General features: G+C 36.5%; 4 protein-coding genes, 1 long non-coding RNA gene and 2 other non-coding genes across 9 annotated transcripts; 6 read left to right on the top strand and 1 right to left on the bottom strand.

The window, feature by feature from the left end:
• The first annotated feature begins 14,052 nt into the window (after positions 1 to 14,052).
• Positions 14,053 to 23,435, top strand: LOC130729198 (uncharacterized). 2 transcript variants are annotated; one of them, XR_009015903.1, is made up of 3 exons: positions 14,096 to 14,706; positions 14,814 to 21,684; positions 21,858 to 23,435. It is a non-coding gene; the product is annotated as an uncharacterized LOC130729198 (long non-coding RNA). The 2 variants fall into 2 exon arrangements; XR_009015902.1 differs by having other exon boundaries at positions 14,053 to 14,706; positions 14,814 to 23,435.
• Positions 23,436 to 32,730: 9,295 nt separating this feature from the next.
• On the top strand, positions 32,731 to 39,017 carry LOC130729196 (probable LRR receptor-like serine/threonine-protein kinase At2g16250). Of its 2 annotated transcripts, XM_057580856.1 has the most exons (6): positions 32,731 to 33,062; positions 33,170 to 33,349; positions 33,514 to 35,507; positions 36,332 to 36,460; positions 36,850 to 36,872; positions 37,852 to 39,017. In XM_057580856.1, the coding sequence occupies exons 3-6, from the start codon at positions 33,562 to 33,564 to the stop codon at positions 38,439 to 38,441; spliced, it is 2,688 nt and encodes an 895-aa protein (XP_057436839.1). In that variant the 5' UTR covers positions 32,731 to 33,062; positions 33,170 to 33,349; positions 33,514 to 33,561; the 3' UTR covers positions 38,442 to 39,017. The 2 variants fall into 2 exon arrangements, with proteins under 2 accessions (XP_057436839.1, XP_057436838.1); XM_057580855.1 differs by having other exon boundaries at positions 32,731 to 33,349.
• Positions 39,018 to 39,402: 385 nt separating this feature from the next.
• Positions 39,403 to 39,474, bottom strand: TRNAQ-CUG (transfer RNA glutamine (anticodon CUG)). Its single transcript has one exon. It is a non-coding gene; the product is annotated as a tRNA-Gln (tRNA).
• Positions 39,475 to 42,121: 2,647 nt separating this feature from the next.
• LOC130729197 (probable receptor-like serine/threonine-protein kinase At4g34500) lies at positions 42,122 to 45,991 on the top strand. Its single transcript, XM_057580857.1, has 7 exons — positions 42,122 to 42,719; positions 44,127 to 44,231; positions 44,338 to 44,460; positions 44,627 to 44,797; positions 44,898 to 45,027; positions 45,114 to 45,323; positions 45,706 to 45,991. Exons 1-7 carry the CDS (start codon positions 42,235 to 42,237, stop codon positions 45,808 to 45,810), a joined length of 1,329 nt encoding a protein of 442 aa, XP_057436840.1. The 5' UTR covers positions 42,122 to 42,234; the 3' UTR covers positions 45,811 to 45,991.
• A 1,334-nt stretch (positions 45,992 to 47,325) lies between these two features.
• Positions 47,326 to 53,314, top strand: LOC130729195 (cyclase-associated protein 1). Its single transcript, XM_057580854.1, has 10 exons — positions 47,326 to 47,909; positions 48,610 to 48,778; positions 48,865 to 48,929; positions 49,382 to 49,682; positions 49,754 to 49,901; positions 50,010 to 50,119; positions 50,238 to 50,293; positions 51,816 to 51,872; positions 52,102 to 52,245; positions 52,899 to 53,314. Exons 1-10 carry the CDS (start codon positions 47,637 to 47,639, stop codon positions 52,983 to 52,985), a joined length of 1,410 nt encoding a protein of 469 aa, XP_057436837.1. The 5' UTR covers positions 47,326 to 47,636; the 3' UTR covers positions 52,986 to 53,314.
• Positions 53,315 to 55,230: 1,916 nt separating this feature from the next.
• LOC130729194 (glucan endo-1,3-beta-D-glucosidase-like) lies at positions 55,231 to 58,754 on the top strand. The gene is made up of 5 exons (XM_057580853.1): positions 55,231 to 55,408; positions 55,611 to 56,275; positions 57,690 to 58,016; positions 58,115 to 58,394; positions 58,517 to 58,754. The coding sequence occupies exons 1-5, from the start codon at positions 55,246 to 55,248 to the stop codon at positions 58,555 to 58,557; spliced, it is 1,476 nt and encodes a 491-aa protein (XP_057436836.1). The 5' UTR covers positions 55,231 to 55,245; the 3' UTR covers positions 58,558 to 58,754.
• A 1,548-nt stretch (positions 58,755 to 60,302) lies between these two features.
• Positions 60,303 to 60,374, top strand: TRNAE-UUC (transfer RNA glutamic acid (anticodon UUC)). The gene has a single exon. It is a non-coding gene; the product is annotated as a tRNA-Glu (tRNA).
• The last annotated feature ends 402 nt before the right edge of the window (positions 60,375 to 60,776 follow it).

Genomic DNA, 60,776 nt, shown 5'->3' with positions numbered 1-60,776 from the left:
GGAAACTTATTGAAAAACTCAACAAAATCTTCCATCCTGATCGTGGATGACGCCACTGCAGGCTGCCCGATGGTTCGCAGGGTTACAAGAGCCATTAGAGTTTTCCTTGATCCATCCTTTAGGGGGATGATCCCAATTAATAGACACAGTTCTAGCAATTTTACCATGGTAATTCGGAGATACATGAGTACTTGTGAATTGCTTGATACTATTCATGAGTTGCTTGATACCATTCATATTTATCCAAAGTGCCACTCTAACCTATTCACCAAAAAAAATTCACTCTAACCAAGATTTTTTATTTAAATTTTTGTTGGATTCCACATCATCTCATCTATTAATATTTTTTATTTTCAACTAATCTTAATTTAATTTAAACTAGTGTTTTTTACCCGCACGTTGCACGGTGAATACATCTATTATATTTGATAGGTTAATTAATACCTTGATCATTAAAAATATAATAAACAACGGATGAAATAGAAGAGTGTGAAATGATGAGCAAAGTGGATAAAAAGTCTTAAATTAAAACCCTTGTTGCATAGATTGAACTTGATACAATTGAATAACTAATAAAAAAATTGGTTAACCAAATCTCAAATTATGCAAAACATATTAGGGATGTGATTTAATGATGGCTAATAAACAATAGCTGATTTAATCTACAATGACAAAAAGAGAAAAGATTCTTAATGTACGTGATTATGCGAGTTCATTTTTTACACAATAAAATAAACTAAGTTTGACCCATATCAACATGAAGTCGTTTCACATTCTTCATGAGCCTAAAGACAATAACACAAATTATAGATATGAAGAATCACCAATAAAGCATTCAGAACACATTTTAATCTTAGAAAAAAAAGAATGTACCGCGAAATTTGTTATTGTATTTGATAAATTAATTCATACTTAATGAAGGTACTTTCTTGTTAAAATATATTTCTTCCCGTAGGAGAATTTAACTACTATAATAATTTGTACAAAAAAATTAAAGTGGACTATATTATTATGTAGTAAAAAATTAACATCAAACTATATTATATTATGTTTTTCTTGTAACAAAAAAAAATTCCGATGAAATCTTATTAACATTTATTTTTATGTAGAAGTATTTTCATGTAAAATATTGTTCCTATATATAAAAGCTTTTAAGCTCTTTCTAATACATTTAGATCCAGCTTCTCCTTACTCTCAGGATGCCTGAAAGTCTTTTCTCAAGTCTATCTGGTGGGTAATATCGATGAAGATGATGACACCCACCATACCTTGCTTGCTTCAAGGTCGATCTCTTGTATCCTCCTCCTGCCGAAGACTTTAAGAGTAAACATTGTCATTCCAACTTTCATCGATCGAGTTTCAGTTGCTTTTTCTGTTGATCCAGGTGAGAAAGCTTACTAAGGCAACCTCTGCTTTTGTCTATCTCCCAATATAAGAAGCATGTTGCTTTGCTCTTATAGTAGTACTAATGGGCGTACTTTAGAACAAATTTCTAGCGAAGGTCTTGATAGTTTGGAACTGAAAGGTTTGGTTCATTAATAATATCTAGTAGTTTCATCATGCTATTCTGCTTTTGAGCTTGTTGTACTTACCGGAGCATTTCTGCGATAAAAAAATTCAGAATAGTAAAGCAGTCGTAGTATGCTCCCTTTACTTGCTCTAGTGCTCAAGTGATAGCTGAGTGCATACTGTTTACATCTGAATTATATATAAAAGACTCTTAAAAACAACTACTTAATTCTCCATTACAATGAATATACATTACATCAGAACCTAATTATTATTTGTCAGTGACATAAGTGTCGAAAATAATAGTATTAATAATGGAAATTTCGAATGGTGTGGATAAGGATTAAAAGTCCAATCTCATAAGAAAGAAAAATCTTCATTTACATCAAAATCTCTCTCAAATTTCTCTACCTCACTATCACCACCGCTTTTCTTATAAATTATCCACAAACACACTCACAAATTCCACACAGTACCTAACATCATATGCAAATTTTGTTTTCACTGCAATCAGAGTCTGTTCTTTGGCATAAAAAAGCACTTCATAAAGTAAGAAGGTATCACATTTTGAATTTAAATCATTAAAATATTTATTTCTAATTAAAAAATCAAATGAAACTTGCTTCCAAATCAGTAGCAATCCTAGGTGCTATTCCTGATTGTTTTCCAACTTTAACATGAATTAATATGAACTCATGCTAATTCAAATGAAACTTGCTTCCAAATCAGCAGCTTCCAGCCGTATCTGCATTCTAAGTAACAGAAAATCAAGAACTCATGAAGTGAGATTGATAGACATGTTAGAGTAGGATAGACTAAAGACCACCAAACATAATAGCAATATGTGCAACATCAATCTAGCTATGATAGTGCAAAGATAGAAATCAAATTTGCAGACAGATATGAAAGCCAAAGAATGAATTGAAGCCACTTTTTGGCTATTGCCTTCCAGTGGTTTCCATAACCAATCAGATCTATTTGTAAGGGGAAACTAATCACATGCTACTAAAGAAGATGAATGGAAGAAAACCCCCCTAGAAATTTTAGACCCATTATATTTGTTGAACGACTAAAACAACTATTTGCTTTATGTAGCATTGTTGTTGAAAGTACAATAACCAAATCAAAAACATATGTTGATACTAAATCGTAATGTGATAATTACACACTCATGCAAGCAAGACTTCCAATCACACTAAAGTTTGATTAATTGAACCATAGTAGAACAATGATTAATTATAAAATCTAATATTGCCTTCGAAAAGTGACTTTTAATATATGTAATGATGATAGATGGATGTAGAATTGATGAATTAAGTCAGTAAAACTATATATGCATCACAGTAGTGCAACACCAAACACACATCTCTATCTCTTATCTGGTGAATATATACATATAATGGACTGAGAAAAACCTCCATGAGTACTGGTCTCACATGTTTCGTGGCTTACTTGAAATGAGAGCAAGATAAGATCTTGAGACATCAATCATGTTTCATCGTCAGCTAGCTGAGAATCAGAGAGTGTAGTCAGAAAGAGGTATGCACCTCATTGCCGTTATGTACCTACGGATAAATTCATGTCAAATGTTTCCAGGGAAGCCAAGGAAATCAATTTATTGTTAGAACATTGGTTTATGCGTTTAACATATTAGAAAGGATAGCACCAGTTTTAAAAGCCTAACCTCAATAGTATAGCTTGAGTGAACAAAGATGAGCAGTAAAATCTCATCCATGATATGTAGTTCTGTAGTTGTAACGGCAAGCACCAACAATAATAATTAATTTCCTCAGTGCAAGAAGCAGGTAAAAAGAAAAAATTACCAAATAAAAAAGTTGTAAGGAAAAAAATCTACAACTTCTCCTTTCTCTCCTCTCAATTCTTTCACTCCCTCAATCCACTTCATTGACAATGATTAGGTTAATCAAAACATACACAGATCAATGTTTCACCTCCTATAACATAGGGCACAAATTTTAGATGCAAATTAAGAAAAACGAATAAAATAGAATCACATACAAAGGAGAATCAGAAAACATAAAAAAATCAAATTAAAATATTGCAAAATTTCATATAGAATATAAAATGGACTCACCATCCATGGCTTCCAAAGAATCTCTTTTGGTGGAATATCTATAAAAAAAAACCTGAAGAAAAGAATTTGAAATTAGCATGGCAAGTGATGAACGAAATTGACCTTGAAGTCAAACATGAGTGAATGAAAGTTAAAGGTAAAGTAAAATAAAATTTAAAAAAACCATAACATATTATGCAAGCAAAGGAAGAAAATAATTTGAAACCTCCATCTGCAACCTTCTCAATCAGTCCAAGGCAGCAAATCGGAGGGATCCGATTGCAAGTCGATGGCAAAGTGGTTCCGTGGAGAGATGAGACGATTTTGTAGGGGTGGTTCCGTTAAGTGGAGAGATGAGATGAGAATTGCATGGAGGAGATGAATTCCATGGAGGAGATGGTGGAGGTAGGCATGGTTTTAAGAGGGTTTTTGGTGATGGGATGTATTATTGATTTAAATCACTTATCACAAATTTTATATTAAGATAAAATCATGAAATAAACAACATAAATCCTAATCAAATCTAAAATTTAAAAATGTACTAAATAAATATAGATAAAAACTATCAAAATCTAGCAAATCACAATAAAAACTCATAAAATCCGGAATTAATTAAAAATCCAAAAATTCAATAAAAATACCATAAAAATTAATTAATACTCTAAAAATAAATAATAATATAAATTAAGATAAAATCCAGAAATAAACAACATAAATCCTAATCAAATTTAAAATTTAAAAATGTACTAAATAAATATAGATAAAAACTATCAAAATCTAGCAAATCACAATAAAAACTCATAAAATTCGGAATTAATTATAAATCCGAAAATTCAAAAAATTAATTAATACTCTAAAAATAAATCAAAAATAAATTAAGATAAAATCAAGAAATAAAAAACCTAAATCCTAATCAAATCTAAAATTTAAAAATGTATTTTTTTTTATTAAGGAGAAATAAAATAAGGAAAAATCAGGGCACATGTGGCAAGTGGGGCCAAGGAGAAAGAGCTTACATGTAAAATATTAGGTGAGAATTAATCTGGGAGCGACACGTCACTAACTTGGTATGTGAGAGCGACACGTCATGCTAGAAATTGTTCTTTTCTAATATATATTGATTGATATTGATATTGATTGATATTGATATTGATATTTTTGGTACATGGAAAGATAAATTATATCCGCCAGTAATCGATCTCTGGATCTTCCCCTATCCAACTCATATGTCCTCAGCTCCTACTACTTGAGCTATCCTACCGGGACAATTTATATGTTGATTTAACAAGAGTAAAATTTAAAAAAGTGAAGACAACAACATGCTAGAGCTCAGAGATAGCCGAGGAATATCGTTTATAGGTGAGGGGCACATGTGTACTTGTACCCACAAGATATTTTATGTGTTTATATGTCACCATATCTGATTTTTTTTATAAGCAAAACAATATATTGATATACACAAGGGGTGCTGACCCCATATTCAAATAGAGAAGAAGACAAGAAAAATACAAGGAAATCTATAATCTACTCAAGCCACAATTGTGTAAACAATAAGATAGCCCCACAACATACAGTGAGGTAAACCAACAACATAACCCCCTTAATTGGAGACAAACACGTGTCTATGACCCTGCATACAACAACACAACCATGCCACACCAACAAAACAAGAACCGGCCAATAACCCCCTTAATTGGAGACAACTACAACACTTATGAACCTGCACACAGCAGCAAAACCAAGCCACACCAGCAAAAACAAGGACCGGCCAATAACCCAAAAGATGCTAGAGTGAATGCAGGCATTAAAGCTCAATATTGTGGTTCATTACAAATTGAAAGTCCTTGAAAATAATTCTCGTTTCAAGCTCTTGAGACGAAGGTTTTGCTTCTCAACATCAGGAGAGTCCTTAAAATAATCAATTACCAGTGGCTTAACAACATCAAAAAGTTGTTGATTGGTGAAGTCATTACCAACATGATGATTTAACACTGCACATGTAAAGTAAGCAAAGATGATAAATGAGAGTTCAGGATCCTCTATAGACGACCTGGTACCTGAAAATTAGTACCATGTACAGGATAGAAAAACAACCATCCCGGTTTCCGGTCCCTCTCCCGCTTCCTCTTCATCTTCATCTCCCCCCTGCGTTTAAAAGGAAATTTCCCAAAAAATCTTTTCTGGAAATTTCAGCACCAATGCAAGCGTCCACCATTGCTGTTAGCAGGCCTTTCTCGCTGATTTGTTTGAGCACAGTACGTAAAAAAAAGTACCATGTATGAAATGATCGTCTCCTAAATATATCAAAGCATCATCGTCCACCACTGTTGTGTGACCGCTGGAAAAAAAAGAATATATGGTCCATTGGTTTAGCAGCATCAAGTAGGCTGTTTAAAGCCAGAGTAACACTGGCGGTGGTTGGGGGGTTTTCTGTTAGGTCCTGGGAAGCACGGATACCGCGCGTAACCGGCGTATCGGCGTGTCGACACGCCCCGGATACAGGAACACGTGCGATACGCCGCGGAAACGTGTCAGATACGGCGGGGAAGCTCCAGATACGGCGGCAAGAACGGATACGGCGCGCGCGGAGTATCGGACACGGAGGGGAGCGGCGGATACGCGTCTCGTCAGTGGCGGAGCAAGGGAAGGAGAAAGAAGAAAGTGGGAGAGGGAGAAAAAGGAACACACCTAACCTGGTAGTTGACGGCTGTGGAGGATGATGAACAGTAACAGAGGCAGAAGGTAAAAGAAAGGATACTAGGGTTTGGTATTTGGGCTTTCCTAAAAAAAGAGTTGGGCTCGTCAACTTTAAAGTGGGCTGGTGTTTCTTTTAAAACATTTTCAAATTGGGTAAACAAAAAAACAATGACTGGGTAAATATTTAAACTTGTTTAGTTTATTGACCAAAAAAAAAAAAAAAAAAAAAAAAAAAAAAAAAAACTTGTTTAGTTTTTGAAAAAAATAACTATAATATTTAGTTAATATATATATTTAAAAAAGTGTGGCCATATGTAATCATATTCTATGTTCCAATATTTTTTTTAAAAAAGGCACTAATTCTATTAGAAAAAAATGTATCCATGTATCGTACTTTTGATAATATGTTATATGACATGCTCTCTTTATTTTATGAGTTTTTTTATATATATATATGTCGTATCCCCGTATCCTACTTTTTTATTTTAGCCGTATCGCCGTATCCGTGTCTGTATCGTATCCGTATCTGTATCCGTGTCCGTGCTTCATAGGTTAGGTCCTAAGTTTCTGGATCTTTATCATACACAAGGGTGATATTCTCCTGTGGATAATTGTGCAACAGAAGTAACTGACGTGTATAATAGTGACATCGTTGGTTGGGGCATTTTGTAGGTTGGGGCATGATGCTATCTAAAGAAACAGGGTCTAGAGGAGGAGAAGAGAAGTCTCTAAATCTCTGAAAGTAGGAAATCCCAATTGTCCAGTCGAGCATCCGTAAGAACTTCTCAAATGTTACAACCAAAGGATAAGCATCTTTCGGAAGACCATTGAAATGATCTGGTAGATCAGAATTTCTACGACATATGGATCTGCACACACATAACATGATCTAATAAAATTAGGTACCTACTCTTTCATTTTCTCTACTTCAGGATAAAAACTGTTCCATGATCAACATGTAAAAAAGTGTCTATACTGTTATTCATCTTAAGACAACATACTTTTGCAACTGAATTTGGTTCTTAACTTTTCGACACAGCCTAGGACTAGTTGTGACAAATAATTGACGTAAGAATGGATCGCCGGGCTCGGTGTTAAGTGCCAAATTTACTTAAATTATCATATTATAATTGACACTTATTTGTTCTAAACATGTGAATTATCATTCAAATATCCCCATTTTTATATGTTTGTAAATATTTAGATTTTACTAGTATTATGCTTTAAATATAGTCTAAATCATGATGAATCTTTGGGTTTTGTTGTAGGGATGAATATCCAAAGAAATATGCAAGATTTGGTGAAGTAATGAAGGTATTCAAGGTTTCTGGTCCAAAGGTGCTAAGCATCAGCCTATGGGTGCTAAACACCATATAGATAGGGAATGAAGAATTAAAATATGTCAAAACCATGCTTAGCATCCATAATGGGTGCTAAGCGCCCTAAGACGGTGGGGAAAACCCAACTTTGGAGAAACAGGGTGCTAAGCGCCCAGGATAGGGTGCTAAGCACCCTGACCAGATCTGATCCTTATAAAGTGCGAATTTCAGTCAGATTAGAGAACCCTTCACTTGGAAAACAAACCCAAAAGAGAGAAAACTCAAAGGAGATCATCAAGGAAGGTCTAGGAGGCTAGAGAGAAGGCTTTGGAGCCGATTTCATCGCCGGGGAACCGTCACGGATTCGGTTTTTCATCGTTCTTCTTCTCTTTTATGATTGTAAAGCTATCCATGGAAATGGATAGCTAATTTCTCAATTGTTGGGATTAGAACTAGTTGTTTTGATGCTCATGTAATCTATTTGATTTCCTTTCATGCAAATTTCATGTTTCTATGTTAAAGAATCAATGGTTTTCTCTTATGCTTCAAGCTATATCTTAGGTTGATCCCCTTGGGTATTTTGATTGATTCAAACTTGTGTAGGGAACTCACATGATCTTGAGTCTGAACTAGAGTTAATCATATGTTTCTTTTCCATGATCCAATGATTTTTACCTTGTGCTTCATGCTTGTTTTGGATTGATCACCTAGAACATGAATTTAGATTTAATAGGATGGTGGGAACTAACTATTTAAATCTGAAATAGGTAAAATCATCTAATGATTCTAAGGTCTAGGGATAGGGTTAGATCATTAGTTTATTCAAACATCCATGCTTAATGCTACTCACTATTGTTAATCGATCAAGGGATTGAAGGTTAATATAGTTGAGTTGATAATCTTCTACTCCTGGGGACTGGGTAGTAAGATAAGAAATGGTGGGAGGAATCAATTGAATAGAACGATATTTGTATGTGAATCAATAGAATACATAGAGGTCAAACAACGAAACTCTAATCCCAGCAAAACTATCTACCTTGGTGAATCCAATTACTTTATCTGCTTTCTTTATATTTTCATGTTCTTAAACAAACCTCTAATATCTCTGTTAACCATCATTTGAGTTTGTTAGCTATTGAACGGCATAAGTATTACATCTTCTTGTGGATACGAAAAAACCCTTTACTATACTACAATTGAGTCTTGAAAGGGATTCAAGAGTAATGTGGTAAAAACTCTTTCAACACTCGGAACTTTGAAGAATCTTCTCCATTTGAACTAACTTGGTGGTCAATGCTGTTGTTTCTCCAGTGCCAGCCCGACCAAGTACAAATGTACTTTTGCGAGAGGAAATCATCTCCTGTTCTTCTTGTGAGAGTTTGGAGGGAAGATCAAACTTGTTGCTGTTTTTATCCAGTAACTTCCTGACCACAACTGTAGAGAAATAGTAACGCTCATCAACCTTGTCCTTTGTAGTCATTTCAGCATCAGTCCTCTTCAGTTTCTCCAAATATGTTCTTGATTTATCCCAACTAATAGGGACCTCAATTAACCTAGAAAAGAAGCAAAAGACATTTTGTTAGTTAGCAATAACAGCTCTGCTGCAACTAAATTCAAATGAAAAAACTTATTGATCATCAAGTAAACGTCGCTCAGTGCAACCTCTTTTGAAATTGTCTGTGTACGATTCAAATGTATCATTCAGACTCTTCTCTAGTTCAAGGATCCGATCTGGTGGCCGTATGTCCCAAACTTTCAGAGCTTGGGTGTAGCTTCTCTGTTTGGTTACAATTTCATTTGAACAAATGAGTATCGTATTTTCAACTTTAAACTTTTTTAATCATATTCAGTGCACCGACTTGTTTCATCTTTGGTTTCCATCCCTCTGAAAGCCGATGTAGAAGGTGAAACACAGACTTTTGTACACGATTTTGCTCCAGCTTTTTAAACGATTACAGGAATTGGGGAGTGAACATAACTTGCAGAAACATCAAATGTGGAAATGTAAGCTAACAGTCAAGCACATGAACAATTACTGAAATTAAAATTACAATATTGATAATCCAGATAGATACCTTCCACCTAGAATGTCTGAAATAGACACTATTTGCAAAAAGGAAATCTTCCAGACGTCATATTGAACCTGACGAAGAGAAAGAAGTGTCGACAGCGTCGTGGAAGCAACAACGTGGGTTAGAGATGGAGATGGTGAAAGCGAAAATGGAGCCGCGGCGGTGCATCGGAGAGGGAGGAAGTGGCGACATTGTGGGTTCATGGAAGATAAGGAGAGCAAATGGAAAGAACACTCCTCTTTCCCATATCTGATATTTATCTACCCATAAAAATATCAATATTGCATTTTTCTGTTGGCTCCATAAATTATCCCACAAATTTTGTACTATTTTTCAATTTTTATATGTAGCCTACTCGACCACATTTTAGATAGAGTAATAATAACAATTTTCAATGTTATTTCCAGCAACTAATTTGGACTTTAACAAAGCCCAAAGCCTGCAAAGCAATTTAAGCACATAATGAGTACTTTGACAGAAAAAAGGCACATAATGTGTACATAATTTTTTTATTCATTGGAAAACAATAATGAGTATACAATGAGCACATAATGGAGAAGCAAAGAGGAAACCCTAGCAGAGATGAGAAGAGGGAGAAGTTGTGAGAGAAAAAAGAGAAGTAGTGAAAGAAGCAGTTATGATATTTACTTCTGTAACTTTGATTTGACATTCCCATTCATATTACTTGTGGAGCAAATGTAGGTGCAAAACAGGCAAGTTTCGCACTTTAGGAGTGTTTCCCCCTCCATAGCGATGTGGTTAGCCTCAAAGGCCGCAAAGTAAGCCTTCTCAGCTGCCTTGGCAACCTCCTCTACAAACTTCTCAGTTGCACCAAAATTCACGCACTTCGCTGCTTAATTGGTGGAAAGGGTAGAAGCAGTAGCAACTACCTGAAACTCTCATTCCAAAAGTTAATTGTGTAAAAAAAATATAAGTTAGTTAATTAAAACAAAATAAATGAGTATCTAAAATGGTTCACAACAACTCACGATATATGTTTTTATCATCAGTGGTGAGAATTGAGGGTAGAGTGTGATCTTGACGCCCTTCTTTTTCGTCGTGGCCATGACCGACCAGGTAAATAAACATTTGTGAGCCCCTTTCAACATTTCCCAACATGTAAGTGATACTGTCCTAGATTCTTTTCATGTGGGACGAAGAAACTTCCTCTTGTCACACAGTATGAGGAACTTCTCTAATGGAATTTTAAACTTGGACTTTGCAAGGTTGAAAATCTTGTGCACCTCATTGAGGATCATAGTAAATCTTCCTTGACCCACCCTATCACGTGGGTATGTCATACCAATGATAATTCGTTGTTTTTCTGTTTTCTAACAGCTAGCTCAACACCCAACTACACTTTCAATATTATTCATTATTTTTCTGTTTTATGTCTTGTGCTTCAGTTAGCAGGCACGTTGATCTCTTAGTCTATTTGATGGGATTCTGTAGAAATAGCTGATTTGTTTGAACTCTTGTAGTTCCTTCTTGGGCTAGGCTCTTTCTTAATGGAATAGCTCACTTTGACAAAAAAAATAGTTACTATGTTTTCCTTCCTTTTATTATGATCACGTGAAATCATTTAGAATTTAATTATATCATTTCTCTTTTTATATCCTTGCTCTATTTTCAGTGGCAGATCCTCGGGGAAAAGCAAGTGGGTTCTGAATCTTTTCGTAAAGTTAGTTATGGACTCTTAACTATTTGCATATATTGGACATGTCTTTTATTTTAACCTTGCTTTTATTCTCATTACTTAATTTTTTTCTCTCTTAGTGTGATTGAAAGCAGAATCTCTCATTAGGTGCAATACATGCAAATTTGTCACCTGCATTTTCAGTTTTTCTATTTTCTGGCAGCTAGCTTAACACCAAACTACCCTGTCAGTACTATTTGTTGTTTTTATATTTTCTGTCTTCATTCGCTACAGGCAAATTATGTTGTTTTCAAAGTTGATAATAATGTCTCTCAAAAAAAGTTGATAATAGTGGAACAACAACTTTAAGCTGTTCAGCTTCTTGTAAGGATTTATATATTAAACACAGTTAATTACTTTATATGAAAAGATAAAATCATGCAAGTCTGTAGGTTTTTTTCCTATGTTTTCCTTTCTTTTATTATGATCACATGTAATCATATAGAATTAAGTCAATAGTCTCTAGCCTTATTTGGGATTTAGTTATATCATTTCTCTTTTTATAACCTTGCTTTATTTTGGATGGCAGATACTCGAGGAAAAGCAAGTGGGTCCTAAATCTTTTCGTAGAGTTAGTTCTTAACTCTTAACTATTTGCATATATTGACTTTCAAAAAAAAAACTATTTGCCTATATTGGACGTGTCTTTGATTTTTATCAACTCTAACAAAAACAATAAAAATGGTTATTCGAATTTTTGTCAAAAGTTCGATTCTTAGGAGACGTAAATTAAGAGAAATCTTTGGCCTTCAACATATTCGGATTTTACAAGAGTGATAGAGAAAAAAATACATGTGGATACACGCAATGATTTTTTTCCAGATAATTAAAATTAGTGTGTTTTTTGGAGAAAACCTATGAGGCCCATCCGCTGCCACCTTTAGCGTCAGCCAGCATGCATCTGCCACCTCTGATGTAAGGAAGTCGCAACATTTGCATCTACGACGGTGGAAGAGTTCACCTCCTTAACCTTCGTCGGTTCACTCTGCTGTGAAGCTTTTGTCAGTGTTCAAGACTTTATTTGCAGGATACACGAGTTAAGGAGATCTTCCAATTGCGTCGCACATGCACTTATCTGTACCGCTTACCGTAATTTGGCTGAGAAGATTAACATTGACGCCTAATAGGCAACTACTTATTTTACGATGTGGATGTTGATGCCAACAACTTGGCTCTCCAAGCGGAAGCTCTTGTGAAGTGCAGTGTATGCAGATTTGTCACCTGCATTTGTTTTTGCTTGGTTCATTCTGTGTATCTTCATTCAACCCATTTGTTTCTTGTCTTTCCTTATTTTATTGTGTGTTTATCATTTTTCTGAAAGTTTGTTCACGTATTGAAAATAAAATAGCTAAGGATTTTTCATAAGAATAATGTTCACTTAATGCAATACGAATTTAATTTCAATTGAAATCACAAAATTTTATATGATTGTACCCACAGTAGGTGAGTTATAATTATACAAAATATAAATATTCATACTTACAATAAATTTTGTGAAATGATGAGATTATATCATACGTCAATCATACTTGAACGACTATAAATCTTTTATGCATAGAAGTTGTTACAGTTTCAAAAAAATAAAATAAAAAAGATAAGGAAGTTGTTCAATAGCGCGTTAGATGAAATAAATTAGCCTCTCGCACTATAGTGCCATAAAAAAATTAAAATACCATGATGTCTACGCAAGGAACGTGTGTGAAGTGAATGCAAAATTCATATTGAATTTGAAAGTAGGGAAGGAACGTGGGGTCGTATTTTTTTATAGGCTAAAATGAATTAATGAGATGCATAAGGGATGTGTCAAGTTGATGCCCACGCGCAGAAAGAAAAATGAAAATTATGAAAATATTTAATTAAAAAACAGACAAAATTGAAATATGTGGTAGAATGAAGGGTTAATGAGAAATAACTTTCATTCCCATGAAAATGTAAGATTCTCCTTCTTTGATATGAGAATAACATTTATAAAATCAAGTGTAGTTTACATGTCTAGGAATCCTTCATGCCCGGAAATAAAAAATTTAAAACTTATACCAACCCTGGGAATGTTGCATTCGCAACCTCACATTTTCGAGAATATTTTAAGATATCTCTCTAACAAATGTCCCATAATTTCTCACAAACTATTCAACAAAATCACACCAAATTTCATTATGTAGGCCGCACAACCACAAGATCAAAAATCCTTCAAACAATTTCAGGTCCTCATTAATGGAGAGAAAATTATGTTTAAATTTGAAAGAGGTTGCAGATGGGAAAAAAATCTAAGCAATACTCTTCACTTGATCTTGAACTTTTGTTGCATTCCTTTTCTCTAACATTTTTGTAAAAAGACACATACAGTACGTACTTGTGTTATACAATCCTTCATTTATTAAGAAAAATAAATGCTCCGTTAGGATATTAATTTTAAAAGTGGAAGTGTATAACAAATGGGAAAAATCATCTTATAGTAAAGGTATCGATACATATTCAACAGATGTTGGTCACAATGATAAAAATGGTTGTTTAAACTCTAGTAAAGAATTTAGTTTTTAGGAACCGCACTTTTGAATAAAATTTTAGCCTTCGTCGTACTTAAATTGAAATTGTAACAAGAATTTAATATGAAAAGATAATACATGATACATGGCACATGCAATGACTTCGTCTACCAACATGATTTATTGTAATCTATAAGATACAACCCCTTTTTTTTGTCGAAGTTGTTAGTCTTACAATAGACTGGGCAAAAAACCCACAAAGATACAAGGCCGAGGCCCAAATCGAACGTCTACACGCAGGGCAGATAAGCATGAACTTTAAGTGCTGCCCGCAAGACGTTAAAAGCTAAAAATACTATAATCAACAGAGGCAAGGAGAAAACATTTAAGCCTCCTATAATTTACAAAAAAAATGGTCCCCAACATGAGCTAAAAACAAGGACACAAATTACAAACACATGGGGTAGTTCCAAAGACATTAACTTGTCATAAAGATTCCCACTCAACCACTGACTTGTCCCCATTAAGCAGCACCACCGGCAGAGAAAACAAAGAAGCTAATGCTTCACAACAGTGAAACCTGGCGAGGAAGAAAGAGCTTCTCTGTTTCTAAGAGGCAGCAAACAATGAAGAGGCTTGAAGTGTGGCGAGGTGACCTGAGACAAGGGAGCCAAATTAACCAACTCCTTGAGCTAGGGCTTCATACCTTGGAAGCAAGCTGGACATTTTGTCTTGTTGTATAACCTGCTTCAGATCCCTTGGCTGATTCCACATCCAATCTGGTGGGAGGGCTCTCTTTGCTGCTAATTGAGCCACTAGATGTGCAGCTGCATTGCCAGAACGGGCCACCCAGGTAAATTCCCAATAATCTTTCCCATATCTTAACTCATTGATGTCTTGTATAATTGGTTGAATTTCCCAGAATTGATTCTCCCCTCTGCATGCTTGGATAACTTGCAGATTATTTGTCTCAAAAACCACCTTATCCCACCCAAGGTTCACCGCCAAGCACACTGCCAATCTTAAAGTCATAGCCTCCGCAGCTAAGGGAGATGAAGCAACAGTGAGATTATAACAACCATGGATGAAGTCTCCTCTCTCATCTCTAGTGACTATACATGTGCTTGTTTTCTTTTAGTACTTTTCAAAACCAGCATCAGGATTGCATTTCAGGTACCCCTGATGAGGTCTTTTCCATATCTGGCTTTGAGCTCTGTTTGTCCCTTGTGATACTTGCTTATCCACCTGGATTGTTTCTTCAAAGTATTCCTTCTGGCTAGCCTTAATCATCTCCACCACTCTCAAAGGGTTAGGTTCTATGCCCTTGAAAGTGCAATCATTCCGTGCTTTCCAGATTCCCCATAGAGTAAACCCCAGGGTTGCAGTGGCCTGTTCATAGCCCTCTCCTCTTTGTTTCAGCTGGTCGAAAATTGTAGCCATCCACCCTGCAAAATCGATTACATGAGCAGCTCCTGGGTTGAGTTGGAGTTGTCCCCCAAACCACACAAGTCGAGTCCAGCCACACTCCAAAAAGGTGTGAATTAAAGTTTCTTTTGCTTATCTACACACAAGGCATAAGTCTTCTCTGGCACAATTCCTTTTTAACAGGTTCGATTTAACAGCCACTGCATTCTTGCAAACTTTCCACAGGAAAACTTTGATCTTATGGGGGAGGAGGGCCCCCCATATTCCTTGCCATAACGAGCTAGTCGGCGAGTTAGAGGAGGAAGCCCTATTCTCATTACTATCCAGATTTTTCCTTGCTTGTGTATAACCAGACTTTACAGTATAGGTCCCTGATTTGATGTGTGGCCAAAAAAGTCTGTCTTCTCCTCCCCCCCCAGCAGAAGGGGGTTTGAAGAATCCTTCCGAGGTCAGTAACAGGGCACACCTCTCTTATCTTTTGGACATCCCATTTCTTGTTGGTTTCATCGAGCAAGATATTCACTTTGAGTCCTTCAGGGGAATCATCAGTTCCAAGTCTACCTCCACCGCTAACCCATTCTTATTTCCACAAATCCACTTCTGTTCCATCTCTTATGCTCCATCTACCATTATTTAGTAGGAAATTCCTACCCTCAATCATGCTAGTCCAGGCCCATGAAGGTCTTCTAGGTAGTTTGGCCCTCAGAAAGGTGGTGTCATAGTAATAAATACCTTTTAGAATTTTGGCCCAAAGAGCACATCCTCATTCTGGTACAACCTCCAAGCTTGCTTAGCAAGAAGGGAAAGGTTCAAGAGTTCTAGGTCCTTGAAACCCAAACCGCCATCCATCTTCCTCATTGTGAGGATATCTCATTTCCTCCAGTGTATCCCCTTCTCTTTATCACCTCTCCACCAGAAGTTTGCAATTCTTCTGCTCAACTCCTTACAGAAAGTCCTTGGAAATTTCACGATAGACATGAAGTAGGTAGGTATTGCCTGCAACACTGCCTTGACTAAGGTCTCTTTTCCAGCTTGATTTAATAAATTCCCTTTCCAGCCCTGGATCTTGTTTAGAAGCCTCTCCTTTATCCAGGCAAGGGCACTTGTTTTTTATCTTCCCCATTCTGCCGGTACTCCCAAATACATGCCCGGTGAGTCCCAAACTTGTATAGACAAAATATCAGCTAGCCCTCTCATTCTTCCTCGATCCATATTGTTACCCCCCATCAACCCTGATTTCAAATAATTTATGCGCTGACCCGAGGCATTAGAGAAGCTATTTAAAATACCTTGAAGCTGGAACAGTTCCCCATCATTAGCTTTAGCAAACAGGATGGCATCGTCGGCAAAAAAGGAGATGAGTGATGGACGGTGTTGCCTGACCTAGCTTGACTCCTTCTAATAAACCCCTCTCTTGAGCATTATGCAGCATACGCGAAAGGACATCAATAGCTAAGATGAAGAGATATGGTGAAATGGGGTCTCCTTGTCGGAGCCCCCTCTCAGGTTGCAGCCTTCTGCCCAAGGTACCATTAATTTTATATCTGTAAGAAACGCTTCCAACCAGTGCCATGATCATATCCACCCACCTTCCATCAAAGCCATAAGCCCTTAGAACTTTGTCAAGAAAAACCCAGTCCAAGCGATCATACACTTTATTCATGTCCAGCTTGATGATCACGTTCTCCTTTCCATTCCTCGATGTCTTCTTAAGGAAGTGAAAAGCTTATTGCACAATTAACAGGGTATCCTGAATCTGTCTGCCTTCAATGAAAGCGCTCTGGAACGGGGTAATAATTCTGCCCATGAAATGCTTGAGCCTTGTGACTACCACTCGAGATATGACTTTTGCAATGAAATTACAACAACTGATTGGCCGGTAGTGGTTGACACTTTTAGGCAGTTGAATCTTGTGGATGAGAACCACTTGAGCTTCATTGACCTCTGCTGGTAGGGTTCCAGTTTCAAAGAAGCTTTTAATAGCTTTGGTCACCGCCTCCTGGACCGTAAGCCATTGTTTTTGATAAAAAGCCCATTCATGCTATCTGGGCCTAGAGCCTTTAAATCCCCTAGGTTAAAAACCGCCTCCTTGATTTCATCATCGTTGATTGGTGCAAGTAATTCCTGATTAAGCTCATCAGTCACTAGTTTTGGGATTTGCGAGATACACTCCTCCAGGCCACTGATTTGTGAGCTTTTGTAAACTTCTTGAAAGTGTTCATAAATTAAGTTGTGTATTTCAGCCTCTTCTTCGCACCAATCCCCTGTATCTTTCCTGATTCTTGCAATCCTATTTCGGTCCCTTCTTTGTATTGTAGAGGCATGGAAGAACCTCGTATTTTTATCTCCCTACTTCAGCCATTTAACCCTTGATCGTTGGTTACAGTAAATCTCTTCTCTTTTCCATAGTTCCTTTATTCTATCCTGGAGTGCCTTAATTTGCTGGATGATCTCTGTGGGTTGAACACCATTCTGTAGCTCTTGAACTCTTCTCTTTATCCCCAGAATTTTTCTATCTGCTTTCTTGAACTTTCCGGTGCTCCATCTGATTAGTTCTTGTTTGCACTTGTCGCTTCTTGCAAGCAGATCTTTCCATTCATTTTCCTCTTCTTCCCTGTCAAGCCACCCTTCCTTGACAATTCGTGGACATTCCTCATCTTCCTCCCACATAGCCTCATATTTAAAAGCTCTATCCCCTCTAATCTTTGGACACACATCAAAATAATTGGTGCATGATCAGAGCTAATGATTGGGAGTGCTCTCGCAGCAACATTAGGATAGATTGACTGCCAGCTCCAATTTACTACCACCCGGTCAAGTTTCTCCCTCGTAATAACTCCTTGTCTAGGATTACTTACCCAGGTGAACTTGTTCCCTTTTAGATCAACATCCATCAAGTTGGACTCATCCAGGAAATCCCTAAACAGTTCCATGCGGCTTCTGATCGGAGGATGGAGGCCTTCCTTCTCACATGGGCTAATTACCTCGTTAAAGTCTCCTAAGCAACACCAAGGTCGTTGGTGTGGAGGCTTAAGGTGGCTCAGGATATTCCAGAAACTTTGTCTAGCATTGTAAGTAGGATGTGCATAGATAAAAGTAGCAAACCAATCCACTCGCTTCTGATTATCTAGGATTCTACAGTGAATGTAGTTTGAAGATGCTTGCAGCATTATGACCTGCAAATCATCTTTCCACAAAAGACATAACCCTCCTGATTGGCCAGCTGCTTCCATACAAAACCAGTTTGGATATTTAAGGGTTAAAGATAGTCTCCTAACTCTCTCCTTTGGAGCCCTAGTCTCCATTAGAAAGATGATCGACGACTGGACTTTTCTGCTCAACTCCTTGAGCTCGCTTGCTGTCGCAGGAGCCGCCATCCCACGACAGTTCCAACTAAGATAACTCATGGCGCCCTTGGGGGCATGGGGTGTCCCGCCTCCTCAGCCTTAAGTAACATGGTAGTGGAGAAATCAACAGAAGTTCTTCCTGCCTGATTTATGCAAACTCTCTTGAAAGATCTAGTTTATTCAATTAAGTTGTCCCCTTCCTCTGTAGTAATTACCCTCCTTTTGAGTGATAGAGCCCTGGAGAAACCTGCTGCCAACTGTATCATGTTGTTTCCATCAAGAGCTTTCTCATTCCCTACGTTGGTATTTGCTCCTTCATCCTCTTCTGCCATCTGAACAAAATACTCGAGGTTATTTGATTGGACCACAGATATATGTTGTTCCTTATCTGGTCTTCTCTCTCTAAGCTCACTGCTACATTTTCTCCTGGCTCTTTCTATCTCTTCATCATAGAGCACTGCCCCAAAGCCACTCGTCTGCCCCTGTTATGGACTGGGATAGTCCAAAATTATAACTCCCTGTTTAAGCCCTACATTCTCTTTGAGAAAGCCCAGATCTTCCACTCTCTCCGGCCCCGGCCCTACACTTGGGACATTAGATCCCAGTGGGACACATCAAACTCCTAGCTCTCTTGCCTGTCCCTTTTGTTTGGGGTCACTACTGGCCTCACCTTTTCCCTCTGTCGTTACCCTCACTCCCGGTTGTAGCAATGGCTCCCCCTCAGAAGGCACCCCTCTGTCCTGAGTCTTCCCCTCTTCTTCTATCATTGTGTCTGTATTTGGGCATTCTCCTGATGATTTCTCTCCCACCTCCAAATCACCTTCCATTATATCTTCCTTGTGGTTTCCAGCCCTCAGTTCAACATTTCTTACTTCTTGGGGAGTCTGGGGTAGTGCGTCTTCACGAGAGTAGTTTCCTTCTTCCATTGCACTCGTTGTCTCTGGAGTCTGCTGCCTTTCTTGTTCTCCTTTAGGGTTGGTCTCCTGTTGAAAGATTTTTTCTACACTGATACTACTTTCAAAATCCTCAAGATTCAATTGTAGTATAGCATAGGGTTTTGTCGTATCCGCAGGGAATTGCTAACACAAATGTCGTTCTTTAGTAAAATTACCCAAGCAATAGATTTTCAAAAGGTTGATAATTGTTTCGGTGACCAAAACACATTCAAATTAAACAAAGCGAGAGTAAAAAGATTGATATCAAGAGAGAAAGTTGTTGGAATTGGAGTTCATCGTTTAACTATTAGTGTCCTATGATTCTATATGAATATTCATTCCTATCCATGATTCATCTACACCATTTCTACCCTACTTCATTGATTCCTCACATGAGTGGATATCTATAACTTACTTTCCTAAACATTGATTCCTCACATGCATAGAAAAGCTAAGTTATCTTTAAGCTCAGATGTTTAAGGGACTAACAAACCTAACTCTATTCCTAGCAATTAGATTTATTAGATGGTTAACTCTAGGTTGGACTCTAGACGTTGTAGCTTCCGCTCTTGCGCCGAATCAAGCGATATGTTCTAGGTGCGCAAACTAAAACATAGCATTAAGAACAAGAGAAAACCATTGAATCATGTAATAGAAATGATATTTTCATATAGAAATCAAGAAGAACAAGTCATAGTTAAAGGCTACATCCAAATCCAACAAAGAAACTTAGCAACCCATATCCATGGATTGCTTACAAAGCTTACAAGAGGAAACTAAGGTGAAAGCGGTGACCCGTGTCGTCCTCGGTGTGTCTCCAGCACGATGGATGGTGGATCAAAGCTCCCAAAGTTCCTTTCCTTCTTCTCTATGCAATTTTCTCTCTAAGAGGTCCAAAATATGTCAAGAGATGCCTCAATTCTGATCTGGTCGAGCCTTTTATAAAACAGGGCAACAGTTTCGCTTAAGCTGATAAAGGTGTCGCTTAAGCGAGCAGGTTTCTTCACCTTCAGGTAAGGTCTTTGGCTTAAGTGAGACCAATTCTCGCTTAAGCCGAATTGTCTTCCAGAACCACTGCTACTGCCATGTAATTTGGCTTAAGCGAGGCAACATTTGGCTTAAGCGAAGTTCAATATATCTGCCACTGCTACTGCCATGTAGTTTGGCTTAAGCGAGCCAACTTTTGGCTTAAGCGAACTTCAATATTTTTAGCCCCTTTTGATCTTCAAATGGTTGGATCTTCTTGACTTTTCTCCTACAATAAAAATCAAAGAGTCTAAATGATAAAACTAACATATCTTACATTTATCTATATAAAAACTATCTACTTACTAAATTAACCTTATTGAGGGATAATTTGAAAGATAACGTACACATTTATAACAGATAAGTGCCGAAATTAATATAGAAAATCAGGTAAATTTGACACTTATCATCTCCTCCTCTTCTCTGCTGTTGGAACCTTCTGGCTTAGTGTAAGGTCTGCATACAAACTTTTTAGTTTTGGGACCTATTTTCATTCTCCAATAGTCCAGCTCAGTACGCTTATGACTCGCATCTCTAGCGTTCTCCGGTTCTTGCCCTGTATTCCCCATCGGTTTTGACATTACAATACTTGCTATGTTTCGTGCCTGACTAACCCCTAGGCTCTGGGAGTATCGTGGGACTTTGTTATTGCAGGCAGACATGGCTCTCTGCTTTTTACATTCTTTTTGCTCGTGACCCATAACACCACACTTATAACACATGCCCTGGAGCTTCTCATAACGTAGATAGACCCAGATCTTTGGGAGATCCTTTCTAGGCACCCAAAAACCTGTAGGGATGAGTTTCGTAATGTCCAAGTTTACTCTTACCCGAAAGAAGGTGCGCATCATTCTTCCTCCAACATTGGGGTTTTCAACTCCCAACACCTCACCTATCTGTGTCGCCACCTTGTAGACATTACTAGTGCTCATAACTTCAAGGGGTAATCCGTGGATTTGCACCCAAAAGGGAATCATGTCAAAGTTAACCTCAAAAATCGAGATCTGGGGTGCCCAATGCTGCAAGCTCAAAACATTACCCAACACATGCCATGGGGCCTCTTTCATGATCTTCACTGCCTGTTCTTCCTCTTTAAAGGTAAAGAGAAAGGTATTTACACCCATATCAGTAACTTGTAGATCCTCTGGGTTTCCCCACACTTTGATGATCATTCCTCTAGTCACGTTCTTGTTCAGCGGTTTGCTGCAAACTATTCTGCATGCAATCGTTCTTTTAGCTAGTTCCTCACCACCTTCTTCATCCACTTGTAGATCCACTGTAGCACCATCCAGACTCCGGATCTCCTCCTGTGTGGACTCAGCTCCTGGCTCTTCAGTAGCACTGGAAGAAGCCATTCAAGCTGAATGACTACGCACAACTAAGCTTCAAAGTACTCTTAGCTCTTGTGAGTGGAAAAAGGACACAAACACAACACCCACTATACAGGGTGGAAGAGAATCTCTAGCTTCTCTAGAGAAAAAGAACTCTCCTTAGAAAACCTCTGACTTTAGTTCCAAAGTTCAGACAACTTTTGAAACCCTAGCAGAGCTCCAAGAGAAGCAAATTAGATTCACCTCTTCAAATATTTGAAGATAGCACTTTAACTAAGATACAACCCTTTGAAACAATATATCTATAATTTCGTTGATGGGGCGTTGAGCTATCAATTAAAGGCCCAAAATCTAATTTATGTGAGACTAAAAAGTTTGGGCTGGGCCAAACTTTATCAACATAACCAAAAACAAAACAAACGAATTCCATCTCTAAAATTCCTTTTGACAAAAAATTATCTCCAAAATTTCAACTATATTTCAAAGCTTTTTTGAGATTGAAATTAAAAAAATATATTTCAAAGCTCAATTTATCAATAAAATTCAAGATACATGCATAACGAAATTTCATAACTTTTTTATTTATTTTTATATAACGTGAGATTGATTTATATGGTGGGTTAAATCACCCCGTCATGAATAATTTAGAAAGCCACCGTTATAAATGGTGTGTAGTTATGACATAATTAGGCACGGCAACGAGCTGGTTGGGTCGCAACAGGTTGAGGTTGAGGGTTAAGGAGAGAAAACTACATCTAATTTTGAAAGTTGTTGCAAACGGGACAAAAAGTAAATATAAAATATGACGACTAATTAGATTAGGCCTAGGGTTTAGACCCTTTATACGATAAAAGGAAAGGATCTTTCATAGCATGGTCGTTCACTTGAATACTAGTAAAATGCAGTGACTAGTCTCTAAAACTCTTTTAAAAAATACCCAATATTATATTCTCACCACGCTATTTTTTTTCTTTTGGTTACATTATATAAGCAAGTCCCCAAATAATAGTTGAAGTGGTAAGAGCTAAAAGACATGTGAATCGGGGGAGGGGGGAATTTAGGGATTAATCCCTGGAGGGTGCAATATATCTTAACGATGTACCAAAAAACATTATATAAGCAACACGCAGAAAAGGTTGTCTAAAATGTATCAACCATCAGTTTGTGACTATTAATGCCATTAAAGACTAATTTTAATCATTTTTTTACAGCACTAAATACTTGTTTTATATATAATAATATGAAAACAATTATTACGCGATAATTGTTGTTTTTCTACTTAAAATGTTACATTTTCTCACCGTGTAGCCATAAAATACGAGAAATTTTACTAAGACGATTATGCAACAATGAAACATGAGACAATTAAAAATTGTTATGTAAAATTTTATGAAACTGTTATTATATATCCATGACTACGCTTTTAAACCGTTATGTTATGTAAAATGAAAATCATGTTGTGCAGTGTCATTTCATGGATACTCTTTGAATAGTTGACGTGAATTTTTTGTTTCTTCACCTTCAACCTTCTTCCATCTCCTTTTCAATTTTTCAGTTCACTATATTCTTTGTTTCTCACAAACAGCTTGAATCGTGTATATCACTAAGAGGCTCTTAAAATAAATCAAAAAAGTTAGGCTATGATTATCGGTTACTTGTCTTGTGTTATGTTATAATATTCCAATTTACATGAAACATTGACTTATCCTCATCTCTATATATGTGTGAGGTGAGCAAAGTAGAAAGTCAGAGGATAAAAGTTCAGATAGGCTTTTGAGTCGAGATCTTTCAATAGGCAGTGTAATTGAGAAACAAATTGATCGTATATATGTTGTTATTTGATTGATACATGTTCAAGATCAACCCCAACGTTCAATAAATTAAATAGTGCGCGTCATTATTAACCTCTGTTGCTGTCAATAGTTTTGTTGTGTGTATATATATGTTTAATTTGTTAGTTCTATTATTTATATCATATAGGTTAGATATGTGTTTTGGATAATAAGTTACTTCAGTATTAGAGTTTTTATTAACCAATAAGTTTAGAGTTGATTATTGTTGCCGTCAATTATTTTAATAAAAAATTAAATTTCAACATATAATAGATGAGTATGTGTTCCCGTTTGGTTGAGCATGTGTTACTTCTCGTCTTCTTAGTTTGCGGCTGAGGTGTTCCCGTTTGGTTGAGCCTGTGTTACTTCTCGTCTTCTTAGTTTGCGGCTGAGGTGTTCCCGATTGGTTGAGCTTGTGTTGCTTCTCGCCTTATTAGATGCGGCCGAAGTGTTCCCGTTTGGTTGAGCATGTGTTGCTTCTGGTCTCGAGTTGCGACTGAGGAGTTCCCATTTTCGCCTTATTAGTTGCTACCTGTTTTGCTTGGTCGAGTTTGCTTTGGTTGGTGGTTGATCGTCTTTGGTTTTCAATTTAGGTGTTGTTTGTTTGTTTGACGGGAAGCATATGGTGATAGGTCTTTTGGTTGGGGTCTTGTTTGGTGTTGTATGAGTTTTTTCGGGGATTTTCAATTCCTTAGGCTTTTTATCTTTATCGTGGTTGGGTTTTTATTCAGTCTGCGTGAGAGATTGCGATTGGTTGGGCTTTGTTCTTTACAATCTTTTTTAACATTGTACTTTTATCAATATATATCATTTTGCTTTTGAAAAAAAAATGAATATGTGCATTGTTCACGCTTTAAGTTTAAGTAGGCAACTCTTACATGACAAGACGTGTTAGAAATATAATTATTCATGTGTGTCATTTACCCAAAAGATTAACCAATCGATTACGAATAATTGAACAGATTTTGCGGGAACCTAAGTGTAAAAGGTGGAACTATTTTTTTTATAGCTTATAATAAAGGCTAAAATAATTAATTTTGACTTTTTGGCCCATATTGTAAAGTAGATCTTGAAACAATGTGGACTAACATTACTCAAGTACTATATAATTATATGCGGTGTTTGAATTTTTAATACAAATGTAAACTAATATTAGCCATACGCTTAATCAATGCATGGATATTGCAATTAGGTTTTCTTATACATGTTTGGTAATGAGCTGAGTGTTCACTTATAGCTTGATGGAAGGTTTCGCCCTTATTTAATCAAGGTTGTCCCATTAGACACTTCATCATACTATATACGTTTATAAAAAAATATGGTCGTTATTTTCATACTAGAATTTATCTAATTCTCTTAACTCTTGTTGGTAATTTACTCTCTTGGAATAATAGAGGGTTTTCTTTTCCATCTCAAATAAGAAGAAGTTACGCACATTATTTATTTACAATTCTCAATTACTTGTTATATACAACAAGCTTATATCATGTCTCTACATCATTGATCTTGTATGAGTTGCTTTTATAAGGTAATACTAATTAACATATCTTGATATGTTAATAGTGAAGCTTAAATTTAGATTAAAAGGAGAAGCATAATATATATTATTTATGTGGTGGTAAATGTGGATGCACGTACATTGTGATAAATCCAAACACACACAATGAGAGATATTTAAAAAATAAAAACTGATAGTTTGTTGTAAATAAAAAACTGAAAGTTTGTTATTTGGAAAATGACTTGGCAGCAGACATTCAAGCAGAGAGAGTGAGTGGTGCAACTCACCATTAAATACTGTACTGTACTGTGGTCGATGTCAGCATTTTAAATTAAAAATTCATTACTACAGTATGAAACTTTATATAGATAGTTGTAAAATGTTGTATTACAAAGTAAAAAATGTAAGAATTAGTTGAAAATTTTAACGCTTGTACGAAATTTTTGAATTATTCAAAAACATAAATTTGATATAATGGTAATTGCAGTCTTTTAATTTGAAATTTTCCCTCTTTTTAATATGAATTGAACTAGGTATGTGTACATAGTTTTAGACTCTTCTTTCAGGTTATGTTTGAGGTCTAGTTGATAAGCTAGTTGAAAACTTATAACAGTTAATTTGTTTATTATGCTAATTTTTATATTCCTAAAATTCTGAAAACCTGTTTTTGTCAAATTTTTAGAATTATTATAAATTGGAGTTATAAATTAAAATAATTACAACGTAACCAATAATTAAAATAATTATAAATTTAAATGACATAAAATTTTTACAAAATTAATAAATTTGGAAGATTTTTTTATAAGATCAATACACTCATATTATTAAACTTCTGAAATAAAAGAAGCATCTACATCAAGAGAATCAATTGCTAACTAAGAATATAAAAAATGGGGTGGGCAATTTGCCTTCCTAGAAACATGAGTGTATCTAACCGATGGAAAAGAATCAGCTAATAACAATTTGCAATCAGGCATAACAGGTTCAATGGAAGATGGGCATGCTTCAAAAATCAAAGCATTATGGATGATAAGTGAGCCAGTTTCAAACAGATAATGCAACAAACCATGAGGCACTGTCGTGAAGGTCCCAGTTGAAAAGTTCAGAGCACAAGATGAAGACCATGCATGAAGTAAAGGGCACCTAAATTTGATCAGACTTGAAGCCAATAGGAGACAAAAACTACATAGCTAGCTATAAACACATTGTCGTGAAAAAAAAAAGTGATTTAGGGATTCATGGATCCATACCAAATTTGGAAGAATTTTGTAGAATATAATATTCAAAACTGCTATTTGGCACGACAAATAGCGGCACGAGGAGGCATGACCGCATTAATTTGGTCGGTGATTTTTATTTTATTTTTTAAAATTAAATAGAAATCACGATTGCCACCCCACATTATGTTCGTGCAAGATCGTGCTATGTAGCATTTTGCTATAAGAGCATCTCCAATGCAAGGTTCTTAGTTCTTATTTTTGAGTTAAGAACTAAGAACTGACGAGATGACGTGGAGTTCTTAGTTCTTAAAAATAAGAACTAGGTTCTTATATAAGATGTTTTATTTTTTGAGTTCTTAGCATGAAAAGTTAATTTTTTTTCTCTCATTCATCAATTCATTTAATTTAGATATTGAATTAGCATTTAAATTTAAATCAAAATTATATAAAAGTAAAAAATATTACTATTATAATGATATTGTGGGACCAAATGAATAGTGCTAAGAACTAAGAACTAAGAACTCATGGTTGGAGCAAAATGTGCATAGAGTTGCTTAAGCACATGTGGCAGTACGGGCCCACATGAATAGTGCTAAAAACTAAGAAATAAGAACTAGCATTGGAGATGCTCTAAGGTTAAAAGAAAAAAAATCTAAAGTCTTATGTTTTCGTTGAAATTGAAGATTTTGGTGAGTGAGTTTTGATGAAAATAAAATATTCAAGTGCATTTGTTTTGAATTAAAAAAATGTCATTTTTTTCAGGGAAAGCTCAACTTCATTCAATTAACAAAAGAGTCTATGAAGAGAGCTTCAACTACTTTTTCAGAAGGATCATCCCACCACGCATGAGAAGGCCACATAGACTTTTAGCTGTATAGAACAAGAGATAATATTTTTTTTAGAGGTTCTAAGAAAATGATAAGTTAATTTAAATTGGTTACACTAATTAAATTTATTTTTTATTTTCTCTCTCATGCATTATAATAGATTTTTATGGTATTCTAATCAAAGTACTTTTTCCAAATAATATGATCTTCAAATTTTTTAAAATAATATTATTTTAAATTCTTTTTTTTTCCGATACATCGGAAAATAATATTATTTTAAATTCTGAAACAAACATCTAAAATATTTCAAAAAATAATATTTTTTCAAAAGTTAATATTTTGAAAAAAACTGAAACAAACCAATCTTAATGATTAATTTTATTTGTAAAAGAATTACTTAAAATATGAAAATTTGAGAATTTCAAGTACAAAGTGATAAAGGGACCTATTTATAAAAATTATCAAGAAGTCAATATTACACCTCATCTGTATGAGAGTGACTAAAGTGCAATCAAACATATAAATTTGAATCGGTAAAGTCATAATTCTAATTTTTTATAAAGTTATGTATTGTTGCTATTAGTTTATTAAAAAGACCAGATCAAGAGAAAGGACCAGAAGTAGTTGTTGATTCGAATCATTGACCCACTAATGATCGAAACTCTAAAGTGCCTTGCCAAATATTAGACTATGCTCCTTCACGTGTTGTTACTATTCACATATTTATAAATAAATCAACCAAATTAATCTAAGTAGCTTTTTCTTCTTCTTAGTTTGTGGTTAAAAATATACTTAAATATGTTTTTCGTACATATAACATATAACATATGTAAGGGTGATTTAGTTTTGATACCTATATTTTTTGTTTGATTTTAGTCATAAATTGAAAAGAAATATGATGATTTTAGTCTCTCTTTTCGATAGTCGTTATAAAAATCGTGAATAAAGGATGACGAGCGATTAGGGTCCTAGCATATGGAATGCCTCATGGAGGTGAATAGAGCAAAAATAAATCTGTAGGGTATTAAGTATTCACTAGTTAAAAAATTTGAAATGGAAGAAATAAAGAATGCAGGGAATGTGAGGGTAGTAAGTGTCCGGGGCCCGATGGTTTTAATTTTAATTTCATCAAAGGGAATTGGGACTTGTTCAAACCTGAAATCTGTAGGGTATTAGAAGAATTTTGGGAACATGCTAAACTACCAAGAGGGTGTAATCCTTCCTTTGTGACTCTTGTTCCTAAGGTGGAGGCACCCGCGGGGTTAAATGATTATCGACCAATCTCATTGATTGGTTGCATGTATAAGATTATAGCTAAAGTTTTAGCGTGTAGGCTTAGAGGGGTTATAGGATCAGTAATAGAAGAAACTCAGTTTGCATTTGTCGGGGGTAGAAACATGCTAGATGGGGTAGTTATTGCAAATGAGATTGTGGACGAAGCCAAAAGAGAGAAAAAACCCTGTTGTATTTTTAAGATAGATTTCGAAAAGGCCTATGATTCAGTGGACAGGGATTTTCTATACTATATGCTCAACAGGTTGGGTTTTGGTGAGAGATGGATCCGGTGGATGAGATGTTGTGTGGAATCAGGTTCAGTCTCAATCCTTGTCAACGGCAGCCCCACTGAAGAATTTATAACGCATAAGGGGCTTAGGCAAGGCGACCCCTTAGCGCCTTTCCTGTTTCTAATCATTGCGGAAGATTTGGGGGGTTTGGTGAAAAAGGCAGTAAATCTGAACATGTTTAAAGGGTATAAGGTGGGGTCAAATAATGTGCAAATCTCCCATTTGCAATTTGCAGATGACACATTAATTATAGGTGAGGTGGATGCTGGAAATGTACTTGTAATGAAAGGTATATTGAGGTGGTTTGAGCTTATCTCGGGGCTCAAAGTGAACTTTTGTAAGAGCAAACTGGCAGTAATAGGGGCACCAGAACCTGTTCTGTGGAGGTATGCAGAAATGTTAAATTGTAAAACAATGTCCACTCCATTCAAATACTTGGGGGTGATGGTAGGCGCAAACCCGATGAGGGTTTCTTCATGGGAAACAATTATCCAGAAATTCAGGAAGAAGTTATCCACTTGGAAAGCTAAGAATCTGTCCTTTGGTGGCCGCATATGCCTGGTAAATTATGTTCTGACTTCTCTTCCTCTTTTTTATCTTTCATTTTTTAGAATTCCTATCTCTGTGGCAAATAAACTAACATGATTACAAAGGAATTTCTTATGGGGAGGGTGTGAGGAAGAGAAAAAGATACCTTGGGTAAAATGGGAGAAATTATGTTATCCAAAGGAGAGAGGGGGGTTGGGAATTAAAGATATTCTTGGTTTTAATGGGGCCTTATTAGGAAAATGGAGGTGGAGGCTATTAGTAGAGAGAGGGTGCCTATGGTGGAATGTGTTGGCGTCAAGGTACGGGGAGGTGAGTGATCTCAGCAACCAGGGGCTATTCAAGAAGGGGTCTATATGGTGGAGGGATTTGGGGAAGGTTAGTGAGGGGGGAGGTAATGGGGGATGGTTTGTGAGTGGGGTAAGAAGGAAGATTGGGATGGGTCATGACATAAAATTCTGGAAAGAGTGTTGGGTGGGGAGTCAATCCTTAGAAAATAAATTTCAGAGGTTGTATAATATTTCAGATCAACAGCAGATGTGCGTTGCTGAAATGGGGTGTTGGGAAGAGGGTAGGTGGGATTGGAGATTCTTATGGAGGCGATCCTTCTTTGAGTGGGAGAAGAGTCTTTTCTCTGATTTGATGCAGGTAATTAGCTCAGTTTCCCTGTCAAGAAATTCAAGTGATGGCTGGCAATGGCTAAGGGATCCTGCTGGTGTTTATTCGGTTAAGTCTGCATACACCTCAATCATGGCTTCAGATGGAAGAGAAATGGATGATATTGAATCTAACTTCTTTAAAGAGGTCTGGTGTAACTCTGTACCCTCAAAGGTAGCTGCTACGGGTTGGAAGATAGGACTCCAAAGGATGCCAACAATGGACAACTTGATCAAGAGAGGTTTGGTGATTCATAGTAACAACTCTGGTCAGTGCGTCTTCTGTAGAGATCAAGTGGAAACATCTTCCCACTTGTTCTTTTCATGCAGGATAGTTTATGGTATTTGGATGACTTGTTATAACTGGATGGGAATTCAAGGTGTGTTACCGAAAGAAGGAATGCTCCATTTTCTTCAACATGCGATTCCTTGGAAAGGGAAAAAAGTGAACGGATGGTGGAAAGCTGTATGGTTTGCAACTATTTGGAGTATATGGCTATGTAGGAATGCTGTCATCTTCAAGTCAGGGATCTTTGATATTGAGGAATTATGCAGCTTAATAAAATGGAGGGCATGGACTTGGCTTAGAGCGAGAGTTCCTTCCTTTAAAGTATCTCATTATGAGTGGGACAAGGATCCAATCTATTGTTTGTCCATGGGAGCTGCTGCGTGACTTGAGGACCATTACATTATGCAACTGGTATTATGTGGAAAAAGATGGTTCTAGGCTAAATTTATCTTACATGGAGAGAAATATGGGATCCAATTGTTTCAGGGTCTGTTAGGAATATTTTTCTGTAACTTTTCTTCTACCTTTTGTACGTCTTCACTCTTCTCTTCTTCTCTAATCCTTGCTTCTTGTATTATGGGTTGGAGTACCCCTTGTACTCCCTTATAATGCATGTCTTTTGCTTCTCAAAAAAAAAAGTACGTTAACTGTTTTGGGAAATCAAAGTGGACACTATAGCTGTTTTGACCAATAAATGTCTTTCTTTGAGATTAAACTTGTATCATCACCCTTACATATATCTAGTTTTTCTTACCACTAGACTAGGTGTGTGTGTTTGGAAAACCCATTCAGGATCCACATTTGGCCCCGATCCACGTTTACAGAAGCAAGAAATAGTTGCTTTTGGATTTCTGGATCCACGTTTGGCCTCTCCCGATTTGAAACCAAACACACACTAACATCCTCCTTTATTTTCTCTAAACCGTTTTATCTTTTTCTTAGTGAAAGTATGAATATTATGAGCATAGAATTTTACGAATGATAAAATCATTAGAAGATTGATTTCTGAACCAGTAAGGGAAGCGGACTTCAAGTTGACTTCCGTCTCTTGTAAGGTGTCGCGACACGAAGGGTTTAATGAGTCGAGTCTAAGACGCGCTTCATCTTCATGCTTCAGACTTGGCGTCTTGCGGACATGTGGACTGGTCTCACCCTTAACTGGCCAGCTCGACCTACCCGTGAAGGGATCGCATCGACAGACGAGTCCACCCCTTAGGATCTGAGAGAGTTATATCCGTGTAAGAACAATTTCCATCTCTAGCATATACTATTTAAGAGACTCAATTTTTGGTACATCAGAAAAATAAATTGTTCCATCTAGGGTTTGATCCCTGGACCTCCCCCACCCAACCCATATGTCCCCTAGCTCTTACCATTTGAGTTATCATCTAGAGACTCTATAAGTAAACCTTCGATCTATAAAACATTTTTTGAAAAATAAAAAATAAACAAAAGGTTATATGAAATACTTAAAAATCATATAAGGAGTTAATGAAATAGTTAACCTCCTTTTAGTTACGCCACTCAGGCCAAAACCTTTCCAATTAAGAAAATTAGAAGCTTGACAACAAATGCTAGGCTCTGTTCTAGATTTAGAGATTTTCAGTGACGCTAAGTTAACCAAATTGACTCATTGACCTTTTATGAAATGGAATAGTTAAATTATCTTAATTACACGGATTATTATCTTCCCATGATGAAGCACATACGTTCCAAACGTTTTATCACCTTTTTATGATTAAGTAAATAGTAGTATAAAAGAAGTTATATTACTTTCAAAAAAAAAAAAAAGAAGTTATATTAGGAATGCATTAAAATCAAATTCATTGCCAAATTAATTTTCCAAGTAGTCAAAAGCGTTTTTAAAAGTTAAAATCAATAGGACTCTTATACTAATAACATACTGATTTTTGAAAGAATTTTTTTAAGACTAAACCCTACACCTAATAAGTTTTTTTTTTTTTAATTTAAATAGTTAATGGTTGGGAATCAACCCTGTAACCTTTTGCATAAGGGATAAAGTATTGAATCATTATATCAACCTACTTTCGACTCTGAGATCACATTGATAGGCTTCTCCTAATAAATTATTTTTCATAAGGCATAGATCAAACGTTCGATTAAATGCTAAAAAAGCACAATTGTATCTACTAGCTGTAATATATAAAGAATACTAAAATACTTAAAATAATAATAGCTGGACCTGTTGGATATATTAAAAAAATTGAAATGAGGCAGGTAAAATCATTTAGTGAGGGATTGAATTCGTAATTAAAATCCCATAATATTTGTTCTTACCAAAAGTGGAGTAACCCATTAAAAATTGGAGCAAAGGAGGTGAGAAGAAAGTGGTGTCCTGAACTTCAATCTGCAGAGACAAATTAACACACATTATTAGCATTTACTTACATTACAATACATGCTAGAGAAGAGAGAGAGAGAAAGAGTTAGTGTTCGTGTTGGTGTCTTAGCTGGACTAGGCGGGATTACCGGTGGTCAAACCCAACCAGTGCCAGATTCACCATTCGCTTTGAATCCCCATTACTGCTTCTTCACCCTCTTCCACAGTGTTCTTCTACTTCTTCTTCTTCTAGAAGAGTGAGTGTTATTCATTCTTATTCATTAGAACAAACAAGAAGAAGTTGATACAGCCAAGCCAAACCAAGCCAGCTATCTATCTATAATCTACCAACTACTGCCATATTCTCTAATGTAGTTGCATTCTCTCTCCAATTTGTTATTAATACTAATTTCTTTCTCTTTTTAATTTCTTTTTTTTTCCAAATTTAAAATTTCCCCTTTTTCCCTCTGTACTCAAGGAATTGAAAGAGTGAGACACAGAGTAGGTAGAAAGAAAGAAAGAAACAAACAAACTCAGATAGTGAATAAAGGAACAACAACAACAACAACAACAAGAAGAACAAGAAGAATACAGATTTGTCTTGTCAATGGAAGAACAAGCCTTGTGAATTGTGATGTGATGTGATTGATTCACTCAGGTATGTTACACTCTTTCTGGGGTTTTTGTCCTCTTTTTCTTCTTTAGCAAATTTTTTAATTTTTGGGGGTTTTTATTGAAATGTTCGAAGTTACAGTCTTTTCTATGAAGAGATTAATGGAAATGTGATTTTGAGTAATGGGCATCTATGAATTTTGATTACAGTGGAATATGGGAATGGTTGGATCTTTGGGTCAGTGGTGATAGTCAGAGATGGTGGATCGGCGTGGCATAGTGTGGTTTGGGTTCTTGTTGTTCTTTCTGCTGTTTGGGGTGACACTGTCGCAGATTGAGCCACTGAGTTCAACTACTGAGCGAGAAGCGCTTCTGGAACTGAGGGGTTCTTTGGGGTTGAGGAGCAAGGAATGGCCAAGAAAACCAGACCCTTGTTTAATCTGGATTGGTATTACTTGTCAGAATGGTCGTGTTATTGGGATCAACATCTCTGGTTTCAGAAGAACAAGGCTTGGTAGGAGAAACCCTCAATTTGCCGTTGAAGCTTTGGCCAATTTCACTCTCTTGCAGTCATTCAATGCCTCCAGTTTCTACCTTCCTGGTCCTATTCCTGATTGGTTTGGCCTCAAACTCCCTTCGCTTCAGGTGCTTGATCTTCGTTCTTGCTCCATTGTCAATGCTATTCCTTCCACTATTGGGAATTTAACCAACCTTACTAGTCTTTACCTTTCTGATAACAAGTTAACTGGTTCAGTTCCTGAGAGTTTGGGTCAACTCTCTGGCCTTTCGGTTCTTGATCTCTCTAGGAATTCTCTTGCTGGTTCCCTGCCAGCATCTTTTGCCTTTCTAGAAAACCTTAATTCCCTTGACATGTCCTCCAATTTTCTGTCGGGACCGATTCCTCCCGGCATAGGGAACCTCACCAGGTTACAGTACTTGAATCTTTCCAGCAATGACCTGACTTCTTTGCCAGCCCAACTGGGGGGTCTTACTAGCTTAGTTGACCTTGATGTTAGTGAGAATTCTTTCTCCGGTGGAGTTTTTCCAGATTTGAAAGGGTTGAGAAACTTGCAGAGAGTGGTACTTGCAAGCAGCATGCTTAATGGGCCTTTGCCGCGGGACTTGTTTACTGTTTCATTGCAGTTGCAGCTCATAGTGCTGAGACAAAATAATTTTACTGGTTCTTTGCCTTTTGAGTTGTTTTCTCTGCCAAGATTGACCTTCCTAGATGTGTCTGCCAATAACTTCAGTGGTCCGCTCCCTAATTCCAGTTCCGCTGCTTATGGTGCCGTTGCTGCTGCGGTGCTCAATATTTCTCATAATACATTTTATGGAGGCCTCACACCTGTGCTCAGAAGGTTCAGTTTTGTTGATGTTTCGAATAACTATTTTGAGGGGAAGGTGCTGGATTTCATGGGTAATGTTTCTGTAGATAGAAACTGCATGCAAAACATGAGGAATCAGAGGACAACGGTGGATTGTGCATCGTTTTATGCTGAGAGGGGCCTCAATTTCGATAACTTTGGACGCCCGAACTCTACAAGTCCTCCCACTGCAGAAGGCTCTAAGAAGAGTAATAAAACTTGGATTGTATTGGCAGCAGCCTTAGGTGGACTGGGTTTAATACTTTTAGTGTTCCTACTGGTACTGTTGCTTCTGTGCACTCGTCGGAGAGGTAATTCGAATCAAAGGGGAAACGGTGTGGGCCCTGCACCTGCTGGAGGCAGTTCTCCACAGCCCGGTGCACCAGTAAACTTTTCTAATATAGGAGACTCATTTACATATCATCAGTTGCTCCAAGCAACAGGAGATTTCAATGATGCAAATCTTATCAAACATGGCCACACCGGGGATCTCTTCAATGGTGTTTTAGAAAATGGCATGCGTGTTGTAATCAAAAGGGTTGACACACGTTCAATTAAGAAGGACGCTTACCTATTGGAACTGGACTTTTTCAACAAGGTTTCTCATCAAAGATTTGTTCCCTTGTTAGGTCATTGCTTAGAAAATGAGAACGAGAAGTTCCTGGTTTATAAGCATATGCCAAATGGGGACATGTCTCATTGCTTATTGTATAAAAACACTACATCTGAAGATGATTCTTGGCAGTCATTGGACTGGATAACAAGGTTAAAAATTGCTACTGGAGTAGCAGAGGCCCTAACGTATCTGCATCATGAATGTATTCCACCCATTGTTCACAGGTATTTTCGGATCTCACTTCTTGCTTGTTTTTTAATAAACTATGAAATCTGAATGTGCTTGATTTAATGTACTATGGATACGACTCAACTCAACTATTGATTCCAACATCACTGGATGCATCTCCGAAGGATTTTAAACCTTCCGATCGGTCCTCTTTATAGTAGTCAAAACCGTGATTAAAATCACTTAATCACACTTAACCATTTTCTGGCTTAATCGTGGCATAATCGTAAGATCAATTATATATCGCACCATGGTTGTACCATAAACGCATGATCGCACCAGAAAATGTTTTTCTTTTGTTATTTATGCTATTTGATATGCTGATATGCATATATATGAATTTATATGCATACATATACATAGGAAATTTGCTAAGTCTTACGAGTAACAACCCCCCTTCCCGATTATAGTCCTAATCCCGATTTTGACTACTATGGTCCTCCTATGTCAATACATATGTTTTAAGTTTTAACATGTGACCAAGGTTACTGTTCAAATGGCACTGGTTGTTTCTTCACCTTAAATGTGATTAAGTATAAATTTTACTGTCTGGTGTTTGTTTCTATATCTTTTAGGTGATTGAATATAAATTTCCCATGTGACTGTATTTTGTCTTTATTATTGAGTTTGACTATCCACTTCTTTATAACGAATCTTAAAAAGAATGGAAGGTTTGGAACAAGTTCAACTTGTGAGTGTCTTCCCTCTGTTTGAATGAGCCATCTGGACTGTGTGGAATGAATAGGTCTCAAATTTAATGACAAAGGTTCAAGCTAAATGGTATACTAGTAATGACAGTATATTTTTGTTATTATTGTAGAGATATTCAAGCGAGCAGTATACTTCTAGATGATAAATATGAAGTTCGGTTAGGGAGTCTAAGTGAAGCCTGTGTTCAAGAAGGAGATACTCATCAAAGTAAAATCACCCGGTTTCTGCGAATGCCTCAGTAAGTAATCCGCTAATAATGTATTCAATGAATTTCATGAATATAATGTGTGACTGGTCATCATTCTGCATGGACAATAATGTGGAGAGTTGCTTATGCTTTGAAATTATCTACTGCTTTTTTCAATTACTTATGTAATTTAAGCATGTCATCTGGTCTTTGTCTGTGCTTGGGTGCGTGTCCTAAAATAATGGATGTCGCTCATTTGGTTTTCATAGTCAGCGCATCAAACTTAATTGAAGTTTTTGGTCTTCGTAACCATGAAACTTGTTTTACCTTGCGCTTTCATGTTTTTTTGTTGGTTCAGTTGTAATATGAGTTCTATTTTTCTTAACTAGTTTCTTGAGTTTCACATTCATCTAATTTTTCATTTCTATTTAAATGTGCAGGTCCTCTGAGCAAGGCAAATCTGGTAAGTAGAAACTCAAGCTTAGATTTTGGCATGGATTTGTAATCAATTTTATGCCTTGAATGCTTGTCTGTATCATTCATTGGTGCATGTTTGGATTTGCTTGATTTTTTTGGAAGAAAATGCCTTTTTTTTTTCAAAAGATGTCAGCTAGATTTTGATTATATTTTGAACCGAAAATGAGCTAATAAGCTAATCCACGCACTCACTTGGTGTTTTGACCATGGGTGGGGTAAGCATGTGAGGGACTGCTATAGCACATATTTTGTGCAGCACAAATTGTGTTATGTTGATATAGTCGTAAATATCAGAAAGGTAGAAAGGTAGCGTTATTGTTTTTACCACTTTGTCTTGGTAGTTTTGGGCTAGCAAAGTACGTTTCCAGAGAGGTGGTAGGAAATATTTCTGATTATCTATCTAGAATTGTGAGATATTACTCTTTCTGGATTAGATAATTAGTTTTGATATGTGAGTGGTTGTGCATGTATTAGATTCATGTTAGCAGAATATGCTTTGCTGTTCTTGACGTCCACATAAAAAGCTCATGTTGTATAGTATGGGTAGCTGTGCTTGTCTCTTACAAGTGAAAATGTGTGACTTTGAGAGTGTTTTTATGAATAATTTGTCTGAGCAACAGTTGTGTATTACGAATGGTTACTCGATGAATTGAAAAAAATCGAAATTTTCTAGTTGCTAAAGAAATTCCAGAAATTAGACACGTGATTGGTTTTATCGGGCAGTTTATTTGACACTTACTATTTCATTCCTTTTGTCTACAAGTCTTTCTTAAAAACCCAAACATTTTCCAATTTGTACCATGTGATTGATTGTTGTTTAATTGATACGCTTGCCGCTTGTGGTGTTATTACTTTCCTATTTTCTGACTTTTGGTGTGTATGGGGGTAGAGAAATAGATGTTAATCTAGGCAGATAATTATTACTTCAGCCAATTAGTTTGACATTTTTTTAACCCTGAAAACAGGTTCATTAACATCAGTTTGCACCTATGACGTTTATTGCTTTGGGAAAGTGTTGCTTGAGCTGGTGACTGGTAAGATGGGAATCAGTGCATCCAATGAGGGTGAAGTAAAGGAATGGCTTGATCAGATTCTACCTTGCATTAGTATGTATGACAAGGAGCTTGTGACAAAAATTGTTGACCCATCTCTGGTTGTTGATGAGGATTTCTTAGAGGAAGTGTGGGCTATAGCCATTGTTGCCAGGTCTTGCCTAAATCCAAAACCTTCAAGAAGGCCTCCAATGAGATATATCCTCAAGGCTTTGGAAAACCCTTTAAAAGTTGTGAGGGAAGAAGCTTCTGGTTCTGCACGGCTCAAAGCAACCTCTTCTAGAGGCTCCTGGAATGCAACCTTGTTCGGTAGCTGGCGTCAGAGTTTGTCGGATGTAACAGCAATTCCAGCAGCCTCTGGTACAAAGCAAGAAGGAACTAGTAGTTTAAAGCTTTCAGGAACTTCCGGCTCACACTCTTCGTCATCTCGGCGACGCCATTCAAATGAGATATTTCCAGAGCCATCCGGCACACGTGATGTAGAGAGGCTGGAGCATCAATAAAAAGTCGCTTGATACCATGTTTGGATTTGCTTCTATTTCCTCATAATTAATTCCGACATTCAGAAGCCACACACAAAAGCTTCTCTCCAGAATTGATTTAGCCTTTAGAATCAATTGTAGAAGGATTTCCAAACATGGTCTAAGTCCGTCTTAATTTTTCATTCAGCAATGTTATTGGAAATGGAAAGTGCTCACTGTACATTTCAGCAGACAAAGTGGCACTGAGTTCCTTCAAGACATGATTAACTTTCAAAGGAGGGTGATTTGCATTTGTTTTCATGGTGGTTTTGGACACAAGCTTGTGGTGAGATAGATATAGAATGCGAGAGCAGGCCAAGTGCTTTGGTAGATATGGATACTTCTTTAACTGCTTGTTTTGGACAGAAACAAGCCCCATTTTTTTCACCTGTAATTGATTTTTCTCCCCTTTTTCTTACCCTTTGTTTCAAGTTCTCTAATGGAATGTAAATTTTAATGTGTCAGATTTCTTCATTCAGGTGGGATTTTTTATTATTTTGGAAAAAAGGGGACAGACCCAAAATTTGAGAGGATGAAAAAGAAAACAGGCTTTACTGATTCTCTTGGCCATGATGAATCTGTTTGTTTGCTTTGAAAACTTTGTTCAATAATATTCGCATGCACACCATCATGTGTGTGGGAATTATAATTCAATGGTGATCATAAAACTACATAACTTGTTTCAAAAAAAAAAAAACTACATAACTAAGCAGTTTGGGTTTGTTTCAAGTGCTCAATTTACATGAATATGTTGATGTTCATGGTGTTCTTAAATTCCGTAGCCCCCCTTTACCGTTTAGTGCAAATACCAACGGCAAAAGAATTAGTTACTGGTACTTAAACACTTGGATAAATTATGCTAATAAATAATAATGATATAAAAATTATCCCACAAGCAAATACGGATGGTATGTTGAGGAAGAAATTAAATAAATAAAAAAACAGGTCCCACCGAGATTTGAACTCGGGTTACTGGATTCAGAGTCCAATGTCCTGACCACTAGACCATGGGGCCGTTCTGTTAGTGTAGGCACAACACATTATATATTTAGATTACATTACCCGAATTTCCTCTATAAATAATTAAAATAAAATTCTATAATTTGAAAACAATTATGTAATAACTAAATAACTTCATTTAAATCTTATTTATGTATGTTCGTTTGGTTATAATTTATCATATTATTTAGAATGACAAAATCGGCTTGGTACGTTGGGCAAACACACTTAACCCAAGTTTTTGGTGGTCTGGGTTGGGGATTCCAACCAATAACTCACTTCAATCCATTTTTTCTAATATGATAAATTGATGGGCAATGTCAGGTTGGGTCTGAATATTAAAAAAGTTATTAATGTTATAAATATTTAAATATTATTCTTGATTATCATAACTTGGAAGTTAAGCGCATTCTAAAATATGGTTTGAACTCAAATTTTCATTTTATTTGATGGTTTAGCCCGCTAACCTGCATAAATATGCGCCAGGCTAGATTTTCAACTTACTTCATAATAACAGTGTGTAAGTCCAACCTCTCTCGCTATACGACAGGTTAATGTGGGTCAGGCTCAATCCATTTGCCGACCTACTTTCTCACCCCTAAATTTACTTCTCACTTTTTCCTGAAAAAAGTTCTTTTACTAAATAACCAATTGATATATATTTTTTTTCGTAAGATGTTTTCACGCTCGACAATTATAAGATTAATCCTTTCAATTAGAGAGATCACATTATGTAAGTCAAACACTTTCGAAAAATCTTTCTTCATGCACACTATCTAGAGATCAAACTCTCATCTAAATGCTTAAGGAGTCGAACTATCTACCAACAATGTTAAGTGCTACACCTTATTGGTAAATAAGTAAATAAACCATTGATATATGGTGTTACATATTGGAAGACATCTTTCCATCCTGTAATTTGAAATTTTTTGAAAGTACGATTGCAGTGGGAGTTCAATTTACCTGAAAACATTCAATTACACGTAGCTGGCAGCAGCGTGCATTTTTCACGTACTTCCAGTTTCCCATTAATATCTTGCAGGCCGCGCCCAACAACCTTCCCAATCTCGCATGATCATACAGGAGTACCATCTATGTACATTCCCTGTTTTTTTGTTTTTGAAGCTGAAATATTTTAGGCCCAGTGAGAGATGTGACAGTAAGATAGGAAAGTTTCCAAGCTCAAACATCATTTAAAGAATTGACCCAAAAATTAAAATAAAATTCACTCACACACAAAACTCATAATCTATATTGGGTTTTCTAACTTACCTAATGCAGTTAAACATCATTTACAGCTTTTAGCTTTCGTACGTGAATATTCTGTTCCCACTTTTAGCATGACTTGTGAACTAAATGCCATATTCCCATCATAATCTCACATTTGTATAGCAAAATCAGGCGCACTTCCAGATAATTGGATGTTACTAGCTATAAGCCTATAACTCCCATTCTGGAGTAAGAGGGTAATTAGTTGGTGAAACTCATTACCAAGCAAGAAAACAGAATAATATAGCATAGCATGTCCCTACAAATCGTTTGGTGGTGAGTTACGTTGATAATCACGTTTATGTGGAAGAATCATGGTGTAGTAAATTCAACACATGTATAAGGAGCCAAGTGCAATGCTTTCACCAAATTACAGTGGATGATTATGTTCCAACTTCCAGGCATAGGCTCCATTCAAAACTCAAAATATTAGAACATGAAGTGTGTTAAATAGCTGTATTTGAAAATCTTTCTACAATAAATCCAAATCTACAATTAGCTTTAAAAAGAAGGTTTCACGGTTTCTAAATTTCATAATTAATTCAGATAAAAAGAGAAATTTATAAAAAAGTGCGAGTTATTTATAGTTTGTTTGGAATAAATCTGTTTTACTATAATTAATTGTGAAATTCGATTCAAAAGCTACTCTCAAAAGCTTTTTGCATTCTCACGCTCAATTGTAGAAGGACTATAATTGATAGTAGGAGTGTGTTGGCGGAGTGATGCAACGCTTCGTCCCTTAAATAAGTAGAGTGAGACATTTCAGGCTATCGATTGTGGGATAAGTTAGTTGTCATCGTAAAAATTGACTAAATTGACTGTAGGAGGGGCATTCATGTAAGTTGATCACATTAGAGCATCTCCAATGCAAGGTTCTTAGTTCTTATTTTTGAGTTAAGAACTAAGAACTGAGTTCTTAACCATTGGAGGAGATGACGTGGAGTTCTTAGTTCTTAAAAATAAGAACTAGGTTCTTATATAAGATGTTTTATTTTTGAGTTCTTAGCATGAAAAGTTAATTTTTTCTCTCTCATTCATCAATTCATTTAATTTAGATATTGAATTAGCATTTAAATTTAAATTAAAATTATATGAAAGTAAAAAATATTACTACTATAATGATATTGTGGGACCAAATGAATAGTGCTAAGAACTAAGAACTAAGAACTCATGGTTGGAGCAAAATGTGCATAGAGTTGCTTAAGTACATGTGGCAGTACGAGCCCACATAAATAGTGCTAAGAACTAAGAAATAAGAACTAGCATTGGAGATGCTCAGAGCAAAAAAATTAACAAGTGAATCCTCATCACTTTGTTACCTTTCGCTTTTATATCCGTTGATGAATCACTTTTCTCAATATTCTCACTTCTCTTCTTTTGTTTGTTTCTTTACTTCTTTTTTTGAATTCTAAAGCAACCATTTACATTACAATTTTCTCAGCAACCAAACGCTACTTAACAACCTTCTCACTCCTTCACTGCATTCTAATTCCGACACCTCACAGCAATGGCAGCCTCCGCCAACTCCCCCGGCGGTGCTCTGCCGGAGCTAACCAACCGCACTCCATTTCTAGGCCTCAAACTCTACCTCCTGATCCTCATTCTCCTCTTGATCGTGGTTACGACCTTGCTCATCGTCTTCCTCTGCGCTCGCCGGAGCCGGAGCTCCGAGAAGGGCCAAATGCGGGTGAAGCACAGCTCCGGCACAATCCCGCTCGTCTCGAAGGAGATCGTGGAGGTGCTCAGAATTGAACACGTGGACGACGATCCGAAGAAGGTGGAGATCGAAGAGAGCGGTGGTGGTGCGCCGGTGGAGTCTCCGTCGGCGAACATAGGATGGGGCCGGTGGTATAGCCTGAAGGAGCTGGAGATGGCAACTGATGGCTTTGCAGAAGGGAATGTGATCGGAGAAGGAGGGTATGGGATTGTATTCAGAGGAATTCTGCAGGACGGTTCTGTGGTTGCTGTGAAGAATCTTATCAACAACAACAAGTATGTTAACAACAACTTCACTTTTCCCAACAAGTAGTTGATCATGCATTTGTTTTTTGGGCAAAATACAAGTAAAAAGAGTTACTAGGAGGTGTTTCTTTCTTTTTATGCTTGAATTTCCCACATTATCAAATTATAGAATAGGACTATAAATGAATCTGATAGTTCTTAAGTAACTCTTAGTAGAAGTGGAAGCTAAATTACTACTAGTTTTGGATCATTGATTCATGATATACTACAAGTGCTTCTGAAGGGTTCAAACCACTTTAAGCTCAACAAGTATGTATTTGGATTTCTGTTAAACTGAATGCGGGTTCACGTTGAACTCGACATTGCTTCGATCCACGTTAATTTCGACGTGGCAAATGCTAGATTCTTCATTTATACCTTGTGAACGTGAAATCACGTTTGCGTTTACACCAACGCCAAACCAAACACACTTAGTAGCTTTCTCATAGAGCTGATTATGAAGCTCCAACAGAAGAAACAAACACAACACACTATTAGTGATTTGAAGTTGGGTGATTATTGTCCTATTATTAATTGATTATTCTAAGAAAAAATTTCAGTATAAAAGTTGAGTTTTAGTTAAGTTAGATGTGTCTCTGTATTGTCCTCCATTGAGAATCAATTGGCATAACAGGGGTGAAGCTTGGACATAACAGCCATGGCTCTTGTGTGAGGGGCATGTTAGAAATATAATGTGCTTTCTTTGTGTTGATCTGGAGTTTAAGATGGAATAATTAAAATTATGAGATGTTAGTAGTTGTTCCTAGGAGTATTAGGAATAGTAAATGGTCACTTGGTTCTTCTTCTTTTCTTTAATTTTTTGACTGATCTGGTCTAGTGATACCTTTACCTTTATCTACTTTTGCTTTCCATTTATTTATTATATTGCTCATGATTGCTGCATCTTAACTTTTCTCTTTACAAGGCATATTAATATTATCTTAATCCTGAGAAAACTTTATTCTAATCAAACTAACTATAACACTGTCACATGTGTTTTGGTTTTCCTAAGTTGATGTCGGTGACTGTGAACAAGGTAGGCCAACCAGAGAACTCCTAATAATATTAAAAAAATGGCAGCATGCAAATGCAGGTAGCCATAAAAGAAGGACTATGATAAATCCAACTATTTTTTACTATTGATGCTTTGTTTGAAAATTAAACATGTGCTTGGCAAAATGTTTGAACTCTCATTAGTAAATTAACAAGTGTTGCAAGAACTTCAGGCTAAGGAAAGAAATACGCAAAGGTTTGTTTCACCCCAACTTTGCATGCAATACTATGTGTAGTTTATTTTTCTGAAATAGTGCAACATCTTTGTTATACTTTTTTCTTTTCCATTCTCCTGCTATATATGGCGTATTAAAAATTCATTTGTGCTATTCTATTGCAACTAAGGGGTCAAGCAGAGAAAGAATTTAAGGTGGAGGTTGAAGCCATTGGAAAAGTGAGGCATAAGAATTTGGTGGGGTTAGTTGGATATTGTGCAGAAGGTGCTCAAAGGTAACTACTATTCTGTCTACATGACTGTATTCCTTCTAATTTAAGGTCCTTAAAATGAAGAAACTCCCTCTATGTTTTGTCTAACACACTTTTGCTGACTATTCAGGATGCTTGTTTATGAATATGTTGACAATGGAAATTTGGAGCAGTGGCTGCATGGTGATGTAGGGCAGGTTAGCCCCTTGTCGTGGGATTTACGAATGAAGATTGCTGTTGGAACTGCAAAAGGGTGCGTTGAGTTTCCTATCTCATTTTATTGAACACATCTTAAAAGTATCATCCCAGTTACCTTTAGATGCATTATAATGCTTATCATACTCTGTTGTTATGAAATTTACATTTCCTTAAATATTCTTTCTTGGGTCATCAGTTAACATTTCTGCATTATGGAACAGACTAGCCCACTTGCACGAAGGCTTAGAACCCAAAGTTGTCCATCGAGATGTAAAATCAAGTAATATTCTTTTGGACAAAATGTGGAATGCCAAAGTATCAGACTTTGGACTGGCCAAGCTCTTAGGACCTGAGAAAAGCTATGTGACAACGCGTGTAATGGGGACATTTGGGTCAGTTATCTCTCAAGCCTATAATTTATTTTAAAAATATTCTCTATATTGAGGTGAATGATATTTAACTGTATTATTTCTTACCACAACTCTTCTGCAGATATGTTTCACCTGAGTATGCAAGCACGGGCATGCTTAATGAGGGCAGTGATGTGTATAGTTTTGGTATTCTACTTATGGAACTAATTACAGGAAGAAGTCCCATTGATTATTCTAGACCAGCTGGAGAGGTGATTCTAGGATTTCTCCAGCTTTTCTTTACTACATTCTTTGAAAATCCAATAAGTCTCATCTCTCTTTGTTTAATGTGGTTCAGATGAGCTTGGTTGATTGGTTTAAGGGAATGGTAGGAAGTCGTCGCGGTGATGAGCTAGTTGATCCTTTAATTCAGATTCAACCCTCTCCAAGATCTCTGAAACGAGCTTTACTGGTTTGTCTGCGCTGTATAGATTTGGATGCTTGTAAGCGACCAAAGATGGGTCAAATTGTTCATATGCTTGAGGCGGATGATTTTCCCTTTCGTTCTGTAAGCACTACCTTTAGGCTCTCCATCTTATTACATGGCATATATATGTTAAAGTTAGGCAGAGTAACTTAATTTTGAAACTAAATGCCACATCCTAATCTAGGTTGCTTAATGCTCCTATAATTGATGCTGACTCCCTAACCCACGGAAAGTAGAAGGATTAAATATATTCACGTATGTGCCTCTGAATGAAGTACTTGTTTGTGTGCCTTGCTCAACAATTACACCACTTACCGTGTCAATTGTTGACATGCTTTATCATTAATGCTATGAAAAATTTAAAGTATTATCTGTACCACATATTAGGTAGGATGCTTATAAATTATAGCATAGCATAACTTCACTTTCTCTTCCTTAAATAACTTGCTTTCCTTATTGATAGGAACGTCGAACAAATAGAGAGAAAGATGATGTTCCCTCTCAAGCAGCTGTTTCTAGTAAGGTCCCATATCCAAAAAGGCATGTGGAGCCCATATCATGGAGATGATTTTCTCTTTTTCTGCTTATGGCATTGCAGATTAGCTGTTCTAATCATTTTCAATTTATGAAAAAGTAAGAAGCCATTGTGCATATGTAGTTACGTTTCTTTAGGTCTCTAGCATATTTTTGTGCAGTGTATCTTGCGAAGAAATGAGCCCTGTAAATATGTATCTCTCACAAACTATCAACCTTTTAGTCTGCATTTGATAAAATTTCTGCAATACTGCTGATCAGGGTTTTACATCGCGGTGGCGGTTGCAGCTGCGTCGCGGGCGTGATGCAGCCGCGATGCTGATGCAGGGATTTCAAAACTCATTACATTGCGGTCGCAACTGCCATTGCGGACATCTCTTGTTTATAACCACGATAACTTTGCTACATTTTTTAATGAACCCAAATCACCACAAATCGCGTGGGGCCCATAAGATCTCTCTTCGCACCATCATGAATTTAATATGTTTTTTCTATTTTGGCAAAATAAAACATCTTTTGAATTAGAATCCTCTCAGGTGAATTGATAATGCCAAGTGAAACATTATTAGAGGAATTGGGGCGGCAATGATCGAACTCTTTGATCGCTTGTTTATAGAGAGGCTTATATTATATTAAGAACCAATTATCCCAATAGCCTAAGTTGTTGGACAAGGGATACATTAATAGTTATATTATTATTTCTAACACTCTTTATAAATATTCTAAAGGTCTCATCTAGTTGGTATGTAGAGAAATAAACATAATATTTCAACTTCAGAAACATTGAGAAATTTACACTTAAATGAGTTCAGATCCACATATTTTTCTATTGAATCATCGTAGTGACACTCAATAAGTTATCATCACATGGAGTCATTAGGCATTTGAGAGTTGAGACAATGAGGTAAAGAGTATGTCAGCTTTTTAAAGCTAGCAAATTTTTTTAAAGAGTAAGATTTTATTCGAAGGGATTGGTTGTCGATGTTGTAACTCATTTTCTAGTAAAGTGTTATTGGAAAGATTATCCCTCTATTCATTAGGAAATGCTCAAACGACCTGAATGAATAAGTTTGTTGGAAGTTTTAAGGATTGGCTGAGACACACTTCATGGTTTCTTAAGGATTCCAATCTAGGAATCACCAACCACTTCACAACTGAATCAGTAGGTAAACGTTTATGAGGAAGGAGAGTACGTGAAGTGTAGGGACTGGGAAGGTGATAGAAGAGATGTATCTTAATCTTAGTTATGGAACCTACTAAAGAATGTATTATTAATGTCAAATTGGTGTCAATGATGTTCTCTATTTGGCCTAAAGATGAAAGGGTTTAGTGAAGCAAAACTCTGAGCATTGGTGAAGAAGTTGGGGAGTGTTGGTTGTAGAATGAATGAGTTAGGATTGAAAATTGTATTTTCTAAGCTGAAAGATAACCTCTAATTTAAGTGTTGGTTTTCCATAATTAGTCTTTTATGAATTGAAATGTGCTCTTCTTTATAAGTAGTAGGAAAGATGAGGAACGGTTGGCAGAAAAAAAAACTAAAAAAGTGTTACGTGGAGAAATCCCATAGAAAATTACCACCGTAGGCGTAGCAAAACATCGAACAAGTGTGTAGTGTTCATTACATTATTTCCATTTGTTTATCGCCATTTTCTGCCTCTAATTTCCAATCTCGATTCCATTCCATTCACCTCCATCTTTTTGAACAACTCAAAAGTAAGAAGAAAAAAAAAGGAAGAAAAGGGGACTCGCTAACCGTCTCTCTCATATTGCACCAGATCTATTCGGTTTCATCGCATTGTTCATTCACATTTTTCACATCTCAGAAGAAAGAGCGCGCGAGAGAGAGAGAGAGGTTCCGGTATGGAAGAGAAGCTGATAGGGAGGTTGGAATCGGCAGTGGCGCGTTTGGAGGCGCTATCCGTCGGATTCCAGGGAGGAGGAGGAGGTGGCGACGTCGCTGATGCGGCCACGGATCCGTCCATTATTGCCTTCGATGATCTCATGGGACAGTACGTGGCTAGGGTTTCCGCCGCTGCAGAGAAGATCGGTGGACCGGTCCTGGAGGTCACTAAGGTCGTGCAAGAAGCTTTTGCTGTTCAGAAACAGCTCTTGATTAAGGTCAAACAATCTCAGGTAATCACTTCTAACGCTCATGCACTCCTTATTGTTTTTTTTTGTTAGTGTAGGCTTTTTCTTTAATGTGAATCGGTTGATTTTGATGTGGAATTAACATATTTGTATTCATCGTGCGGTGTTTGATTTATGGGAAGAAACTGTTTCATTTTGTAACGCATGGTAGGGAATTTGATGCTAAATAGAGCCTGGATCCATTTTACTTGAGATTTGTTCGGATAGTTTAGTAGCAAGAAAACGGAATGTGACAGGGAGAAATTCATTATATGGAATTCGATTCGAATCGAATCTCTGTTTGCTTCCTTGTTATCGGCAATGTGATCAATGGATTGTGTGGATTCCCTGCATTTTCTGAGCTGTTATTCTTGTAGGACAAATGTGTGATAGTACGTGCTTTGTGGGATTTTTGGTGTACCGGAAACTGTGGGAAGTTTAGTTAAGAAATTTTGATAGATTAATAGAGTAGTGTAGCAGTGTTCCTTCTTTCGTGTTTCTGTAATTTAGCTGAGAAATTTTAGTGGATGAACAATGATGTATTGTTGACTAGGATTCTTATACTGCGATTAGAGGAAAGTTTAACTCTAGTTAGTAGACGGGAAAGAACAGATAATTACGTGTGCTGTAAGTTTTGAGGTTCTGTGTAGTATACATCGTGGTGTTTCTGAATGCGGTCTTTATATCCCACATATTCATTCTGCAGAAACCTAACAATGCTGGCCTTGCTGAGTTTCTAAAACCATTGAATGATGTTATCACGAAATCTTCTGCGATGACGGAAGGAAGGAGATCTGATTTTTTTAATCACCTGAAGGCCGCTGCTGACAGTCTCACAGCTCTAGCATGGATTGCATTTACAGGGAAGGATTGTGGTACGTGATTAATGAAGAATAACTGTTTTCTATAATAATGACATCTTACAATTCTGTGTCTTATTTTTTCTTTATGTTGTTTTAAGGTATGAGTATGCCCATTGCACACGTGGAAGAAAGTTGGCAAATGTCTGAGTTTTACTGCAACAAGGTATTCTTGATGCATGACAAAAACTATTGATATATGTAGGGTAACTTTGATGAACTAGTGGTCTTCTCTCACACTGAGGAGAAAAGAATGAAGGACCCTGTGAGTGAAATGGATTTTTCTTCCTTTGATAATTTTAGCAATCAGTTACTAATCCTTACTTACAATAAAGTTTCATATTTACTTCAATATTTTTATATCTACCTGCTCCTTTAGTAATATTAATACATTGGCTGAGAAAGGAAATGAATGATGATCTGCAAGCTTAGTATATACATGCCTAAACCCTCAGTTAACATGATTATAATTCTTTGTTTTACGTTTACTTTTACAAACATGATCAGCACATGGTTTGTGCTGATCTTGCATTAGCCTTCTAGATTTTTCTTTGCAAACTCCTATCTCAATTTGACTTCTGATTCATGAGCTAAGAATTTTTTAACTGCAATGATCAGGTGCTTGTAGAATATAGAAACAAAGACCCAAATCATGTTGAGTGGGCTAAAGCTCTGAAAGAGTTATATCTACCTGGTTTGAGAGATTATGTCAAAGGCTTTCATCCTTTAGGCCCTGTCTGGAGTCCAACAGGAAGCACAATTGCTCCATCAAAAGCTCCTGCACCTACTGCTCCTGCTGTTCCTCCTCCTCCACCTGCTTCTCTCTTTAGTTCTGAATCATCTCAAACTTCATCTTCTAAGCCAAAAGTGGGGATGTCCGCTGTTTTTCGAGAAATCAGCACTGGGAATGTCACCTCAGGTGGCTAATTCTTACTCTTACTCGCTTGATTGAATATTGAGAATTTATGAATAATCAATTTTATCTACCAGGTTTGAGAAAGGTATCAGATGATATGAAGACCAAAAATCGCACAGATAGAACTGGAGTTGTTGGCAGTAGTGAAAAGGAAAGTCGTGCAGGTTCACGTGCATTTTCTAAAACAGGACCTCCTAAATTCGAACTTCAGATGGGCCGCAAGTAGGTTTACAAATTATATGTGCGCTCTAGTGGTTTGATGTGCTTACAAAGTCAATGTCAGTTTGTCAATATGCCAGCTCCTAACCTTAATAACATTTTCTGCTGTAGATGGGTTGTTGAGAATCAAATTGGGAAAAAAGACTTGGTCATTGAAGATTGTGATTCAAAGCAGTCTGTATATGTGTATGGATGCAAAGATTCGGTTTTGCAGATTCAAGGTAGTCAAATTATTTCACAGGCTTCTTTCTTTACATGTTTGGTATTTGGATTTCGGAGCATTAAATAATGATCTGTTTCTATCCAACTTATCACTTGGTGAAATGGCTATACTTGCAGGCAAGGTCAATAACATAACCATTGATAAGTGCACGAAGATGGGAGTTGTATTCAAGGTTAGTGTGGCACATGCGAAATATAGATTTTGATGATATTAGTTAGGCTTAAATAAGTTTTTGGTCCCTAACCTTTAATAAATGCTTGACATTGGTCCCTCGCCGGAGCAAAGGTGGGTTTTAGTCCCCAACCTTTGTCAAAAGTTTGGTTTTGGTCCCTCCGGAGCTTTGGGTCAACGCCGGAGCTCCGGTGGCCCATGTGGCATGGCCACGTGGGATTAATAAGCTGACGTGGAATTTGTTTTTCTTTTAAATTAAAAAAAAACCTTATTAATTTAAAAAAATAAATTGTTTAAATTCTAAAAAAAAACTAAATTTATTTAACTTTAATCCCTAATGAATAAAAATCAATAATACCCATTTTTTGCAATAACAATCTTTCTTCTAAAAAATTGTTGGAAATTGATCTATAGAGAGTTTCTTCCATGGGAAAAACAAATTAACATAAAATCTCCTAATTCATAAACAAATTAACGTAAATTCATCCTCCACCATCTTCTATCATCTTAAATCCTTGAACTTAAAAACTAGTGTTCTTACTCTTCAACTTCTTCAATTTTTAAATCTAAAAAAACCCAAACCCAGAAACAAAACATTAAAACCCATCCAAACCCAAAACCAAAAAACCCATTCCTATCCCTAAATCCCAACTACATTAAACCTAGCCACCCATTGTTCAATTTGACAGTAGCACTTTCAGATTCAATGACAAGGCCTTGAAAGTTAGTCCTAGCTCACTCCTCCTCTTCATCCTTCTGCCATCGTTTTCTTCATCTCTGTTTAGTCTGGATGCCTCGATCTGGTTCCGTAAGTGTTTGGGATGCCTCGATCTGAGGATGAGGGAAGGAGGGTTTGAAGGAGATGAAAACACCCCCTCTTTTGAGACGGGCGCGGCGAGATCTTCGATGGCAGCGCAAGGGCCTCACGGTGCGGGGCTGCACTGCGGTGGAGGGTTTCACGATGGTGGATTCAGTTGGCCTTCCTTATCACAACCTCTTCTCCCAACCGCCTCTCTTTCTCCTCACCCCCTCTGTTCTTTCCATGCTGGTGGTGGGGTTGGGGTTGTTGGATTCCATTGTTCCTGGGGTTTCTCTTTTAATCGTTTTGTGGCTTTGATTTCTGGATATTCTGGTTCATGTATTTCCATACCCATTTTTTTTGCAATAACAATCTTTCTACTAAAAATGGGTATAATGATTTTTATTTTTTTAGAATTTTAAATAAATTAAGTTTTTTTTTAGAATTTTAAACAATTTCTTTTTTTTAATTTAAAAGAAAAAAATTCCACGTCAGCTCATTAAACTGACGTGGCCATGTCACATGGACCACCGGAGCTCCGACGTTGACCGAGAGCTCTGGAGGGACCAAAACCAAACCTTTTGACAAAGGTTAGGACTAAAACCCACCTTTGCTCCGGCGAGGGACGAAAACCAAACATATGATAAAGGTTAGGGACCAAAAGCTTATTTAAGCCTATTAGTTATTGGACAAAATATTGAGGAAAACTTAATTTCTTTTGTAGGATGTTGTTGCAGCTTGTGAAATTGTAAACTGCAATGGGGTTGAGGTGCAGTGTCAGGTACCCACACTTATACATCTTCTTATCCCTCCATAACAGCTTTCAATAATGTTGGTTCAATGGTATGTCATATTGATATTATAGCACCTAATAATATGATAGCAGCAGTGATCCTATGCTCATAGTAATGTATTAATGATCAATGCAGAGTTAGAGGATTGATCTTAAAAAAAGAATTAGTTCATCAAATATGGTTTTATTTTTAACTATGCTTGCCCCACTAATGTAGGGTTCCGCCCCAACAATTTCTGTGGATAACACATCTGGCTGCCAGCTTTACCTGAGCAAAGATTCATTAGAAACATCCATATCTACAGCCAAGTCAAGTGAGATCAATGTGTTGGTACCTGGTGCTGAGCCTGATGGTGATTTGGTATGTTTTCACATTTCATCTTATTATATATAAACAGTGCAAATTTTGGTTTAACTGTGGAGCTTGAGTTTTCTGAATTCTGAGAACCATCTCTCAGTATAAGGTAGAAAAAGAAATACGTGCATTCTTTGGAGTTTGCTCCTTTAACGCTTTTGTTAGTCATGGATGTAAATTGAGGAAATGGATGATAATTTTTTGGAAGCTTAATTTCACAATTGAGTCTCAGCAAACTTCACATGCAAGGTGGTGAAGCTGAAATGAAGTGTTGAATGTCTTGGGTTGCATGGGATTCATCCGCATTGTTAGAGATTATAACCTTCACTTATGCTTTTAGAGCCTGCTTGTTTGTCATTTTATATTGGTGTTCTTTAGCGCTAGTTATAAAACCTCTTGCTCCCCACTTGAACCTGCACAGTGATCAAAGTTCTTTGCTTACCAAGTTACCTGTCGTGATTATTTGTCAGAGTAAGAGTAGTGGATGTAATTCATCTAAAGTTAGAATCTATTTTAGATATTGAATTTGCAAGGGGTTTACTAGTTTAGCCTTCCTAAAATTGTTCAGTGTATTCTTCAATGAAAGGGTTATAAAACATAAGCAAACTATGGAAGTTAACTTAGCATTGCTCCAAATCTAATCATATACTTTATTTCAGGTGGAGCATTCTTTGCCACAACAATACATTCATGCCTTCAAGGATGGTCGTTTTGAAACAACTCCAGCTTCTCACTCTGGAGGTTAAATTGATCGACAGTTTGGGCTTCCTATTTATTCTCACGTCATTTTATTTATTGGATTACTTTGGGAGTGGGTTCAATTTGTTGTTTCCTTAATTCATTTTTCCAATGCAATAGTATATATAGGTGTTTTGATCGGCTGCCTTTGCTTGTGATTTTCGATTGGCTTATTGAATCATTGGAAACATTCATTAGATTGTGTGGCAGAGTTTGCTCCTGCTTGAAACTGTTTCCTGTGAGTTGTATTATGTTTTTTAATTTAAGTTTTCAAAAGATCCTTGCAAGAATGCTTTCCTTTGTATTTTGTTTAGTTGTCATGTTTGCGATTTGTCTACTTTATTGGTTGAAGTGTGATTGGCTTTACTTTTTGTTAGCGTTAACAGGACAACATAAAGAAAAAAAAAATGAGAATGTTAAGATTGGTAAGTGGTTGCACTAGAAAGGATAAGAAGATATTGGGTTGACACCTATTGTGGAGAAGTTGACGGAACATGGGTTAAAGAGGTATGAACATGTTAAGTTTTATGTGGTATGGACATGTACAAATGGGGTTAATGGAGAAATTTCGTGCACTACAAGAATGATGCTCATTATAAGTCTGCTAATGAGGTAAAAGTCAAAGCTAAACTCAATTTATCTTTCGGGAGGCCAAGGAAACAATCCTAAGAATGTTGAGGTTAGGAATGAAGATTCTCACATTTGTTATGTCTTGAGTATAAATTATTCTGACATTTCAAAAAAAAAGAGTATAAATTATTCTGATGTCATGAATGATTTAACCGCCAACTTTACTTTCATTTCATCATCATTGTCAATTAGGTTGATAATATTATATCACATGAAAAATGAGTTATCATCAACATAACTTCTCACTTTTGCCACATTACATCATATTTTTTCTATCCTTTTCAAATCCTCGTTTTCTGTCATTTTCTTTTTGCTTTCTATAAATGAAAAAGGTTGACGTCTTCCCTTATTAATATTCAATATTCCTCTAATTTACACCAAGTGCCTCCCTCTAATTTACACCAAGTGCCCCCTTAGTTATTAGCAGTAGAATTTAGAAGGTCATTGAATAAAGTTCCACTTCAATCGGTTTTTTAACCAATAAGGTTCAGCACAGTTGGTAAATAACTGAGTTTTTTGAGTATTTACTATTTAGTACAAAGTTCGATCCTTGTGCGATGATTGCCGACTGTAGAGATATATCGAGAGGCCCAAACAAATTTTGATAGGTTTTATTTTGTTATGATATTGGTTAGTAATAAATAAATAAATTATATAGATTATTATAAATTTTGGTCTTGAAGTGTCCACCTTTTAATCAATAAATTGGAGCTTGTGTTGTTTTCAATCTTCTCCGTTTTCAATTTTCATCTCTAAAATTTCAATGTGTTTAATTGTTTTACAACTAAATCATGAGAATATTGAGGTTAAAGATGATCATTCACATTTGTTATAAAATTAAAATATCAAATTCTCAAGCATAGATTATTCTCATGTCATGAATAAATTAACCGTCAACTTTACTTTCATTTCATTATTGTCAATTAGGTTGACAATCTTATGTCATATGAAAAATGAGTTATTTTGAACATAACTTCTCACTTTTGCCACATTTTAACACATTTTTCTATTTTAATTTTCTAAATTAAATAAAATTTAAAACATTCATGGGAATACTAAATGTTTACCAAACATATTTATAAACTTTACCCAAAAAAATAGCATTCTTAGTGATCATATTCCTTAGAATATTATTTCCTGACTTGTAATCTCAAACCATGAAGGAAAGTCCTCTTGGTAACCGCTAAGTATCCTTATACTTTTCTTATTCTCAAATATGGCTACTAATTATTCTATCATCTCTATAATTATCTCTATAATTAATTAGAGATGGAAATAAGTCAAAACATTTGTATGAGACCTATAACATAACCTAAGTCATCACCAAGTCAAGCCAAACCAAATTAGTAAATTAGGAAGAGGAAGAGTTTTTAAAAGCTTAACTAGTTAAAAATGATGAAATTTAGCTACTTGAAAGTAATGTAAACCTAATAGACATACAACTTAAAAAAATATAATTAATATTATTATTAGTTTTATTATTTTTACATTAAAGAAAAAAAAACTTATTTTAAGCAAATTACACCTCACACACACTTGGTCCAGTTTTGGAGTCTACTGTAGTGTGTATACCGTTACATTTTTCAACGCTGGTTCCACTCTTTTTTCTTCCCTTCCGTTATATATATCAATATTTATATGCTCTTCTCTTCGTCTTTGTCAAACTGTGTGTCACTCACATTCACAGTGTTCCCTTTCGTTTTCTTTCAACTCTCACCTTTCTTTCTTTCTTTCTTAGCTATGTCTTCTCCTTCATTCCTCTTCTTCCTTTCTCTGTTCGCCATCGTTCTCTGCTTCTCTGGTTAGTCACTTCACTACACTCCGTGCCTGTTTGGTTTTCAGTTTGAAAGTGCTTACACTCAACACATTTGGGGCATTGAAATCTTGAATTCCAATGCCACAAATAAACTTCCAAACCGAAAACCAAACACAATAGTCTTCATCTTTTAACAAAAATACAGTGTTACTTTCTTTTAACTAACTTTCTTTTCTGTTTCTTGCAGAAGCCCAATCCTTCATCGGCGTCAACTACGGCCAAGTCGCCGACAACCTTCCACCGCCAAAGTCCACCGTCAACCTCCTCCGATCCACCTCCATCGGAAAAATCCGCCTCTACGGCGCCGATCCCGAGATCATCAAGGCCCTCGCCAATTCCGGAATCGGAATCATCATCGGCGCCGCCAACGGCGACATTCCAAATCTCGCCGCCGATCCCAACGCCGCAGTTCAGTGGGTAAACTCCAACGTCTTACCCTACTACCCCGCCAGCAACATCACTCTCATCACCGTCGGCAACGAGGTACTCACCTCCGGCGACCCCAACCTCGCCTCGCAGCTGGTCCCGGCGATTCGGAATGTGCAGAGCGCGCTCACCTCCGCCTCCCTCGGCGGCAAGATTAAGGTCTCGACGGTGCAGTCCATGGCGGTGTTGTCTCAGTCGGATCCACCGTCTTCCGGGTCGTTCAACGCGGCGTTCCAAGACAATCTGAAACAGTTGCTGCAGTTTCTGAAGGATAACCATTCTCCTTTCACGATCAACCCGTACCCGTTCTTCGCGTACCAGTCCGACCCGAGACCCGAAACGCTTGCATTCTGTCTCTTTCAGCCAAATAAGGGTCGGGTCGATTCGGGTAACGGAAAACTTTACACGAACATGTTCGATGCTCAGGTAAGAGAATCAATGTCACTGTTTTTCGTTTTCTGTTCTTTTCTTTTCTTTTTGCTTTCTATAAATGAAAAAGGTTGACGTGGGTTGAAAGCATTTATGCAATATTCAATATTTCTCTAATTTACTCCACGTGCCCCCATAGTTATTAGCTGTAGAATTTAGAAAGTCACTAAATTAAGTTCCATTTTAATCGGGTTTATAACCTATAAGATCCAATACAGTTGGTAGATAATTGAATTGTCTAAATATTTAGTTTAGAGTTTAATTTTTAAGAGGTGGCGGCTGACTGTGAGAATATATTGAGAAATCAAACAAATTTTTAATAGGTTTTATTTTGTTATGATAATGGATAGTAGATAAATAATATGGATTATTGGAAATTTTGGTCATCAACTTTCCAAATTTTAATCAAATGGATTAAATCCGGTGTCCTTTTCAGGTTTAACACTTTGCAATGTTCATCTCTAAAGTTTCCATGTGTTTAATTGCTTTACAGCTAAACCCACTTGTTTCTTGGGAGCAAATAACTATTACCTTGAATAGTAACCATGTGTAGTTTACTGATTTTGAATCTTGACTCTTGAAGTTATAGTGAGACCCATTTAGGGCATGGTCATTTTGCTCAATTTGCATTTTCCATATTACTATACTTTAAATGATCATGACTTTTTGTTTTTCACATTGAAAGTCACTTGGTCGGTTAGTGGGCTATTTAACCATGTATTTCTTGCATGGTTGGTTTTAACCATATATAGTTTGCTATGTCTTAAGTTATAGCAAAGACATGTTTGAATAGGACTCTGAGTTGATCCCACTATCCCCTTTTTTTCCACCATGTAATAATGAACCCCTTGATTACACCTTATCACTTTGATTGGAAACAGGCTGGCCAGTGGCCACTTACCATATGGCTACAAAACAAGTCCTTCCAAAGCTTCAATAATTGTTGCCCATAGATAAAGAAAATGTACTATAGTAGTAACTATGGTAGGTAGGCCCTTAAACTTTTTTTTATCCTTTGGAATGAAAAGGAAGAGAACTTTCCTATGTCAGGGAATAATTACTATTCCCCTAACGGCCTAGTATTGATTTTTTGGCACATGGCCAAACTCCTAGTCTATTATTGCCCAAAATTTCTCAATTCAGAAATATTTGAATATATGGTAAAAAATAACAATGAGACCAAAATCATGATATATAGTTGTAAAAGCTAAATGAGGTTATTTCTATCCACTATAATTTTTATTTTGTTGTGGCTTTCCATATTGTATCCAAATATTGGTATTTGGGAGGCACATAGAAATGCTAGGATTATGCTTACTAATTGAATCCAAATGGGAAGCCTTTTATTAATCTCATCTGGTTTAGAGTTAGTTTTTTGCTTTCTGATCTTTTGGATTTGAATGTTGAGCAGGTTGATGCTGTGTATTCTGCATTGAGTTCTCTGGGCTTCCAGGGCATTGAGATTGTGGTTGCTGAGACAGGATGGCCCTCTCGCGGCGACAGCAATGAAGTAGGACCAAGTGTTGACAATGCTAAGGCCTACAATGGCAACCTTATTACTCATCTTAGATCATTGGTTGGGACCCCATTGATGCCTGGGAAGTCTGTGGACACTTACATTTTCGCAATCTATGATGAGGACTTAAAACCTGGCAAAGGATCTGAACGGGCTTTTGGGCTTTTCAAAACTGATCTTACCATGTCATATGATGTTGGTTTATTCAAGTCTGGCCAGCAGGTGATGAAATTACCAATCTTTAAGGCTTGGTCTTGAAAAAAGTGCTTAAGATTTTGGAATGATTCTTAGTAACATCTATCTTATTTGTCTTTCTACAGACTCCAACAACACCAGTTACTCCGGCACCTAGTGCTGGAGCTTCATGGTGTGTCGCGAAACAAGGAGTCTCTGATGCTCAGTTGCAGGCCAATCTTGACTATGTCTGTAGCCAAAGCAACATAGACTGTGGGCCAATACAATCAGGAGGTGCTTGTTTTGAACCTGACACAGTAGCATCCCATGCTTCCTTTGCTATGAATCTCTACTACCAAACCTCAGGCAGAAACTCATGGAACTGTGATTTCTCTCAAACAGGAATGCTGGTGTCACAAAATCCAAGTAAATTATCTAGGCACTCCTCCTTGAAATCTTTGTTTTAATGATGCAAATTGTTGTTTGCTGTTATACTTTTACATGTGTTCTGTTGGTTGTCTAACTGGATTTGCTCCTCTAATTGGTAGGTTACAATGCTTGCATATATTCTGCTGGTGGGAGCAACTGAAAAGCAGAGGCTTCAGCTTGACATAAGTTAATACATTTTGTCGATAGGATTAGTATTTAGAATTAAATTAATGAATAAGGGTTTATTTTTGGCCCAATTTCATTTCATAAAGCTTCAATTGTAAAGGCATATGCTGGTTCTGGTTTGTGCAAAATCTCACTTTTTAGTGTGGCAATCAACAACTTTTGTTTCCTTTATTTCTTTTCTTTTATGATACCGCTTTATGCCTTTATCCCATTTTTTCAATATATTATTGAGAATGATAGTTACATTACATCAAACAAACCGGGGAAGACAAACCCCACAACATTACACATGATTAATACTAAGGCCCCATTTGGGAAAACAGCTTAACTAAGCGCTTATATTATAAGTGCTTATTCATAAGCTATTTTTAAAAATTGATTGAAATAAATTGAAAATGAGCTATATATAAGCATAAGCTCTTTTTCATAAGCTATCGGTAGGTCATAAGCTGGTTGCATAAACTCTCTCAAACACTTAACACAAACGCTTATACTACTCCCCCCGTCCCTAATTATAAGCTAACATTGAGACTTTTTTTGTGTCACTAAATATAAGCTAACCTTGCAAAAGTTAATATTTCTTTCCATATTCACCCTTGCATTTATTGGTAGTGGAGCACCACCATTAGTAGTACAATGATGAAAAAGTGTTATCATAAATAGGGGTAAACATAGAAAGTTGTACATTTTTTTTGAAAACCAATGCATCAATTAAGGCTTTCTTAATAAGTGTGATTTTTACAACTTTAGCTTATAATTAGGGACGGAAGGAGTATTAGATAAACTCAAATAAACTCTTCCAAACAAGAAAATACTAAAATACATCGCATTCTTCTTCACAAATCATAAGTAAATAAATCAAGCCTCTAGCTAACTTCCTTATATAAATCCTTTGTCTTTTCTTTGCTTCCCCTATTTTTAGGGTCTTGTTGACTCTATGAGCTACCGTGAGAGAGGTCAATCGAGAGCAAACGACCCAACGTACCAAACCTGGCTTTACATAGGGAGGAGAAGTGGGAAGAAATTAACAAATGATTAAAGAAAGAACGGAGAAGGGAAAAGGACTACACTGAAAATAAAAGTCAGATGGCTTTAAACAAGGCATTAAACCCAAGCATACGAGAGCTATTCCCAAGATTTGGTAGAGTCAAGGAAACACACAAGATATTGATAATCAGCTTAATACCTTAAGTGTTTCTTTCAAGAAGTGTCAATCCATTATATATACGTCTTCTCAAGGCATATTTTAAACACTAAAAACTCATCTTTCTAGATGAATTGATATAATACACTATTTAGTGCACAAAAATGATATTGTCAGTTATTTCTTTTTTTGGGATAAATTTACTTCGAAGAAACCCTATTAACTTATCTGGTATGAACATGACATATTGTTGAACACCTTCGTAACCAGCTAATAAATCACATTACACAATATTTATTACGTGTAAGGAGTCAAGTAACATTTTAATAAGACTAAAATCTAAATTTGTCAACTTTGCATGATGATAACATAGTATAACCTAGAAGGCCTTAATGAGTGATTATATTAAACTTTTGACTGGGCATCTTGAAATTGAACAACTTTTTCTCTAGTGAACTTTTCTTTTTCTTTCAAATACATAATGAAAAAGCAGGAAGCAAAATTCGTTATGATTGTACGTGATATGAAAACGATAAATTGAATATATAGAGTTAACTGAAGAATTCAAACAACAATCCATTGTCGTCCAGCGGTTAGGATATCTGGCTTTCACCCAGGAGACCCGGGTTCGATTCCCGGCAATGGAATTTTTTATCATGTTTTTCATTTAATTACAGCTTTTTTTGTTGTTGGTCAAATCTGCTTTTTTTTGGGCCACCAAGCTCCAGAAGGCCCACGAGAGACATGAAGGGTCCAAGCTGGCTCAAGGATTACTACACATAACATGGGCTTTCATCTAGAGTATTACTGAACATGAATAAATTGTACTGCTATGTCCTTTTATTTCGGAAGTAATGAGAAAAGTGCTTTGCACACCATTTTACTTTGTTTTTCTTATTTTCCTCTTATTGCTTTCTTTGGACTTGTACTTGGGAGGGTTTCCCTCTACCATACCATCCCATAGTACTAGTTTTTCAATGATTCACTTATTAAGCATGCGAGGGACACGTCCACCAGCTCACATTTGAGTGACCAACCAACCTGCAAGT

The sequence above is a fragment of the Lotus japonicus genome, chromosome 1 (genome assembly GCF_012489685.1).
Source record: "Lotus japonicus ecotype B-129 chromosome 1, LjGifu_v1.2".
NCBI classification, from domain to species: domain Eukaryota; kingdom Viridiplantae; phylum Streptophyta; class Magnoliopsida; order Fabales; family Fabaceae; genus Lotus; species Lotus japonicus.
This window is presented reverse-complemented; position numbering and strand designations above follow the sequence as displayed.

What these genes read in the sequence shown, in the direction of transcription:
- LOC130729196 (XM_057580856.1), top strand. Translation starts at nt 33,562, where the DNA reads ATGGTGGATCGGCGTGGCATAGTGTGGTTTGGGTTCTTGTTGTTCTTT. An exon ending in ATTCCACCCATTGTTCACAG is followed by an intron (nt 35,508 to 36,331) that starts GTATTTTCGGAT and finishes TTATTATTGTAG; the next exon opens with AGATATTCAAGCGAGCAGTA. An exon ending in CGGTTTCTGCGAATGCCTCA is followed by an intron (nt 36,461 to 36,849) that starts GTAAGTAATCCG and finishes TTAAATGTGCAG; the next exon opens with GTCCTCTGAGCAAGGCAAAT.
- LOC130729197 (XM_057580857.1), top strand. Translation starts at nt 42,235, where the DNA reads ATGGCAGCCTCCGCCAACTCCCCCGGCGGTGCTCTGCCGGAGCTAACC. An exon ending in TGTGCAGAAGGTGCTCAAAG is followed by an intron (nt 44,232 to 44,337) that starts GTAACTACTATT and finishes CTGACTATTCAG; the next exon opens with GATGCTTGTTTATGAATATG. An exon ending in ATTCTAGACCAGCTGGAGAG is followed by an intron (nt 45,028 to 45,113) that starts GTGATTCTAGGA and finishes AATGTGGTTCAG; the next exon opens with ATGAGCTTGGTTGATTGGTT.
- LOC130729195 (XM_057580854.1), top strand. Translation starts at nt 47,637, where the DNA reads ATGGAAGAGAAGCTGATAGGGAGGTTGGAATCGGCAGTGGCGCGTTTG. An exon ending in CACTGGGAATGTCACCTCAG is followed by an intron (nt 49,683 to 49,753) that starts GTGGCTAATTCT and finishes TTTATCTACCAG; the next exon opens with GTTTGAGAAAGGTATCAGAT. An exon ending in TTCGGTTTTGCAGATTCAAG is followed by an intron (nt 50,120 to 50,237) that starts GTAGTCAAATTA and finishes CTATACTTGCAG; the next exon opens with GCAAGGTCAATAACATAACC.
- LOC130729194 (XM_057580853.1), top strand. Translation starts at nt 55,246, where the DNA reads ATGCTCTTCTCTTCGTCTTTGTCAAACTGTGTGTCACTCACATTCACA. An exon ending in CATCGTTCTCTGCTTCTCTG is followed by an intron (nt 55,409 to 55,610) that starts GTTAGTCACTTC and finishes TGTTTCTTGCAG; the next exon opens with AAGCCCAATCCTTCATCGGC. An exon ending in CGAACATGTTCGATGCTCAG is followed by an intron (nt 56,276 to 57,689) that starts GTAAGAGAATCA and finishes AATGTTGAGCAG; the next exon opens with GTTGATGCTGTGTATTCTGC.